The 72089-nt window shown below is 42.1% G+C and overlaps 1 protein-coding gene across 3 annotated transcripts; it reads left to right on the top strand.

Annotated features, from left to right (window-relative positions):
• Positions 1 to 49322: 49322 nt before the first annotated feature.
• HAO2 (hydroxyacid oxidase 2) lies at positions 49323 to 71623 on the top strand. Of its 3 annotated transcripts, XM_042454435.1 has the most exons (9): positions 49352 to 49462; positions 51798 to 51972; positions 53688 to 53836; positions 54919 to 55070; positions 58155 to 58438; positions 63154 to 63369; positions 64950 to 65108; positions 68302 to 68371; positions 70998 to 71623. In XM_042454435.1, exons 3-9 carry the CDS (start codon positions 53706 to 53708, stop codon positions 71051 to 71053), a joined length of 1068 nt encoding a protein of 355 aa, XP_042310369.1. In that variant the 5' UTR covers positions 49352 to 49462; positions 51798 to 51972; positions 53688 to 53705; the 3' UTR covers positions 71054 to 71623. The 3 variants fall into 3 exon arrangements, with proteins under 3 accessions (XP_042310371.1, XP_042310369.1, XP_042310370.1); XM_042454437.1 differs by lacking the exon at positions 51798 to 51972 and having other exon boundaries at positions 49323 to 49462; XM_042454436.1 differs by lacking the exons at positions 49352 to 49462; positions 51798 to 51972 and having other exon boundaries at positions 53710 to 53840.
• Positions 71624 to 72089: the final 466 nt, after the last annotated feature.

Below are 72089 nucleotides of genomic sequence, written 5' to 3'. Positions count from 1 at the left end.
CACGTTTATGACCAGCCTCCATGCGCAGTTCAAGGTATTGTAGCAGAATTGAGTGCGCAGAGTATCTCCGGAAGCCTGCGTTAGGATGAAACAACCGGCAGCTTTGGAGCTTGCCTGGGATCCAGCTGTAGATGAATGCAAACTGGAGTCTAGTTTATCTCCGAAGAGGCACAATATTTCTTAGAGTTGCTGAATAGAAAGGAACACACGAACAATAGCTATATCACATCCACCACCGACACAAAACCACACTGGACTTTATATACACTTTTGCCATGCGGCCACTTTGCCCAGCCTCTTGCTGTCATCATTTCCTGTGCCACCTGAATTATTGTCCCCCTTCCAGAATGGCACTGGATATTTACATTAGCACTACATGCTCTCTGGCCCACAATGAACCTTATACTTCCAACTGCTGACATGAGCTCCAGCTGCAACCAATTTCCTGGTTAACAAGCAGTACTGACCATTTGCCACATTGTCATATCTGGACATTTTCCTTTAGGCTTTATTTCCCAACACAAGGACAAGTTCTGGCAAGAAAAGGCTTGCACAGAGATTCAGCAGCTACACCAAAGAGTCAGGTCTGTGGTGGAGGATGCAGTGGAGTGTAGATGACTGGTAAGTCGTTTCCCAATTAGTCAGAGACCACCAAGGTGCAACAATTCTGGGATGGTCTGAACCCTGATATTCTAGAATGGTCCTTCCCTCAGGGAAGTCCAGAGACCATGCTTGGGTGAATGCAACTAGCTAGTGAAATCGAGGCCCAGAGGCTCAGCATATAGTTATGCAAGCAACAGCAGTCATGGGGCCCTAAATCGGAGGGAGGCAGCATCACTCAGAAGAAAACCAGTCAACCAGCAGGCAAGCTGGGAGAGGCAGGGAGGGAGATGTGCATGTGGCTTAGCTTGTGCTTGCAGTGTGGCGAGGTCACTAATTGTCCAGTGGGCTCATCGTCCCCCTCCCTTCTGAGAGCAGGCAATGGCCCACCCCAAGGGAAAGCACAGCAGGGCTCCTTCAGCAGATGAGGATGTGGGACTGCAGTGGCAGTGTTTGGTCGAGTGACGGAGGAGATAGTGCAAAAGGCTAATTGGGAGGGACTGAGTGTGTGAGAGAGTTGTCAGGAAATGAACAGAGCCTGTCCTGACTGGCACCGAATGGCAGGCTTGCGCTGATAGGTGTTCAGAACCCATGGTGAGTGGCTGTGCTGCTCTCTTCTTCATGCGGATGAAGTTGTGGGCTTCGAAGGGAGGATGCTGCCTGGACATTGTTAGTATCATGGACTCGGGTTGCATTCAGTGTCTTATCAACCCGGCAGCAGTAACTGGGTTGGGAAATAGTTGGAAGAGTTGCCCTGTCCCATTAACTTTACCCAGATGGACAGGCAACCCATAAAGGGGAAACAAGTGTGCTTCCACACCGAACCAGTCCAGCTTGAAGTGGGGAGGCACGTGGAGGATTTACAGTTTGTAGTGGCGCCCACAGCAATGCACGTCATTGTCTTGTGTTGAACTGGCTCAGATTTAACAAACCACTTATTGACTGGGCTACAGAAGAAATAAAATTTGTCAATAAACTTTGATGCCACTACATAGAGAATTCCATGTGGAGCTGGTGCAGAAGCTGTTTAAAAAGCTGCTATACAATCAGTTATATGCAACACTATCCAAGTGTGAGTTCCACAAGGATAAATTGGACTATCTGGTGTGCAGGATATTTGGGGGGGGGAATGAAATGGACCCAGCTAAGATAACGGATGTGTTGGGTTGGGAAGCCCCCAAGACCAGGAGACAATTACAGAGCTTCCTGGGCTTTGCTAATTTTTACTCCCAGTTTATGTCCAGATAGCCCTCCCCTTGACTGACTTGTTAAAGACCAAGACACAGTAGAAAAAAAAGGAGATAGTCAGCAGAAGAAAAAAATACAGTTATAAGATTCACTGGAGTTCTGTGCCAGAAGGTTTTTGAATAATTAAAAGAGCTGTTCACTTCTGAACCAATCTTGAAATAACCCAACCCCGCTGAGCCCTTCATAGTGCAGGCAGATGCTTCCGATATGGCAGTGCCAGCAGTGCTTTTGCAGAGAGACCAAGAGAACTTCTTAACAGTCTCCTCTCCAGGCTAGATATATTCAGTTTCCTAAACCACTCCTCATAATGCTTGGTGGTTTCCAGACCTTTCAGGCAACCTCCTTTGGAAATGCTCCAGCTTGACCACATCCTTCTTGAATTGTGATGCCCAGAACTGGACACAATATACTAGGTGAGATCTGACCAAAGCATAGAGTGGTACTTGCACAACATATCTCTGTCCAATAGGTGGAGGTGTCCCAGCTGTTCACAAGAATGCATGTTCTGTCTTGTACGTTTGATAATAGCTTCAGTGAAGTCTGAAAAGGGGCAACTAAAAGGCTGACTGGAGATTCTCATAATTGTGACTGAGTTGGAACTAGATCAGAGACCTCTGAAGATTACAGCAGAATAAGTAGCTCCTGTGACAAGGAGGCATGTGTATTTCTGGCCCCCAGTCAATGCGTCAATTAGTAGTTTCTTGGCAGAAAATACAAAAGTTGCTTCCCCAGTAGGGGCCACCCTGAGGGAAATGAGGATATGGGAATCTCTGCAAAATTATCAATCTGTATTATAGTCATCTTCCTCCAAACTGACAAGGGCCGCCTCAGAAGGAGGGTTTGGGAATTGCCAGAAATTGGGTTTATTTTGGTTTCCTTCATTTCTGTTTCTGTTTGGCACTTGGTGGTGACCCTCTGCCTTCTAACATTATCTCTTTTGTTTGGTCTTATTGGGCATTCCCTCTTCCAATGTCTAGGTTGCTGTTCTTGATTGTTTGGCTGAAGAGCAGGGTATAAATAAATTATTATTATTATTATTATTATTATTATTATTATTATTATTATTATTATTATTTAATGTTGAGGCTGTTGGTACTAGAATAAGGCAACTAAAATCCTGATTTAGTGAGATTCCTTGTTCTCTTTTCCATCCTTCCTTCCTTCCTTCCTTCCTTCCTTCCTTCCTTCTCTTTACTACATAGGTTTCTTTTGCCACCCAGGAGCATGTCTGTGAAAATATTCCTTTACATTCTTAACCACTTGGTCTATAAAGAAGGAGGCTATCATGAACTTCATGGCAGGGGGTTGGACTGGATGGCCCTTGTGGTCTCTTCCAACTCTACGATTCTATGATTATTTATAGCTTCTGGGTCCATGCCCCTATGCAATTTGAGTGCTTTCATCAGCCAGGCATAATAGTCATTAGGATGCTCCTCAGGACCCTGGAGGACCATTTTAACTTTTCTCCACCTTGCTGTGTAGGTCCCAGTTGTTTTTATTCCCTCAAACATAGCAGTTTTCATCTCAGCATCCTCATTTTACTGCCAATGAGAGTCATTAGGGAGGATTTCAGTTATACCCCTCCCTCTCTAGTCTGTGGGCCTTTGCTCCAGTCACTCCTTTGCATTTTGGCTACCTTATCCTTTTCCTCAGCAGTTAAAGTCCATGAAATCGTTGATGAATATCCTCCCAGGATGGGTAATGTGGCTGAAAAATTGTCCAGAACCTGGAAAGAACCAGTTCTGAGTCATTCTTCAGCTGGGGGGTGATTTTATTTTTATTTATTTATTTATTTATTTGCCAGTTGGTCAGATGGACTGTTGAAAAGGGTCATGGCACAGTCTTTCTTGAGCCACCTCCTATTTTTCCTCCTCTTTGGAACAGTTTGAAATTGTTCCTTCAGTATTTTCTTTTTGTGAAATTCTCATCCATCCTGAACTCCCTTCTCTTTTACTATTCCTGACCACGGGATCACCCCCAATATTTCCCTAAGTTTACTGAAATCAGTTTTCCTAAAGTCTAGAATGCATGTCTGACTATGCCTGGCTTCTCCTTTCCACTGTATAACAAACTCCTGGAGAACATGATCACTCCCACCTAAGGATCCCATCACTTGCATTAACTAAGTCATTCCTGTTGGTTAGGATCAGATCTAAAATAGCTGATCGATCCTCTTGTTGCCTCTTCCACCTTTGAACAATGACATTGTCTTCCAAGCAAGTGAGGAATTTGCTAGACCTTAAAGTTTTGGCTGAGTATCAGCCAAATATCAGGATAGTTGAAGTCACTCATCACTACTACATCTCTCTTTTCTGAGTATGTGGTCATCTGTTCTAGAAAGGCATCATCCAATTCCTCAGTTTGACTTGAGAGTCTATAGTAGACTCCCACAATAACATCCCTGTTCTTTCCCTCCCCTTTCATTTTTATCCAGCTGCTCTCCACCTGGCTTCCAAAATATAAGGTTATACCCCTCTATTATAACATTCCAATCACGAGACTTCTCCCACCAGGTTTCAGCGATGCCTATTATATCATATTTGCTTTGTTGTGCTAGGAGTTCAAGTTCATCCTGTTTATCTCCCATGCTCTGTGCATTAGGGTAGAGAGATCTAAGAACGTGGCTCCTCCCCACTTGCTGCCTATGTAAGGTTTTTTGCCTCTCACTGTTGGATCCTTGCACTATTTGCATTGTTCCCTGTATAACAGTTTGACTATTAACTCTAGCTCTTGATGAACTCCTGCCTTTGAAAATACTGTCTCCCTCCCCCATATAACCCAGTTTAAAGCCCTCCTGATCAAGTTTTTGAGACTATGGCAAAAACGTTTCTGCCAGCTGGCATGAGATGCAACGCATCCCTTGCCAGAATTCCCCCTTCGTGGAACCACAGCTCATGATCCAAGAATCCAAATCATTCTTGGTGACACCATCTGTGGAGCCAGTTGTTCACACATCTGCTATTTTCCTCTCTCTTTCTGGACCATGCCCTACAACTGGGAGAAGAGATGAGATGACAACCTGTGCATCCATCTCTTTCAGCCTCACAATCCCTTCTGCCATTCTGAAGGCTGTGCCTTGCTGTATCATTGGTTCCCACATGAACCAAAAGAAAGGGGTAACGGTCAGTAGGCTTGACAAGTCTTGTCAGCCTATCTGTCACATCACAGATCTTTGCACCCCAGGGAGACAACACACCTCCCAAGACATCTTGTCAGGCCCAGAAACCACTGATTCTTTACCCCTCAGCAAGGAGTCCCCCACAACCACTACCCACTTCCTCTGAGGCTTAGCAGCAGCCATTCCCTGTGCCGATTCTACAGGGATCTCCTGCACTTTCACTGAGGACTGTCCCTGCTTCTATGATTCTATGATTCTATGCAATGATCCTGATGATCTTGCTGTGGAAGGCCCATATCTCAGTGTCAGAACACAGACTTCGTAGGTAGAAAGGCCCAGGCTGAAAGAATTGGAGAGCAGAGGAAGTGAAAGTCCCTTGCCTGGAACTTGGGGTATTGTTGCTAGTAGTAGTAGCCCATGCTGAACTAGATGGACAATTAGTTTGGCCTAGTATAATACAGCTTGTGATGTTTCTATAGTAATTAAGCAATAGTATTTTTTTTTCTTACTGCTTCTGTTTCCATTCTGTTAATTGCCACTTACTCAGACAGGTAACTCTAAGGGGAAGATCCAGGCTATCCAATTACGGTCCACTGAAAGATAAATGTTTTGTTAACTAACCATGGAATTTCATCCAATTCACCAATTATGTTTCCATTTGCCATCTGCTATACTCATAATAGCAAATACAAGATTTGAGCCAGGTGAGATAGAAAGCTCTCTGCATGCCATATTTATGCAGCTGGAGCCTGCTGCTTTGAGGAGGGCTGAGCAAACTGGGGCTCCGAGGGCCATTTTTGGAGTCTTCCAGGCCCCTAAGTCCAATTAAAGCCCCCCCCCCCCCCGCAAAAAAAAAAAACCTGGGTAATATTTCCCATATTGGTCAAAAGCATTCCTGGCATTTAGAAATAACAGAAACCTTGAAGCCCCAACCACCCCCGAAATCCAGTTCAAAATAGAAAGTTTTTTCGAGTTTTGCTTTTAGCTTTCAGCTGGTTTTTAAGTGTCGTGAGAGTGGATTGTTGGGTGGGAGGAGGCACAAAATGCCTCCCAACGCCTCCATAGTTGTCTACCAGTGGCTTAACAGATGTGGGAGCACTGAGCACATGTTTTGCACATGGAAAGTTAGCATCTCCAGTTAAAATGATCTCAGGTAGCAGGGATGGGGAAAAATGATCATATGAGATTCTGGGGAAACATTTGCTTGTTGAAGGATACTGAGCCAGGTTGCCATCCTGTTGGAATGAATGACCTCTGTATAAAACAGAGCTACCTCTGTATACCTATAGCAAGGGTACATCTGCATAAAATAGATTCATCTGTTAAAAACTGAAAATATGAACAGTGAAGGTTTGTGGCGGAAAGGTGATTATAATTCCACATTAATTATAGAGCAGCTCCCTCTGGTGGTGTCTGAATAAAAGAGCTGTGAAAGGTGACTGCAGTATATATTTGGATTATAGCTAGAGCAGTGATGGTGAACCCTTTAGAGGCCGAGTGCCCAAATTGCAACCCAAAACCCACTTATTTACTGCAAAGTTCCGTGTCCCTCTGGCTTTCTAGTAACAGACTCTGGCAAACTCTGTGCTCGGGCGACAGCACATGTGCCCACAGAGAGGGCTCTGAGTGCCACCTCTGGCACGCGTGCCATAGGTTTGCCATCACTGAGCTAGAGTCTTGACTACCGTGGCATTAAATACTAGCCCACCTAGTGATCTGTAAAGAGAAAAATCTGAGTGTGACAGAAGTAGAAATAGCATTCAACACCTGGACTCAAAACCCAGATTCACACAGAACTCTCTCAAAGTGAGATTTTATTGAACAAAGAGCAATCAGGATATACACAACAGTTGCACTGGGGAATAGCAAATATTATGTTGGAGCTTAACAAATTGCAAAAGTACACAAAATTGCAAGGCTGTGGGTGTTTATCATTAAAAGCAGATTGAAACTGTCAGGGTCACCAAGGAGAGGGTGACATGAGAGGAAATGGTTTAAAAGTTATGTACTTTCCCTACCACCACCACCACCCCCCAACACACACACACCAAAGAATGAGGGAAAGATGTTGGGGAGTTGCAAAGTGCAGGTAAAATACATTTTGCCAAAGTTGCAAAGTTCCTTATAGACATGCATATAGCACATTACAAAATAAAAGATAAAACTACTAATATAAATATAAATCCAAGCTTCTTAGTCATGCTCAAAATGGAAGACATTTTGAAATTCCTCCTAGGCAGAGGCTGAAATGTTGGATGTGTGTTGGAAAAGGAGGACATCTGGTCACTCTGCATTGGCCACCTTCCATTTTACATGGAAATGGAGTGCATGAGTTCATTCATATGTTCTGAATAACACCTGTGCCAGTCCAATACTCTACCATCTTCCAAAACATGGTTAACCATATGACAAGGGAAAGTCTACATCAGTTAATAAAAATTAACCTAGATGAAACCTAGATTTTAAGCATTTTATTCCTGGTGGATTTACTAATGCCAGACTACAAAAAATTGCCCCCAATAAAGAGGCATAGAAATCCCGGGATGCTTTATTGTGCCCAGTGGATTTCAGATGCTCCCTTGAAATGGAGAGGGACTGTGCAAGCTCTAGGGGCTACAAAAATGGGTAGTGGGCTACATATAGGCAACAGACTACAGTTAGCCCACCTCTGAACTAAAGGCTGCCATTGGTGCTACTACTGTCTTGGTTCATAAATGAATTCATTTGCAGTAAAATCTAGTAGATCCAGCCAGACTGTGGGGACTTTTCCTGCTGCCACACCAAGGACCATGGATCCTCGCTTTCCATGACTTCTACTCTTGGTAACTGACCCTTGCAGGGAAAAAATCTAACACTGAGAACTATTACACACCAACATGGCCTTTAGAAATACCAACACTATCAATAAGAACAATTAGAATAACCCCTCCAGGTACTTGACCACTGAAAGAGCTTGGGAACAACAGGTGCCTCAATTCTGCTGGATGTTATTAATCACTTAGGGGTCATTCACATTTACATTTTTAATTGGAATATACTCGGGATTGCATGACTGATGCAATACCGAATAGAAGTTCACACTATGTTTGCCACGATTGAAGCTGTCTGTGGAAATTTAACCCCGTTGACGTTCACATTACCATTTGTATCAATTTAAAATGAAGCCCATATTTTTATCGTTCTCAGATTTTTTTTAAAATTGCCAATCAAATGATGTACACCTTTGTCATACCGATGATGCAAGTATTTAAACTACTGTTTACTGTGGCCATGCAATAGCAAGGATGTGCATAAGCTGCCAAATTTTATTTTTTAAAAAGTATGCCGTCTAATGATGTTCCCAGAAGAACCCCTTCTCTGGCTTTGGTGAGCTCTGGGAGTCAGCCATCGGCGCAGATAAGGAGACAATGACAGAAGAGAAAAAAGCTGGACTGCGCTTTAAAGAGACCAATTTCCAAAGCACAGGAAGTTTGACTCCACTTCATTTCTGGAGCTATTTTGAGTGCCAAAATGGAAAAACAATGGTGCTTGGCTGGCAGGGAGAGAGCAAAGGGGTGGGCATGATCTGCCCCCTGCACATTAACCGTTCCCTTCCTATGCTCCGAACTGAATTGACACCAAGTCCCCATTTGTGTCTGGTTAAAAAAAAGCCCAGTTCTTTTGAAAAGACTCGCTAAAATCCCTGGTTCCAATAGAACCAGGTTAAATGGGGGTTGCCAGCCCCCCCCCCCTGCAAACTCCACTGAGTCTACTCAGTGCCAGTGTGAATGACCCCGAAATAACCGGTTTCCACACTGGGTTATTTCATAGTGTGAATGCCCGTTAGTTCCAGTTTATAACAACATAGGGCCAAGTGCCAAGAACAGTAAAGCAGATCAAAATGAAATATTTTGTTCCTGTAAAAAAATTTCACCATCTTCTGATAATTTTCTAAAAGAGATTATCAAGATGGGCTCCTTCTGCAACATGAAGGGACCTCTACCAACTTATTCTATGTCCAGAGATACTTTACCTGCGAAGGTCCACTGTGACTTTCAGAGCTTCAACACTTTCTCAGAAAAATGTTCTAAGCACTGGGGGGGAAAATCTAAAAGGTCATTGCAATAAAAGTGTTTCCTTTGGTGGGGGGCACTCATGCAGGAGAAGCATTATCATAGTGGATATATTTATCTGACAAAATTTGGCATGTATAAGACAGTGAAAGGCTGGCAGTTTTTTCCTGCATGACTGATTTTACAGAGTAGATCATTGCTGCCCTATGCCTTCTTATTCTATTGACTTGGTTTCTGATTCCACAACCCTTTATTTACAACATTTAACATACCCCAAATACTGGCAAGTCTTCTCCTGGGCTCATTTGAATGAGTTCCTTCAACAGAATCCCACTTCAGAAATGGTCTTGTGTGTGTGTGGAGATGGAAACAATGGAACGGTTACCCAGATCTTATTGTTTTGTTCAGGTATAGAAATTCACGAGAAGAGTTCATTGCCACTTTATTGCTATCTCATCCAGGCAATTATGTAAATTTCCTTTTTGAGGATTGTCAGCCTATATTCACATTAAAAACAGCATCATTTTTAGCAATTACTGTAAGAATAAGAAACCATGCAGGGGTAGTTGTGTTGGCCATTTAACAAATACAAACAAAAATCCATCAGTGATACCTGGAATGCACAATACACTTCTTGCAAGCTTTTGAAGCTCCATGGGCTTCTTCATCAGGCAAGATGTTACAAACCAAACAGGAGAAAAAACAATTGGGGATATTAGTCAGATGCCTACATGTTGTTTCAGTCCTTAGTAAAGATGTTATGTTGGGGAGGATATATTCTGCAGGCAGGCTCCTCCTCCTTGTGGCAACAGGAAATTTAACATGGAGACTTCTTGAGGAATCCATTGTTCTCTGCCTACAAAGAGGCCTGTGACCTCACTGGAATATAGACATATTGGATTGCAAAAGAGGGGGTCCCTGACAGGATCTGGTGTTTTTTAGGGTATTTAGGCTGGATTACTTGGCTGTCCAATCTATCTAGTCTAACAGGACAAAGTCTCAAGTAAAAGAGGTGAACCTTTTACTTCTGGGAACCTCAAAGGGCACACAGACTGTTAAAAACAAGCACATCAACATACCCTAGAAAAGGCCAGAAATCTCTTTTTTGTTTCAAATAAAATGCTTATTTTTAAAAGCAATGCAACAATTTAAAAGGTGAACTCTCTTGCAACATACTTAAAAGCTGGGTGATTCCAGATAGGGAATTCAATAGGGGGCAGTGGAAAGGGGGCAGTATCTTTTGCAGTGGTCACAGGTGGTCAGACTTCATCTCCTGTCCCCTTATCTGTTGGAGTTCCCCAGGACTCTGTTCTGGGTTCCCTTCTGTTTTCTCTCTACACACTGTCCTTAGGTAAACTCATTAGCTCTTTTGGTTTTTCCTACCATCTGTACGCCGATGACACCCAGCTGTATCTTTCCACCCCGACTTTCTCCAAGGCTTGAACAGCAAGTTTCATCTTGTCTCACAGCTGTCTCGCAGTGGATGCGCCATCGCCGTTTGAAGCTCAACATGTCCAAGACGGAGCTTCTTGTCTTTCCTCCTAAGCCCACCCTTCAACACTCCTTTTCTGTCTCTGTGGACAACATTTCTATTCAACCAGTCCAGCAAGCCCGCAGTCTTGGTTTTATCTTTGACTCTTCTCTGTCGTGTATCCCTCAGATCCAGACCACAGCCAAAGCTTGTAGATTCTTTTTATACAATATTGCCAAAATCTGACCATATCTCTCCGCCTCTACTGCCAAGATCCTGGTCCATGCCCTAGTAATCTCACGACTTGATTACTGTAATGTCCTCCTGGCTGGGCTTCCTCTTTCTCACCTCCGTCCTTTAATTTCTGCCCAGCATTCAGCTGCACGCATTATCACATCCGCCCACCGCTCTGACCATGTCTCTCCTTTGTTGGCATCCCTTCACTGGTTCCCCCTCCCTTTCCGTATTCAGTATAAGCTCCTGCTACCGATGTTTAAAGCCCTCCATGGGCTGGCCCCTCCTTACTTATCAGACCTTCTTTCTCCTCACCTTCCCACCAGGGCCCTCCGTTCTGGTAGTCAAGGTCTGCTGTCCCAGCCCAGGATTTCCTCTGTCCCATCTCGGATTCGCCCCTTTTCACTCGCTGCCCCTCACTCCTGGAACCTTCTTCCCCCACAAGCAAGGGCCATCACTTCATTAACCAGCTTCAAAACAGAGTTGAAGACCATCCTGTTCAGAGAAGCATTCCCAGGTATTGCGTGATTATCACTTACTATGTGATGTTCTTTTGTTCCCTGTTTTTTGAACCATTTCTTGTATTGCTATGTATTTTAGATGTATTTTCCTATTATCTCTTAGATTGTACGCCTTAGGCAGGCTTTCTCTTATATATTTATTGTTTTATGTACAGCGCAGTGCAAATCTACAGTGCTATATAAATAATAATAATAATAACAACAACAACAACAGTATGATGATGGAAGGGTGAAGAGCCACAAAAAGGGTCTTGGAGCACCAGAGCCATTCCCGGTGTAGCTGCTTGCATTTTCCAGCATGCAATGGATCTTGTCTCTTTTACTCTAATATACAGAGAGCCATTGTAGTGAACAAAGATCAAAGTGGAGACCTTTTCCTTGGGTTGCCTTGAGAACCAGGCAGAGCTGTATTATACAAATCCATTTTAGTCATGCATGTGCAAAGGCAGGTTTTAAGGAACAGCAAAACATCCAAGAATTCATTTATTGAAATATAATGTCTAATACCTTTTCTATTATATATTTAGACAATCAATGTACATTTTGCAATTTTTGGGGAGACTGATTTGAACCAACTGGACTCCAGCCACCTTCCAGAAAGCCAGCCAGTTCTGTTTGGGAGGAATGAGTGAGTCTTGGCCCTCCTCTATACTGTATTTCCTCTTCGTTCTCAGCAGAGATCAACAGCTTCCCAGGGCGATTGCATGGGGCTGTCATTGCAAATAACAATATGATTCTTGTGTCTCTGTTATGGGCTGATGTGGTTTAGAAAGCTAGCATTCAGTCATGGAAACAGCTGTCAGTAAGAAGAGTCCTTGAGAAATCTGAAAACTCATCATGAATGTTTTTAATAATAAACTTTAGAAAAATCTGGAGCTAGTCTATATTCAGTACAATGTATAGGCATTGAACACAGCTACAAGACTCTTTTGCTTCATGTACTGTTTCATTATATTACATAAATTACATCTGTCCATCCTCCTGCACTGAAATTATATATGATAAGCTGTCGTATGTTTCTGGCAACATTCTTTGGCTTCATGGATAGTAGTCAAGAGGCTGAGAGCCAACATGGTATAGTGGTTTGAATGCTGGACTAGGACTCTGGAGACCAGGGTTCAATTCTCAGCTCTGCCCTGAAACCCACTAGGTGACCTTGGGCAAGTCACACTCTCTCAGCCTCAGCTGAAGGCAATGGTAAACCTCCTCTGAACAAATCTTGACAGGAAAACCCCATGATCGGTTTGCCTTAGGGTCACCATAAATCAGAAACGACTGGAAGGCACACAACAGCTACAAGTCAACAGGCAGCAACATCAAGCTGAGTACCAGAGATGGGGACTGCAGGAATGGCAGCTTCACTCTCAACTCTGGCCAGGTCCATTTCCCCACATATGAATAGTCATTCAGTCCTTTTCCACCTTTTCATGTGGACTCCAGCAAATGTGGACAAGGTGTTAAGTAGCCCTCACTTTTCCAAGTTCTCTACTTGAGTTTTACACCTCCCATGGCTACTTCTGGGTTTTGTTTTGTTTTAATCAAGCAATATCAGAGAAACATACTTGCAGGCAGCTGCATGTCATGTATCATTTCTGCCATTTTACCCTGTAGCGTAATAAGAAATGCCAGATACATAAATGGTGACAGAATATCTGAAGAGTTAAAGAAAATAAGGCTTTATCTGCAGCCCACTTGTCATCTTTTAGAAAAACATTGTAGGCAAGACATTTCACTTTGGGAGATAACTATGGAAATTTAAATCGGGAAGCATGAACAACAGTCAGCTTTGGATATTGTGAGGAGGAGGTGAGCATTCCTGCATACACCCATGTATGCATACGTGCGCATGGAATACTGTGTCGGGAATTGTGCATTAGAACTTCATTTGAACTGCTCTGCCTATGACTGTGGGCTCACCACAACCATGTTAAGGCTGCCTTTATCCTCTCTGTAAAACATTTTCTGGTCCACAGGAAGAGTTTGTTGCATTAAGTAATTTATAGAGTGCTAAGAAGTTCCTTAAGCCATTATTAAAAACATACAAAATCTTCTCTGGTTAGACTTCTAGTAACTTGGGCTTCTAACTAAGCAGAACTGATAGAGCCGCCTTTTGATGTTTAATGAGTTCTGAGGCAGATGTGAGATGTGATAGACAGGAGAGCAGCGGTGATTTAGTGCTCATGAAAAGAAATGGTCCGAACCCCCCTCGTCGGGAAAAAAAGTGGCTAAAAGGACCCCCGCCCCTTCTTCTTTTTCTTCTTTTGCAGCCATGTGGTTTTGATTTCCTCATCTAGTGCCTCTCAGTGCTGGCTCGTTTCCATTCAAACACACACAGAACACTGAAAACTAATTAGCCTTGGATGCCGCCACAGGAAGTGAGGCTGCCAAGATCCTTTCCCCCCACAATTCCTCAACCTTTTCAGCTTCCCTCAGGCCAAGGGGCTTGCGCTGGGCCTCTCTGTGAAGGTTGCCAGGTCTAATTTTACAATTTCCCTTCACCTTATCAAGTGTGCCTCGGGCCCAGCCGAGGAGAAGGGATCAGAACCAGGTTGCTGCAAGCTTTTCATCCCCGCAGCCGGTCCCTTCCTCCTTGCTTTTCTTTTCTGTCTCCGTTTCAGGAATCTTGCCCATCTCCAGTTTCGGCGTTGACTTGTTAATCTGACCTTTGCTAATACTTTTTTTTTAGAAGAACCAAAGGGGAACTTCACCATCTTGTAAAACTTGAAAGTATTTTTTCCTTCTTAGACTTCTCTTGAAAGTTAAAAGATTTTCCCAAGAGTCAAAGCACCAGGAGTGTCAACCACTCTTAGGCATCCTATTTCAAAGTCGTACCCATTGCTAACTGGCAGGAACTTGGCCTTCATTACCAAGAGAAAAAAGCAGAGCAGAAGATACTATGAAGGGGGTGCCAGCAACACAGTTGAACAGCGCAGCAGTTAAGAATACCATCTTCTCAATGGGCAACCAGGGGAATGCTTGCCTGCCTTAGCTGATCCACCAGCAATACTGAACACATTAATAATCAGATTAAGAAGAAGGGCCCTCCCTCCAGTCCATCTGCCATGGTCCAGGCCTCCGAGGGAGAGAAGAACTGCTGGACTTTCCCCCTTCCCCATTGCCATTCCCTTATCCTTTTGTGTCTTGTCTCTTTAGATTGTAAGCCTGAGGGTAGAGAACTGTCTAATGAACTATTTGAAAGACGCTCTGATAGCCTTTTGGCTTAAGAGCGGGGTATTTTTTATTATTATTATTATTATTATTATTATTATTATTATTATTATTACTGACCTCAAGAGCCATCCAGGCCAAGAGGGGCTGCTGTGCTCCCTGTAAATTGACTGGGAATAAATGGGTTTATGGAGAGTCTACCACTGTAATAAAGTTGTCATCAGCTAGAAGGAAGATATGGATACAGCCTGTGCATTGAAACTCTGAGACTCTATTGTCTAAGGATCAGCATGCTTCTTCCCAGAATATACAGTGGAACCTCGCCATACGTAAACAATGGGGCTCATGCACGGCGGCGCGGAGGTGGGCGGGGCGCAATGGGTGCACACGCGGCGCAACGGGCGCACACGCCCATTCAACTGAATGGGCCGCGCTGCCCCTTCCGCCCCGTGCGCGCCCAGCGGCTTGAGCGCGTACACTCAAAGCCGCTTATAAAAAGTCTGCGTATGCGGAGGCCCCACTGTACTCTTAATAGATAAACTGCCATCACTTTTTGCTTTTCCAGAATATGGGTAAAATAACCATATAAATAAATCCATTTTAATGTGAAATCGAAGGCTTTCATGGCCGGCATCCATAGGTGTGTGTGTTTTTTGTGGGTTTTTTGGGCTATGTGACCATGTTCTAGAAGAATTTATTCCTGACATTTCGCCAGCATCTGTGACTGGCATCTTCCAAGATGTCAGGAATAAACTCTTCTAGAACATGGCCACATAGCCCGAAAACCCCCCCAAAATACATTTTACTATCTTACTTGGTATCTTACTTGAGCCAGCATGGCATAGTGGTTTGAGTGTTGGGCTATGACTCTAGAGATCAAGGTTCAAATCCTGGCTCAGCCATGTAAACCCACTGGGTGACTGTGGGCAAGTCACCCTCTCTCAGCCTTAGAGGATGGCAATGGCAACCCCCCTCTGAAGAAACTTGCCAAGAAAACTCCATAATAGGTTTGCCTTAGGGTCACCATAAGCCGGGAATGACTTGAAGCAGCAGCAACAACAAAAAACATCATCTTACTTAAATATCATAATTACATCTTAAGTGCATCTTATTTAAATGCATCCTATTATTTTTCAGCAGACAGGTGAAGACCTTTCTGTTTTGACAGGCCTTTGAGGACTTAACTGTACAAGACCCGTCCACCTTAAACAATGTGGTGGATTTTCTCTTTCTCTTCTTGTTGCTCTGAAGTTTTTAATGGTTAATGTTTCTAAATTATTTTAATTTTTTGATAGTTTAATCACTTTTTAAGTTTTTATTTTGCTAATTTTAAATATTTTTAACTGCTGCAAGAAAGCTGAACAATGACAAAAATGATAGGAAGAAAATCAACTCATTTGAAATGTGGTGCTGGAGGAGATTCTATGGATATTCTGGACTGCTAAATAGGCAAATACATGGGTCCTAGAGCAAATAGGACCTGAGCAATCCCTGGAAGCCAAAATGATAAAACTGAGACTTTGTATTTTGAACATATCATGAGAAGACAGGACTCACTAGAAAAGACAATGATGCTATGGAAGATAGAGGCTAATTTTAAATATTTTAAAAGAGGAAGACCACGTTTCAGGGGGATTGACTCAGTCAAGGATGCCATGGCCTTGAGCTCATAAGACCTGAACAGAGCAGTTAATGATAAGACTTAGAGTTCTCTCATTCATAGGATGACCATGAGTCAAAGTTGACTTGAGGACAGTTAACACCATCAACATAGCCACCTTGAGTTCTGAACTGCAGAAAAGGATGCGAAGTGTCGTCATCATCATCATCATCATCATCACCACCACCATCACCACCACCATCAGCATCATTGAGTTGGAAGACAACAAAAATCATCCAGTCTACCCCCTCCCAAGCAATCAAGACACACCTGACAGATGAGCATGCAATTTAAAAATCTCCAAAGAAGGAAACTCCACCACACTCCAAGGGGGTGTCTTCCACCATCAAAGAGCTCTTACTGTCAGGAAGTTCTTCCTAATGTTGAGGTGGAATCTCTTTTCCTGTAGTTTGCATTCACTGCTCATATCCTAGTCTCTGGAGCAGCAGAAAACAAGCTTGCTCCACCTTCAATATGGGATCCCTTCAAATATTTGAAAAGGGCTATCACATCACCCCTTGACCTTCTCTTCTCCAGGCTAAACATCCCCAGCTCCCTAAGTCTCTCCTCATAGGTCCTCATGGTTTCCAGGTCTTTCATCATTTTGCTCGCCTTCCTCTGGACATGCTCCAGCATGTCAATCTCCTTTTTGAATTGCACTATTCAAAATTGGACATAGTATTCCAGAATAGAGTGGTGCTATTACTTCCCTCAGTCTAGAGACTACACTCCTATTGATGCAGCCAAGGATCATACTTTTTTTTTAACTGCTGTATCACACTGTTAACTCATGTTCAGCTTGTGATCTGCTAAGACTCCCAGATCCCTTTTGCATTTCTTGCTGTCAAGACAGGTGTCCCCCATCCTAGATCTGAGCCTTTCAAAACAAAAATCTGGCTAAATGTAGTACGTTAAATTTCTTCTTGTTGAAATTCATATTGCTAGTTTGGGCCCAACTCTCTAATCCAGGGGTTCCCAACCTTTTACTCGCCCTAAGGGCTCCACGGAGCACAGGTTGGGAACTGCTGCTCTAATCCATTAAGGTCATTTTGAATTCTGATCCTGTTCTCTGAGCTATTAAGTACCCTTCCTAATTTGGTGTCATCTACAAATTTCATAAGTGCTTCTTCTATTCCATCATCCTAGTCCTTGATAAAGATGTTGAAACGCCCTGGATCCAGGATAGAACCCTGTGGCACCCCACTGGTCACTTCCCTTCAGGATGAAGAGGAGCCATTGCTGAGCATACTTTGGGTTTAGTCTGTCAACCAACTACAGATCCACCTAATAGTTGCATTGGTCTAGCCCACATTTTACTAACTTGTTTGCAAGAATATTGTGGGTAGTAGTAGTAGTAGTAGTAGTAGTTAATAATAATAATAATAATAATAATAATAATTTATTTATATCTCCCGCTTCTCTCTATGGACTGAGGCAGGATTACAACAGATAAATGTGTATGAAGTACTCCTGGAAACTTACTGCTTCTTTTAATTAAAATGGAATTGTAAGCAGTTTAGGTAGGGGTTAAATCTTGGCTAAAATCTCTTCATATATAATTGGATATAGATACAATTAAAGCAATAAAATAAAAATTCAAAAGATTATATCAAGACTAAACAAGAGCAGCGACAACAAAAAAGACAGAGTCCATCCAATCTTAAAATGACTTGGTAAACAAAATGTGATTGACCTCATGGCAAAATGATTGTTAATAGAGATGCCATTTGTCTTCCATAGCTGGGTGTCACAACTGCGAAGGCTTTATTCATTGCTGGTGCATACTGTAGCAGAGATGCTTAGGAGAGAGATACCTGAAAAGACATGATTAAAACATGGGCAGGCTGACATGAAAGAGATGTTTCTACTGATACGTGAATCTCAAATTGGTTAGGGCTTTAAAAAAGTAAGCACCAGTACCTGAAATGGGACTTAATAGTTAGAGCCAGTGTGGCATAGTGGTTTGAATATTAGACTATGACTCTGGAGACCAGGGTTTGATTCTTAGCTCAGCCTTGAAACCCACTGGGTGACTTTGGGCAAGTCACACTCTCTCAGCCTCAGGAAAAGGCAATGTCAAATATTATCATTGTGAAATGGCAAGAGCCAAAAACAGGGACATCCAAGGCAGCATCCACGCCCTTCTGGAATAATAAACACCTGTCCAGTTATGACATTCCCCCTTTGCATACCCACTCCCCCCACCTTTGCCCCATGCCTCCCTGTTGTTCCAGCCATTTTAAAAATGCTTTTATTAAATCCATTCTTATTATTATTTGTTGGTAACCTGATGTGTTTGTCTCATTTAACTTCACATTGTGTTTGATGGGTTGATCATGCTGCTGACCACTTGTGCACTTGTGCAATCAATTTGTGGGCAAGTGAGGAAAAAATTATGGACAGTAATAGTGCTAGTGGCTCCCCTGGACTCCAAGACACCTGTGCCTGACCACTTTTTCTGGCCATCAGGTCTCTCCCCTCTTAATCAACATGCAGTCTGGCTTGGGTCTGTTTCCCTGCTCTTTCAGACACATGTACCATCTTCACAGGTGAGTTCCGAAATAGGGTGGGACTGTTTCTTTCAGCCTGTCTGGATATAGAACGGAGTGCCATCAATACATTTATGGTACTCTATCCAATGGCCTAAACCCAACCACTAGTCCCAGCTAGAGAAGACCCACCAAATCAATTGAACATTAACATTTGACATAAATTCCACTGATTTATTAGGTATATGTTTTAGTTGGGGCAAGCAATTGCTTTTAGGGCATATCCCATAGGTACTCATCCAGTGGCTTTCTAAATATTGCTGCAGCCTCCTAGATACAATATTGTTAGATTGCAAATCAGCCCTAGTTAACACAGCCATGTGTGAAAAATACTAGCAGCAATGGCAGTTGAACAACATTTGGAAGACTACACAGTTCCCACCAATCTAGATGTTGAAAAGCATTGGAGATAAAATGGATCCTTGCAGGCTAGCTTTGCTTAGTTCACCAGATGCAACCTTAAAATGCTATGGAATTGAGCTAAAATCCCCCCAGCACACATTCTGAAATAGAACCCCTGTATCATTTTGACTCTTACATCAACCCCACATAGTTCACCTGGTGAGATACCATGGTGACTATCAAAAACCACTGCAAGACAGAGGAGAATTAACATGCTTTTCTCTTTCTCTCCCAACAAAGGTCATCTGTCAGCCAGGCTAGAACCAAAAGCAGGTCAGAAACCATATTAAAATGGGTCTAGATAAGCTGCTTCCTTCAAAACCATCTGGAGTTGAGCCACCATCTCAAGATCTTGACCCCTAAAAGGGATATTAAAAACTAGGTAACATCAAAATATTCCTGGTCCAGAGAGGAATGCTTAAGTTATGGACACACCATTGGCTCTTTTATGGTCACTACCTTCTCTTGTAACATGGCGTTAGCTACCTCTTGCATGCATCCAGTCAGTCCCACTTCTGCTTTTAGTGCCCAAGAGAAGTATGGATCATGGATACAACAGGTTGGCTGCATAACTTCTTGAGCACGCAAAGCCATTTTGTGACTGCCACTACAACAAAGTAGACATTACATTATGCTCTTAATTGTATTCAGACATAGTGATAATGAGAGCTGTGTCACCTGCATTATAGTAATTATTCTAGCTGTTTCATAGCCTATAAATTCCCAGTTCACTTCAGGGAGTTTATTATTATACAAAGCATGGCTCATCCTTGAAATCTATTAATAGGGTGGTACATTAAATTGTATCTCTTATGGAACAATTCAGATGTCCATCGGACACTTGGCTAATTTTTCTTTGTTTCATTCCAGTGGAAGTTCTTTGCTTTGCTACTAGAATGTTATGTTTCTGTGTGGTGTTCTTGCTGTGCTGTGGATGTTTAAGAGAACATCCACAGTTGGGATTCACAATCAAGAGAATAAATCTTATTCTGATATGTAGGGAGATCTTGTAGCCCCTTTGAGACTAATTGAAAGAAAGAAGTTGGCAGCATGAGCTTTCATAGACTTCAGTCTACTTCCTCCGATGCATTTAGAGGAAGTAGACTGAAATCTAGGAAAACTCTTGCTGCCAACTTCTTTCTTTCAGTTAGTCTCAAAGGGGCTACAAGATCTCTCTACATACTGATAGAAGTATAGTGTCTAGATCAAGAGAAGTAATAGTGCCACTGTATTCTGCTCTGGTCAGGCCCCACCTAGAATATTGTGTCCAGTTCTGGGCACCACAATTCAAAAAGGACATTGAGAAACTGGAGCGTGTCCAAAGGAGGGCGACAAAAATGGTGAAGGGTCTGGAAACCATGCCCTATGAGGAACAACTTAGGGAGCTGGGGATGTTTAGCCTGGAGAAAAGAAGGTTAAGAGGCGATATGATAGCCCTGTTTAAATATTTGAAAGGATGTCATGTTGAAGAGGGAGCAAGCTTGTTTTCTGCTGCTCCAGAAAACAGGACCCGGAGCAATGGATGCAAGATCCAGGAAAAGAGATTCCACCTGAACATTAGGAGGAACTTCCTGACAGTAAGGGCTGTTCAACAGTGGAATGCACTCCCTCGGAGGGTGATAGAGTCTCCTTCTTTGGAGGTCTTTAAACAGAGGCTGGATGGCCATCTGTCAGGGATACTTTGATCTGGATTTTCTGCATGGCAGGGGGTTGGACTGGATGGCCCTAGTGGTCTCTTCCAACTCTACGATTCTATGATTCTATGATTCTATGATTCCACAGACTAATATGGCTATATCTTTGAATTTTTATTGTTATAGCTATTCTAGTGGCAAAGCCGTTGATTATAGCTAGGTTTTCTGGTGGCAAGGCCATTGATTTGCCATAGTTCTGGGCTCTGGTGTCCCTTGTAAATTTGTCCCTGGTAAATCTGAAGCTGATATAAATTCCCCTCGCCTTCTTACCCACCACCAGATGGACTGAGGTTATGCTGAAGCTATGAAATCATACCAACAGTATCTGAAAGACACACACACACACTCCCATATATATATATTGCTTTCTACAATATACATATTTTAATGCATTTTCCTGATTAACTTAAGTGTTTCTGTGCGCATTTTTCAAACACACACATTTGTAATCATGCACATTTTCCACCTATATGCATGGTTTGCATACTTTTTTCTTCACAAAAACACATTGCAAACCTCAGAAAAAATTAGATGTTTGAGGCAATTTGTCCTTCGTCCTGTTTCCAGTGTTGGGGGTATGAGACAGACATTTTTTGTACTGAAATCTTATACTCCCTCCTAGTATCTGATACCCCTTTTCCATTTCTGTATATCACTGGGGCCTCCAAGAAATCTTGTGAACTGTCAGTTACAGTGATATTTCCAAAGTGCAATCTTTAAAAGCACTGAAGGCCAAATCAGACAAAGATGGAGGGAAGCTACTATTAGGTTCTGAGAAATATTCTGGACAGATATAACTGGGACAGGTTGACACAGAAATGGATGCTTGGATTATAAAGGGGAGGCAGACACAGATGCACTTTTCAAGGAAGATCTTTGATGAGAAATACTTGAAGACTACAACATAGGAGGAATGATGTCCACTGCAATTGGCTCTCATGTACATTTAGCTTATCATTTCCAGTTGACTTGGGGGGGGGGATATTTTTTGTTCTATTTATCTTTTTCATTTCCATTCCAGATTCAGATCTTATATTATAGCTGGATCTTCCTTATTAGCTGACTGTTATCCATGGCCAGAGCCTGGTAGTTTATTTTCATGGACTATCCTGCAACATGAAACAAAATACATCTATGGCAGTGATGGTGAACCTTTTAGAGGCTGAGTGCCCTAAGTGCAACCCAAAACCCACTTATTTATTGCAAAGTGTCATGTCCCTCTGGCTATCTAGTAACAAACTCTGGCAAACTCTGTCCTGGAGCGACAGCACATGTGCCCACAGAAAGGGCTCTGAGTGCCACCCCTGGCACGCGTGCCATAGGTTCGCCATCACTGATCTATGATATCGTGGTGGGAATAGGCTTGCAAAAGGCCTTAAATAAGCAGAACTGGGTTGGCCTGGTTTCCAGAAAAACTCCCAAAATTAGCATGAGGTATTTGGCTGGCAACACCTGTCAGTAAAGTAATTTATTAAACATGAAATTTTCTGGGGACTGGTGCAGCAACAACCCTCCATGGGCACCTACAGGCTTGGCGTCTTAATGGGACAAATTTCTGATGTAATTATGGGGGACAGTTGCTTAACCTGTTCCACGTAAGATGAACCATGGAAGTCCTGGGAAAACCTTTTTTGTTGTTAAGGTTTTCAGGAATATTGAGAATACTCCTTGAAGTGGCAAACGTACTATTTGTTTGCAAACAGATCAGTGTCTTCATAAGTGACCTAAATATGGGCAAACTGTCACAGAGTATTTTTCACGTCTATCCAGTCAGGGCCGAAACAAACGGACAAAAAGGGGTGGCTTGGAGCTGCCCCTTTTAGGCTGGATTGGGGCTGCAGCAAACAGACATGTAGCCTCAATCCAGTCAGTTTCTGTCCCAAATAGGCGGTGGAATAAATCAGCTCTATTTGGGGCGGAAAAAAGCCTCCCCTTTGCCTTTATAGCCAGCTTTTTGATGACTCCAGGTGAGTAGTGTCTGAACACCATGCCCCCAACCTCAAAAGAAGCCAGCCGGTGTGTGATCACTGGTGCAGCTTTTGTCCAGCTTGGGGGTGTGGTGCGTCTAAATGCCATGCTCCCAAGCCAGTGCGAAGCCAGCTTAACAGGCCATCTCTTTCAGCCCTTAGTCTCAAATGTACTATAAAATCCCTTTGCCTTTTGTGTTCCAGAATAATGTGGCTATGTCTCAATTCATGTCTATCAAAAGGAAAATCAGTATCTCTTTTGCTAACTAACCTGAAATAAAAGGAAGGCTCTAATCAGGAACACCACCCAGGACAGTGTGGACTACACCAGCGGTCTGTCTGATGCGCTGGGCCAGATTTCAAGAGAAACTGTTGGAATGAACACACATGCCAAACACATGCCATTTCCTGTGTGCTTTTTTCTAGACTTCATCTATTGTTATCCCAGCTCTGGCAGGGACTTCAGTAAACTGATACATTGATCAACCATTCTTTTAATTAATATGTTTATCAGATTATCATATGTTATATGATTAGACAATGTATAAAATAAAAATGCACAAAGGAAAAAGGAAAGTAATATTTACAATACAGAAATATATAGATATGGTTGCATCTGATCTTGAAATTTGTTATTCTAAAAAGTTTTTTTCCCCTTCAATTTTGATTCTTTAGATAATTCCTGGGGAAATATGTGAGTTTAGTCATTGAAGCAATATTCCAATTTCTTTAAAACCAATTTGTTACCCTAAAAGGTGGGGGGAATTTAGAGTCCCCACCAACAGTGTCAGCATCTCCATGGTGTTTGGGGGAATTTATTAAGCTCAAAATGAGGCCTGCAAGAGATGGGTAGCTTAAAGAAATCCTTCCACCTATGTATACCAGTAAGGTTCAATTCCCAGCTTGGCCATGAAATCCACCGGGTGACTTTGGGCAAGTCACATGCTCTCTGACTCAGGGAAATGCAATGCCAAAACTTATAGAAGCATAGATTTAGAAGAAACCTTTAGGGCCATCCATGAGCACTGGGGCAGAAAGTAGAGCTCGGTAGGGCAGAGTGTTCACATGCTCCTGAGTCCTACCGTGTACTGCAAGCACCATCTTGGTGCAGCGTCCGTTTGGGGCCCCAACCTAGCTACGGTCCTGGCCATCCAGTGCAATCCCCCTGCCATGCAGAACTTACAATCCAAGCACCCTGACAGATGGCCATCCAGCCTATGTTTAAAAACCTCCAAAGAAGGAGACTCCACCACACTCCAAAGAAGTGTGTTCGAACAACTCCTCTGAATAAATCTGGCCAAGAAAACCCCATGATAGGTTCGGCTTAGAGTCATCATAAATCAGAAACTACTTGATGGCACACAACAACAAACAAAATGCCAGTATTCACTGTAGAAAGACTTGTTTCAATTAATAAAAGAGTTTATTTGAGAAATGCACAAAAGTGCATGCATCCACACAAAACTAATGCAACCTTAACAACCATACAAGGATAACAGAAAGGAAAGATGTGAATGATTGGATAGTAAGAAATTGGAATTAGAGGGGGTGATAATTATTAGTCCTGAAGAAAGGATGCTATAGAATTCAGAGAGTGGAGATTACCGCACTAGGGTAAAAGCGTTCCCCAATGCGTTCTCACGGGCGCGAGCCTGGAACGTGATGAGGGCCAGAACGCTAGTTTACCGCACAGTGGAACGCCGCCGTCGCCGCCGGGCATTCCAAATGTGTTCCCAATGTGTTCCCAATGTGTTCCCAATGTGTTCCAGGGAGGCCATTTCTGGGAACAGTGTTCCCAGAAATGGCCTCCCTGGAACACATTGGGAACACATTTGGAACGCCCAGTGGCGGCAACGGCGGCGTTCCGCTGTGCGGTAAACTAGCGTTCTGGCCCTCATCACGTTCCAGGCTCGCGCCCGTGAGAACGCATTGGGGAACGCTTTTACCCTAGTGCGGTAATCTCCCCTGACTCAGACAGAGTCTGTTGAGGGGCTTTGGTTCATAGAATCATGGAATCATGGAGTCACAGAATCATAGAATCGTTGAGTTGGAAGAGACCACAAGGACCATCCTGTCCAACCCCTTGCCATGCAGGAAATCACAGTCAAAGCATCCCCAGCAGATGGCCATCCAGCCTCTGTTTATTCCTACATGGCAGGGATGCTGGCTTTTCAGCTTGGTAACAAGAGATTAGCACCACCCCCTACAGTTGGTCACGACTTGACAACCTTGTCAAAGGGGAAAAGTTTACCTTTTACCTTTACTGCTCTGATATACCAAATTAAAGGGAACAGAATAAAAATGAGATTGTTCTGAATTGTTTTCATTCGTTTTAGATCCAACTAACTAGCAAAGAAAATCAAGTTGGCAACTTTCCTCTCTGCACTGTACTTAAGAAACTGGCATGGTAAACCTAGACATGATACAAAGCAAACTGACTTGTTTGCGGTAAAAGTATGTTGTGCTGTTACCAGGATGAAGCTCAGACAGTGTTAGGGGAAATTGGTGAGACCTACAGTCCAATTTAGAGCCGAAGAGGTTTGAGTAGTTGGACTACAGCTCTGGAGATCAGAGTTCAATTCCCTGCTTGGTCACTTGGGGAAGTCACACTCTCAACCCTTGAAAACCCCATGGCCTTAGATTTACTATAAATAGGAATTAACTTGAAGGCACACAATGACAACAGCCTAACTGATTCCCTGAAAGCATAACTTGAATACCCTGGACCTATGCTGCATGTATATGATAGTAAGTTGTTCAAAGACTACATCAGCCAGCTCCTTCAGTGCTGTGGCATCTGGCTCTTCAGATCTGGACTAACTTAGGTTAAATATAGGTGCATCTACACTGTAGAATTAATGCAGCTTGGCGCTGTTTTAGCTGCCATGGCTTCATTGCTATGGAATCCTACAGTCTGTAGTTTGTTGTGGCACCAGAGCTCTCTGACAAAGAAAGCTAAACATCTCGCAAAACTACAAATCCCAGAATTCCATCACAATGAACTATGGCAGTTAAAGTGGCGGCAAGCTGCACCCCAAAGTGGGAAAAATATTAGAATGGATTATAAAGGTGTCTGTTTGGAAGCATCTAGAGGGCAATAAATAATAATAATAATAATAATAATAATAATAATAATAATAACAACAACAATAACAATAATAATAAAATTTATATCCTGCCTCTCTACAAAGAGCAATTGGGGTGGCTTACGAAGTTAAAATATACAGTCCCAACCCTCAACCCATCCCCCTAAAATACAATTAAACAGTGTGGAATTAAAACATACTTAAAAACAATACAATAACTGTGGTGAAGTTGGAGGTCAGCAGTTAGATTTTCCTTCCAATGTCCGGAGAACTATTCAGGAAAGGCCTGCCGGAAGAGATCCATCTTTATAGCTTTTTAAAAGCTGTTTAGAGTGGTAATATTACGGATCTTGTCCGGCAGGCCATTCCACAATCTGGGAGCAACAGCTGAGAAGGTCCTCTGGGAGGTCGTAGACAGCTTTGTTTTACAAGGCTGTAACAATTTTTTCCCTGAGGATCTAAGTGTGTGGGGAGGATTATATGGAAGGAGGTGGTCCCGAAGATAGGTTGGACCCAAGCCATTTAGGGCTTTAAAGGAGATAACCAACACCTTGTACTGGGCCCAGAAACTGATGGGCAGCCAGTGAAGTAAGATCGGTGTTATATGGTCTCTTCTGGATGTACCAGAGACCAATCTGGCTGCCATGTTCTGAACTAATTGAAGTTTCCAGACCAAGCACGAGGGTAGCCCCATGTAGAGTGTATTGCAGAAATCAAGATGTGAGGTTACCAGTGCATGTACTACGGTCTCAAAGTCCCTGACTTCCAACAGGTTGCATAGTCATATCATAAGAACTGAACAGGAGGCTGTTCAGGCAAAATCAATAGGCGTTTTGTGTGAGTGTTTTGCAGGGGTGTTTTGAGAGAGAGACCCTGAGTTCTGTTTCAGTGCCTACTTGAGATTACTGAATATGGATTACTGAATAGGGAGCTGTTGCAGTCACCTTCAGCAACTGTGGTAAATTTGTCTTTTTGCCAAAAGGATGTGGGTAGTTACATTGCAGCAAGTGCCAGCTGGTTGCCCTCTTGGAAGAGAAGGTCCAGTAAACTGCAGCATATTATGAAGCGTGGGGTAGGTATTCTTGGCCAGAGTAGAGCAGACTGTCCCGGATGAGGAACAAACAGATAGACAATGTGGGACCTCTGGAAGCAGAAAAAGGGATAGAGTGACACAGGAAGGAGAGACAACGTGGGACATTGAGAAGCTGAGAAGGAGACAGAATGATGGTGGAAAGGACAGATGGCATTCAGCATGAGGAAGCAGAGAAGGTGTTAGAGAAAAGGAGAAACAACAGAAAAGGAGAGACATTGGGAAGCAGAGAAGGAGATGGCAGAGACGATGGAAAGGACAGACAATGAGAGACTTTGGGAAGCAGTGGAAGTGACTGAGATGGTGGACTGGAGGCTAGGACAAATTGGGGAAGATCTAGAAAGGGAGCAGAGGAAACAAAAGATATTCTGATGATGTTGAAGAATAGGACTAAGGAGACAAAAGGCGATAGAATTAATATAAAGTGTCCAGGACAATGGAAGATTTAACAATTATATGTAAGAGATGGGGTAAGAGGGGAAGAAAGGAAGGTACTGCTAGCAGGATAAACAAGGGCCAACTTAGCAAATAATATAATTTTATTGAAACTGTGACTCTTTCAGAGGATTGAGAATTCTTGTGTCCTATGGGAAATCAATAATAATTACATATATACAATTCATGGTAGCTGCAAACAGTGCATGTACTAAGGGGGATTAACTGATTTGAAGTGTATTGGGATAAAACTCATACAATATATTACGAATTGAAAAAAGAAGGTGAGAAATGTATGCATAGAATTTATCATACAGCTAATTGCATTATGCTTCGTTGATTGCTTAAAGAGAAGAAAAAGAGACTAACTTGGGTTATAAATTAAGATTTGTAATACATTAAGAATGTCTAAGACAAAGGCACCATTTCAATAAGTTTGCTCAAGATCAGTTATTTACAGCTGCAGCAACAAGGCTTTACATACTTAGCAACTGAATGTAAACATATAAGTGTTATATGTTACAAAGGAAAAGAATACAGCACCATCTATTGAGGATAAAGGAATTTTTGTATTGCTAATAGTTGATTGTGTTGTATGCAGATGTTTATATAGTAGAATACATTTATAAGGTTAAGTGATAAGAGTGGGTAATAAATTAGGTTGGAATATATTAGAGTTGACAAGACAAAGGCTCAATAATGTTACGTAGGTTCAAGATCATCTGGTCTGACTCATAGTCATACATAGTCATACAATTGTCAAAAGTTACCTAGTGAAAGTTAACACAGAAGGACTAATAGAATACAAAGAAGGAAAAAGTACAAGGTGCCACTTGCTGGTGTTTGAACAATAAACATCTCTTAATAAAAAATGAAACTATAAAACAGCTTCTAACCCAGAAAGAAGGATGGCAATGAGCACAAGAAAAGTTGCTTAGGCCCAAACACAATTGCAGGAAAGAAGACAATCATTAGAGCAGAATACAAAAACTACTGACCCAAATATGAAGATCCTTGAGAAGATACAAAGAATGAGATCTGAATTAAGGCAGGAGATTAAAGAAATGAGACCAGAACTAAGACAAGATTTTAAGAGAGATGAAGAACATAAATCAAACATTACAGAAAATTACAGAAGAAATGGCGGTAAGGAATAATAAAGTGATAGGCCTACAGGAGAACAACCAAGAACTAGAAAAAGTGACTAAAGATCTAACAACTGAACAAGAACATCAGCTTGAACTTAACAGATGGTACTGAGACAAAAAAAGAAAACAGGAGGCTTAAGTGAGCAGCAGAATGAAGATCTATATAAACGTTTATTTCCTATATTATCAGAATATGTAGGACAAAGTAAGGAAAACTTTGATATGAAGGTAGACAAGATGTGAAAGACCTGGGAAGATTACATGAAGAAGACAACAGGAACACAATGGAAAAGAACTGGAAGGATTGCAGGAAGAGGAATTGAAAGGCTCAGAATCAGAAGAAATAGCCACAGAGTGAGACCTGTCAGAAGAAGAGGGAAAATTGGATGACTGAGTATTTAATAGTAAGCAAAATGCAGTTGATATATAAAACTACTCATGTATGAAGTTATTGTCTTTGAATGTCAGAGGCTTGAACTCATCACACAAAAGAAAACAAACATTTCATCTCTTAGAAAAATCTAAGGCTGACATTATTTGTATCCAAGAAACCCACATAAGGCAAAAATATTGTTGGTTTTTGAAGAACCCCAAATGAGATGAAAATTATTCAATGCCATTAAAAAAAAACAAAGGAGTGAGTATATATGCCAAAGAGATTGCCATCAAAAGAAGTGCTTATATCAATGATGCAGTTTCCGCTATGTACAACTCTGATTTTCATATGCCCAAGTTCATGGACAGACCAGTTAATGTGCTCCTGTACGGAGATGATATGATTTTGCTTTCTACAATTCTGGTAGGCCTGCGCAGATAGTTGAGAAAATTCAGTGTTTACTGCCAGCAAAATGACTTGGTAATTAATAACAGTAAATCTGAAATTGTAATTTTTGGCAAAAAGAGGACCTGTCATAAATGGTTTATTGATTCTAAAGAAATAGAACAGGTAAGAGTCTATAATTATTTAGGTATTGTTTTTTCAGCCTCAGGTTCCTGGTCTCCCCAGTTAAAGAGGAATGCATTAAAAGTCTCAGCCAGTGTCCATACATTGTATAAACTAGGCCCTATAGAGACAGACCAAACTAAAGCTGCTTCGGGTCACTTTGGAGGTACGCTGTTTCAATGATGCATGCATCCTAAGAGTCCGGAAGCTGCACCAAAGCTGCACTCCAGTGCTTAGGAATGGATCGTGGCTTTGTTGTGGCTTCCAGACTCTTAGGACGCATGCATCACTTAAACAGCATACCTCCAAAGTGACTTGAAGCAGCTTTATTTTGGCCTGTCTGTATGGGGCCCTAGTTAATTCTAGAGCCTGTACAGACAGGCCAAAATAAAACTGCTTCGGGTCACTTTGGAGGTATGCTGTTTAAATGATGCATGTGTCCTAAGAGGCCAGAAGCTGCACCAAAGCTACGCTTCAGTCCTTAGAACTTCTCCAGCCCAGGCAGTCAGAGCAGAATTGGGTATGGCAGCCATTTCAGGCCCATGTCTCCTTAGGTTATTTAATTTCTGGATTAAACTATCCAGATTGATGGATGGCAGATTGCCCAAGATCTGTTTAAACAAACAAACAAGCGCCTACACCTACAAATAAACCCTGGCTCTCCAATTTTTCAAAAATACTTTCAAAGCAGGGCTTGAGCATTGAGGCTGTTAGTTTGTGCAAGTCCAATACTAGAATCATGTTTAAACAAAGAGTGATGGACATTAGAGTGCAATTAGATCTAGCTGCGCTGTCTTCTGTAAGATCTCTGAAATGGTTAGCAAGGGCCAAATCTTTTTTTCAAGAAGAAAGATATTTGTCCTTTGCAATGAAAAGGGTCTTGCACACAGCCTTTGTACAGCTCTGGTTTGAGCAAATGGAAACTAGGATGTTGCAAGGGCGTTATCAGGGTATTACTGTTCAAGATAGAATCTGCATATGTGAGACCTCTGCCATTCCAGGTCCTACCCAATACTTACTTCACTGTCAGCTATATGCGAATATGAGAGACCACTACTTCAACCCATTTCTTGTTAGTTGGAGGAAGTGGGATGACAAATCCAAGCTGACTTTCCTTTTGGAAGGGGTTAATCCTTTTGTGATTGAAAGAGTGGCCCTCTTTGTGTATTATACAGCTAAATTGAGGAAGCAAGTACAGTGGTGCCTCGGGTTACGAAAGTAATTCGTTCCGCGGCCGCTTTCGTAACCCGAAAAGCCGAATTGCCATAGGCTCTAATGGGGAAAAGCCGCGTTTCGTGCGAAAAAGCCGAAAAAAGCACCAAAAATTTTCTTCGTATCCCGAAAATTTCGTAACCTGGGTATTTCGTATCCCGAGGTACCACTGTAGTAGATAAAAGAGTCCGCCATGCCAGTTTATGGGTATTCTCTTTTTGTTCTAGAGATTCAGAGGGGTTGGTCTTTTAATTTTTCTATTTTGAAAATTGTTATTTTATCGTATATAATGCTCTGTATTTTATTTTATATTTTACATCTGTATTACCTGTTGACGTGTTTCCTTGCTGATGATGCCATTTTGTTCTCTTTTCCATGCTTCAGGTTTTGTTCCCCTTTTAAATTGTTTGACATAGTCTGTAGACAGATTAAATAAAGATTTGTACCTGGCCGTTGTAAAAACAAAAAAAAAAGTGTGGCTACAGGAAGACCAGTGAAGAATGTTAATAAAAAGGTTGTTGAAACAAAATACAAGAATTTTGCTAGATATTTTAGGATATAATAGGAAATATTCTGGGCAAAATTTGCAATGGTGTTATTAGATTCAGTTAAAACCTTGAGGGAAATGGATTTAGAGAAAATTACATTGGATACAAACATGTTGGAAATGTGGTTATAGAAACGAAATGAAAAAATTGGAAACAAATACATGACACAATATTGAAAATCCTCAAAATTAACATGGAAATGACAACAGAGAGGTACCTTTTAAATATGTTAGAGAACCAAGTAGAGGGGAAATATGCTAAAATTACACTAAATACGATAGCTGCGGCAAAGACTGGTTTTGCCCAGAAATGGAAAGAGCCATTCAGTCCTTCAACAGAGGACTGCATGTTAAAAATCTTTAATAAAATGGAAATGGACAAATGGACAAATTAACAATTCTAATAAAGGAAAAATCATTACAAAAATGTGAAGAATATTGGGAAATTGCCAGAGAATATTTGAAAGAAAATTAGGGACAATCAGCAGTTAAAGTTTGATGGACTAAGGTTCAAAATACATCCCAGGATTCTAGGATTTGTAACTATTCTACATCAATTTGTGCCAATTCAGTGTTCATATATTGTTATACAATGGTCCCTTCCATTATGTGGGGGATCCGTTCCAGACCCCCTGCCCCTGCGTAAGGGAAATCCTGCATATGGTGGAGCCCCATTAAAATTAATGGGGCTCGTGGGTGCAGCACAGTGCGTGCACCACTGGTCCACAACCCATTACTTCTTCCGGGGTGCGCCATGGCTTCTTCCGGGGTGGCTTTGAGCATATGCTGAAAGCCGCATACACACTGGAAAGGTTATTTTTCTTCTGTATAATTTTTATTTTCATATAATGTTTATTTTCCTTCTGTATAACTTCAATCAGAAGAAGACTATGACTTGGAAAAGCAGTTATGAAGAAACTAGACAAGATCCTGAAGTTTAAAGATATAGCATTAAATACTAAAGTTAGGGTAGTCCACGCCATTGTATTTCCACTTCTATGTGTGACTGTGAAACCTGCAGAGTGAAGAAAGATAACAGGAAAAAAATCAACCCATTTAATCTATGATGATCTAGAAGAGTTTTGTGACTACCATGGGCTGCTAAAAAAGCAAAAAATGGATCCTAGAGAAAACCAGGCCTGAACACTCCTTGGACACCAAGGCCCTGTACAGACCAGCACTTTGTGTCATCCTGTGGCTGGAGTCAAGGTGGAGCGTCCTGATGCACACCTTACCTCCACCCCCAGGGCGTCATGATGCCGTGCGCCACTCCATGGTGCAGCGCCGAAGGGGCACCATACAGCCGTGCTGCTGCGGCTATGGTACCCTTTAGAGGATGCAAAAGAGCTGCTTTTTGCTGCTCCTTTCTGTGCCCTCCAGAGGTTGGATCAGGGCTGTGGTGTGAGGTTGCCACAGCCCAAAACTGGCTAAAGAAGTGGTGGCTGCATGCCACTGTTTGTACATCTCCCCCAAGATGAGTAAACTGAGACTGTCGTACTTCAGCCATATCATGAGAAGACATGACTCACTAGAAAAGACAATAATGCTAGGTAAGGTAGAAGGCAATAGGAAAAGAAGAAGACTGTATGCCAGATGGATAGACTCAGTCAAGGAAGCTATGGCCTTGAGTCTGCCAGAGTCTGTAAGGTGGTTGATGATAGGGTGATTTTGAGGTCTCTCGTTCATGGGGTCACCATAAGTTGAAGTCAACAACAGCAATTAACAACAACAAATAACTTCTTCCCACTTGGTGCAAAAAAGTCTGACTTTTTGTAGAAAAAATACCCTTTTTAAAAAAAATACCCTTTTTATTTTAATTGTTTAAGCTTTATCTTTCTGCAGCAACAAAATAAAAATATAATAAATTTATTTAAAAGTAAAACAAAAAAACCCCATTTTTTTTCTACAAGAAGATAGACTTTGTTTCCTAATGAAAAGGAGTAAAGAAAAATGCAATAGCTAAATTGCTTACACAGGGGTTACCTTGTTGAGAAAAGACAGTGTGCCAAATCAGTTAGTCTACTTCTGACGCATTCATAAATCTGGTCAGCTTCTTGCCCTATTTTGTGGATTTCTAAAATCCACATACATTCACATTTATGTTTCCTTTTTTATTGCCCTTCTAAATTTTCATTCTTCGGGGAAAATCAGCCAGTCTTCAGCAGAGTATATATCAATATTTTTATGAAGAAAATTTCCAAGAAAATGCACAACCCAAATCCCAGTAACACTTGTGAAAACATTTTGGGCTCGTCCATCCAAAATTATTATTTATGAACTGGCACCATCTGGGCATTTGTTGTCACAGCCTTGTACAAGAAAAAGTGAAATATTTTACAGAACCATTTGTCATATTCATAACTGCATAGCTAGCACCAGAATTTAGTCTACTCTAGCTGATCCTCCTCCAGTTTCCCATCCTGGCCTGTGCTTTAAGCTAAGCCACACAAAAGGTACTAGCCCAGCTTTACCATTACACAAAATAAAGCAGCAACCTCAGGCAGCAGATTTTGGGAGTTAGGAAAGGGAAGCAGAGAGTGACAGATTTACTTTGTAAATGTAGGTTTAGTGCCCAAAACAAGGAGAGATAATTGTAAGATGTTCTGCCTCATGTGCCAAAAGTAACTTGGCTAGCTTTGAATGCTATGAACCTTGACTTCGGTGAATAGGAGAAGAGGGATTTGTTGCTCTACCTTGGGTCAGAGACGTAGCCAAGGGGGGGGGATCTTGGGGTCCGGACCCCCCCTTCCATTAGAAAAATGAATGGTGTGTGCTGCTGCGTCGCCACACCCAAGCCCCATTATAATGGTGGCACTTAGTCTGGACCCCCCCTTCCTAAAATCCTGGCTACGTCCCTGCTTGGGTGCAAAATGTTTTGGACTAGTCCTGGGTCTATCTGCCATCTAAATTTCCCATTAATGGTACAGCCTAATACTATCAGGAGAAGCGCTATAATATATTTCTTTAAATGGTGGCCAAATTGAGCTGCCACCACTGCCCAGGGGGACTTGGATGTTTCACATAACCTGGGAAGACCACCATGTTCTCTTGGTGGATGAATGAACCCAGCAGTAGTGAATAGGGCCCACCTGGTCTAACTAGTTCTTCATCAAATTGGAGTCAGCTCCATATACCCATTCTGTGTCCCTGCTTCTCTGTGCCTTCTCTTTGCATTCCACATTCCACTCCATGCTGTTGTGACCTTGTCTTCCCTGTGTTAATAGTCTTTTTAAAAACACAAAACTCTGTTCTGGGGGGTTCTTCAACCTAAAATCCAGAGTTTGGAAATACTGTATCACTTTTTTTGTCTTACACTTCCCAGAATCTACCTGACAGTATAGCTACTGCAATAGCTAGCAGTCTAAGAGCTGTAGTCTAAAAGAAGTGATTTCCAAGCTCTGCTAAAAAAAATGTGTAGTACAGGATGACACATCATCAATTCTGACATCCACATGGGAAAAAGGTTAAACACATCTTATATGGTGCTTAAGTACATGGGTTGGGATCCTGTGTCAGGAGATGTAACTATGATGACAGAGGTTCACTTCTTTACTGTCCAGCTCTTGCATCCAGACATGGTGATGCAATTTTAAGTTTAGTGTTCAGTTGTAGATCTTTACCCCTTAGGATCTTGTCTAGCTCTTTAATAGCTGCCCTTCCCTTTCCTAGATTTCTTCTGATTTCTTGACTGCAGTCTCTGTTCTGATTAATGTTTGATCCAAGGAAGGGAACTTTTTTTTTTTTACTATTTCAATTTCCTCATTGTCTAGGTTTAATACCTAAAATCCACCTTTAAATTCAGGCAGCCCCTCCAATAGGAGGACTTCTGAGGTACTGGGGAGCAGGGCCTTGAGCAATAATGCATCCAGCCCTCTCCCAACAGCAACGTTCAATGTAACAAGCAGCTAGAACAGAACCTTCTGGGGGGCATCCTGCTGCTTGTCACATTGTACCTAGCTGATGGGAGAGTGCTAGGCATGTCCACTGTCCAGAGTATTGGAAATCATTCTGCTGGAGGGGCTGCCTGGATTCAGAGATGGGTGTTTGCGAAGCACTTTCAGTCATCCCAATAAAGCAATGACAATAAATGTCAATTTCAATATTTATGATGTCCAATTTACCACTTTAAAAATACAATTTGAGAGGTAAAAATTAAGAGGCAGATAAACAATAAGGATGTGTTGGTGAGGGGTCTACTACAGACCTCCAAGCCAAACTGAAGACTAGGATGATGCCTTCCTGGAACAGATGGACACACACTCAAAAGGGAGAGATGTAGTAGTAATGAGGGATTTCAACTATCCTTATATAATTGAAATCCTTATATAGATTATGGCCTCATAGCCCGAAAAACCCACAAAAAACTATAGATGCCAGCTGTGAAAGCCTTTGACTTCACATTATCCTTATATTTGTTGGAAGTCAAACACTGCCAAAAATTTATGGTCCAGAGAATTCCTCAATTGTCTTGCAGACACTTTCATTGTTCAGAAGGTGGAAGAGGCAACTTAAGGTATAAGCTATTTAAATCTGATCTTAACCAACAACGATGATCTGTTTGATGGGGTGGAAGTGGTGGGATCTTTAGGTAGGATCCTTAGGTAGGAATTTATTATACAGCTGAAAGGGGAAGCCAAGCATAGTCAGACATGCATTCTACAAGCTGATTTCAGTAAACTTAGAGAAATACTGGTGGCAACAGTCAGATATAGTAATAGAAAAGGAAATAGACTGTAGTCTACAAAAGTTCATGCTGCCACCTTCTTTCTTTTAGTTAGTCTCAAATGTCCTACAAGATCTCTCTACATACTAATAGAAAAGTGGGTTCAGGACGAATGGGAGTTTCACAAAAGTGAGCTATTGAAGGCAGAATTTCAAACAGTTCCAGTGCGGAGGAAGAATGGTAGGTGTCTAAAGAAACAGGATGGATGTCTAAAGAACTTTCAACAGGGCTAAGTTTTAAGAGTGAGACGTACAAGAAACAGAAAAGAGGGACTAACTTTGCCTTAGTCTTTTCACAAAAGAAAATGGGTGCTGAACCTGAGAAAAAACAGAGCAGATGATGCAGTACGAGAAATACATATTCATTACCTTTTTTTATATAGCGAGTCAGAAGACTGGTAGATTAAGGAAGTGCTGTGGATGCAGCATATCTTGATTTCAGTAAGGCTTTAACAAAGTCCCCCATGATATCCTTGCAAAAACAGCTAGTAAAATGTGGGTTAGACAAAGCTACTATTAGGGTGGATTTGTAAATGGTTGACCAACTGAACCCAAAGGGTATTCAACAATGGCTCCTCCTCATCCTAGAGAAAAGTGACCATTGGGTGCCACAGGGTTATGTCTTGGAAGAGGCAACAAAGGGATCAGCCATTTTAGATCTGATCTTAACCAACATGGGTGACCTAATTAATGGGGTGCAAGTGGTGAGATCCTTAGGTCATAGTGACCATGTTCTCCTGGAGTTTGTTATACCGTGGTACGGAGAAGCCAAGCATAGTCAGGCACACATTCTAGACTTTAGGAAAGCTGTTTTCAGTAAACTCAGGGAAATACTGGAGGAATTCAAACAAATGACAAGTGCATGTAGGGGTAAAGTCAGAAAAACTAAAGCGCAGAATGAACTCAGGCTTGCTAGAGAGGTTAAGAACAACAAAAAGGGCTTTTTTGGCTATGGCTGCAGCAAAAGGAAGAAGGAAATGGTAGGGCCACTGCTTGGAGAAGATGGCAAAATGCTAACAGGGGACAGAGAAAAGGCAGAATTATTCAACACTTTCTTTGCCTCAGTCTTCTCAGAAAAGGAAACGGGTGCTCAAGCTGAGGAAAATGGAGCAGAGGACAAAATAAGGGAATGAGCCCTAAAGAGCTGGAAGCACTAAGAGAGTTCATTCACAAAAACATGAAGCAGGGTTTCATAAGATCCACAACACCCCCAATGGCAGTGACTGTGATGTTCCAGAGTAAAAAGGATGGTTCGCTGACTATAGGGATTTAAATGCTATTTGCACATCAAACCACTACCCCCTGCCTGGATGAAAGACATGTTTTCACATCTGGCTAAAGGAAAGGTGTTTTCCAAGCTGGACTTGAAGGGTGCATATTTTCGGATGTGCATCAGGGAGGGGAATGAGTGGGAAACTGCTTTTAACTGCCTGCTGGGGTCGTTTGAATACTTGGTTTATGTGGAGCCCCAGGTTTTTGTATGCATCTTATAAACAAGGTTCTCCATGAGCTTTTAAACCAAGAGGTGCTGGTTTACCTAGATGATGTGCTGATTCATACTGCAGACTTGGAATCCCACTGCTTCAGCATAGGAGTTATAGAACAGGTACTGTATTCACTCCTAAACAATTAGGGCTGGCAGTATTCGCTTGCAACCAAGCAAAGACTCAGCCACCAGATGTCAGCATTGAGAGTGAGTTTCACAAAGCCCTGATTAAAGAGATAGGGGAAGATGAGTGACTGAAAACCCAAAGCATTGAAATAGTGATGAAGGAAGGGATCCCTTAGCAGGGAAAGTGGATTTATGTGCCTCATAGATCATAGAATCATAGAGTTGAAAGAGACCACAAGGGCCATCCAGTCCAACCCCCTGCCATGCAGAAACTCTCAATCAAAGCATCCCCAACAGATGACCATCCAGCCTCTGTTTAAAGGCCTCCAAAGAAGGAGACTCCATTACACTCTGAGGGAGTGTATTCCACTGTTAAACAGCCTTTACTGTCAGGAAGTTCCTCCTAATGTTGAGGTGGAATCTATTTCCAGTAGCTTGCATCCATTGTCCCGGGTCCTACTCACTGGAGTAGCAGAAAACAAGCTTGCTCCCTCTTCAACATGACATCCCTTCAAATATTTAAACAAGGCTATCATATCACCTCTTAACTATCTCTTCTCAAGGGTAAACATCCTCAGCTCCCTAAATCTCTCCTCTTAAGACATGGTTTCAAGATCCTTCAAAAGTTTCTTCACATCCTTTTTTAATTGTCATGCCCAGAACTGGACATAGTATTCCAGGTGGGGCCTGACCAAATCAGAATAGAGTGGCACTATTACTTCCCTTGATCTAGACACTATACTTCTATTGATGAAGCCTAGAATTGCATTGGCTTTCATTATTGCATTTCCATACTTCTATTCCAGTTAGACATGTGTGATATTTCTGCTTGAATTGTTAGTATTTGTTTGGTTGCACTCTTGCATAAGTCCAGATAAAAACCTTTTTTACTTGTTAAACCTGGAGTCCTCCCACAGTTAGTCCTGATATACATAGGTGAAAATGTTCCCTTACGTTAGTTACCCAACCTCTCAGACTGAAATCCATCTATTCCAGCCATTCCAACCCTTTTCAAAGCAGGATGCGTTGATTCTGTCTATCCTAGTGGGCTAGTAGTTCAGAAGCATCAGAAGAAGATAAGTAACCAGCAACGCTGTACTGTACTGGGGACATATCATCATGTTGCTAAATCATAAGCCTACCACAGCATATTATCATGCTAGGAAACACTTCAGCATTGTATTTATATGCCTGAAATCCAAGATAAGGAAATGCATGTGTATTATTAAAATCAGTAACTAATCTTTCTTATCTGTTCATCTAGGACATATACTACAATTGATAAGCAGTACAATGGGGTTTTCTCCTTCTCAAATGGAGCTCCCAAGCAACAGTTTCCTCTGGCAAGAATTTATCTGTGCCTCCTTTCATATTCCCTGCCTCCCCCTTCCCATCACCAGTTTCTTTCATGGGGATCAAGGGTTGGAAGATGACAACCCCATTGATTAATAGACACGAAATGTCTCCTGTAATTTATTTGCTTTCTGCACCTGACTAGAAACACTAGGTCTATTTGCAAAAGAAAATATATTGTTCTTCCTGACTCCAAATGGCAGTAGAGAGAGCTGAGCATGTGATATCAAGCTGTGTATGGAAAGCAAACAAAACGCTGTTTCTGTATATTGTAAGCATCTCAGGTCATAAAAGTGTCAGCACACTATATTTCTTGCCAGGATCCTCTCCATTTTATTATTTGAGCTCTTTCCCATTGTGTTCAGTGTTCAAGGAGAGCTTCTAAAGTGCTCAACATCTGTTTCCCAATCATGTTTTAGATTATCAGTGCCAGATTGTTCATGATTCTCTTACTCAGATAATCCAAACACATTTTGGCAGGGCTGCAAAAGCCAAGACTTATTCTCTCTCTCCCTCACCTACCCAAACCATTTTCACTTGCTTACCTGTACTATTTCCAACAAATTCTAACAATCACTAGTTTCTTACAATTGAGCAAAAGTATTATTATTATTATTATTATTATTATTATTATACCACCCTTTCCTCAAAACTGGGACACAGAGTGTCTTGCAAGATTAAAGCAGTACGGTTAAAAACATAGAAAGGGGTTATATTAAAATAGAATTAAATTATTACAATATTAAAATAGATTACTTGTTAAAAGAATCAAATAAAGTTTAAAAAGATAAAAGTGTTTAAAACACTTTAAAATAAAACAACACCCCAGCCTGTTATTTAAAAACTTTCTGTTTTAAAAGGCTGTCTTAACAGGTAGGTCTTAGCCTGATGGCGGAAGGCCAAAGGAAGAGGGCCATTCTGGTCTCCCTAGGAAGGGAGTTCCAGAATCTTTGGGGGCAGCCATGGAAAAGGTCCTCTTCTCTTGTGTCCCCACCAGTTGTGTTTGTGATGGGGGTGGGACAGAGAAAAGGGCCTCTCCTGAGGATCACAGAGCCCAGGCCGGCTCATACAGGGAGATATCGTCTGCCAAATAGCCTGGACCTGAGCCATATAGGGCTTTATAGGTCATAACCAGCACTTTGAATTGTGCCTGGAAACAAATTGGCAGCCAGTGGAACTGTTTCAAGAGGGGCATTGTGTCTTCTCTGTAACCTGGCTGCAACTCTTTGGATCAGATGAAGTTTCCACGAACACCGTTTCTCTTTCAAACTAAATGAAGTTTCCAAACACTCTTCAAAGGCAGCCCCAAGTATAGCGTGTTACAGTAGTCCAAATGGGATGCAACAAAGGCATGTACACCGAGGGCATATCTGTAACCGGCCATTTCCCCGCTGTATCGGGGCCTCAGCTGCCACAACGGCAGCCTCTGAGGCCCCGATCCGCCACTTTCCAGGCCGCAGGGAAGCGGCAAAAGGCCTGGAAAGGGGTGTCCTTGGGGCAGGAGAGGAGGAGGAGAAAGGGGCCGTCTAAAGGCTGCGCCAGTGATGCAAACCGCAGAAGGAGCTCCGTTTCGGAGCTCCTTCTTGCATCGCAGAAAGAGCGCTCTAGGCACCCTTGCATGGAGTGACGACGTCACCACCACACTGCCTCGTTTGGAGGTGGCGCAGTGCTGACGTAGTCATGGTGGCGCCCATTTGTATAGGGCATCGCCATTTTGTACAGACTGGGTCCGTACTAGGGTTAGGGGCATCAAGAAGTTTCTAACCCTAGTACGCGCTCGTTGCATACTAGGGTGCCTGTTTGTAACGGGGTTCAGTGAAAAAAAAGAAATTGGCAGCATCAGCTTTTGTAGACTTCAGTCTACTTCCTCAGATGCATCTGAAGCTTATGCTGCTAACGTCTTTCTTTCAGTTAGTTTAAAAAGTGCTTCAGGATCTTTCTACATAGATGTTCTCCACTTGTTGTTATCAGCAATATAACCCTGCAAAAGGATAATCAAATCAAAGTGAAACAAGTGGTATTAGAAAGCAGAGGGGCATTCAGAAATATTTTGTCTGTTAAAAGCTAAATGGCTACATCATACATCAACTCTGGCCAACAGAGTCAGACCAAAGAAAAAAGGAAAGCTATTATAGGAAGCCACTTAGAAGAAAAAGATACGTACACACACCACAGAAAAATGCTTTGATATTTAAAATATTTATGACTTTAAAAGGCATGAAAAATGATACTGGCTATTAACTAATAGACATTCTCTCTTTGTGATGCAGCTTACAGCTTTAAGTAGAAACACATCTTTTCTTGACGTTGTCTCAAGCCAGATGTAAACATGATTAATCTGAAGGTGCAACAGCCGAGAGTTCCTACCTCCCATCCCTGACTGTATGTCATTAATACATAAGAGGCCACATGCAAACCCAACTGGATGCTATTTGCCCATTCTCTGTTGAGCCTTATACCGAGAAGATAGGTGATCATTTCCTGAAATGCATAAGCAAAAATTAAAGAATGCCCTGTAAGAGACAAAGGTTTCTGTACTTCTCAGAAAGAACAGCCATGTGAAGCCCAAAGGGCAACATGGGCCCAATCCCACTTTACAGATAAAACGGCTTATAATGGCGCAATTCTGACTCGGATTATTTTCCGAGTCTAATTTGAATTTTTTCCATCGTTTCCATTAGGAAAGGGGGCAAATTACCTCGATTTATTTAGACCCTATTTTCGTTCCCGTTTATTTTAAATCGCTGTATTTTAAAGCAGAGTAATTTGCTCCCCGTTCCCATTTGTGTCCGCAAGCTGTCAATCAAGCACGGCTTCAGACGTCACAAATGTCGTCACCTGATTTGAAACACTTTGACACGGTTTATTTGGCTCCCCGTTCCCATTTCTGTTTGTTGTTGTTTTTTGGGGGGCAGCCAATGAATAGCAGCTGCATCCGAGGCTCATCTGTGTCTCCCCAGATTCCCTTTGGGCAAGAGAGAAAAGAAGACTCTATCCCCTCTCAGATCCCTGGGCGTCCAGGCTCTCGTGTGTCTCCCCAGATTTGGGAAAGAGAGAAGAGGAGCCTTGAATCACCCCAAATCCCTCTGCCTGCCCCATTGCTCCCTGGGCTGTCTGGGTTGCGATCAAGCAGGCATGTACTGCAAAGCCCATCTGCTGCTTAGGCGCTCAGGCAGAGGCAAAAAAAATTAAAAAGAAATAATAATAATAATAATAATAATAATAATAATAATAATAATAATAATAGTTAAAATGGTGTTCAATGGCTCTCCTCACACATCGGTCTATGAATGTGGAGCAGAGGGGACGTTGCAGGGGCAGTAATGTGTTTACCGCGTTTGGAGCTCAATGTAGCGCCATCGCCTTACCCTGCTTCCCAATCCACTGGGGGAAAGGCTATGCAAACGGAAGAAAATGGCACCAGCGATGCGGAAAGAGAACGAAGAGGGTGACACCCCCAGGCCAGCCCCTTGAGCGCTGCTCCTCCCATCTCCAGGTTCCCAAATCAGACACCCTTTCGTTCCCATTCATTTGCCCCGAATCAGACTCTGGAGGCACAGGAAAACTCGCTTAAAAGGCCACTATTTTTTAAATCAATTTATTGACCTAAAATTCGGATTTTTCATGATACTGTAATTCGATTCAGATTCGAATCCCAATGGGAACGATATCGGAGCAATGGGGGTCGAATGCGCACTCTAATGGAAACACCCATGATTCACATCCTGATCCACGTTATAGGCCAGTGGGAATGGGGCCATGGTTTCATGCACTCTTCCTCTACTGAATGGCAACAGCAGGCAAGTACAAAGAAGGAGAAGCCCTAAGAAAACCTGGACCTCCCATTTCATAACAGCCTTGTCTCTTAAGGGGTCATTCCCACTACGCAATGTTCCGAATCCTGATTCAGGCTATATGCCCGTAGTTCCCACTGGAAATTGATCCTGATCTTCATTTGATCAATTCCAGGGGAAATAAAGTGGAGCAAAATAATAATAATAATAATAATAATAATATATAATAAATTGTTTATTTATAATCCGCTTTTCCCAGGATCAAAGCAGTGTACAGTATAAAGGTAAATACAATGTAAAACAAATGACATATTAAAAATACACATCAATACCCATTAATTCCACAAATATTGGCTAAAAACATTCCACATTATTAAAATCGCAAAAATATCTACATCATTAAACAGTAAGGGGAGGGAAACTTTATTACAAGGAATTTGGGAAGAATCAGTTCTGAAGCGATTCCTAACAGTGAGAACACCAGATCAGAATCGATTCTTTCTGAGGGGAGGGACAAATGGCAGAGGGGTGACATTTTGACAAATCCACCATTTCCTCCCCTTGCAGCGCTGCCTGTGTACTTGTGTTTTTTTAATTAAATTGATAGAATGTGTGATTGATAGAATACAGGGGTACCCCGGGTTACGAAATTAATTCGTTCCGCCGCCGCTTTCGTAACCCGGAATACTTCGTAAGCCGAAAAAGCCATAGGCGCTAATGGGGAAAAGCCGCGATTTCGTGTGAAATAGCGCCGAAAAGCACCAAAAAAAATTTTCGTAACCCGAAATAACCTTCGTAACCCGGAACAATTTTTTTGAATGGATTTTTTTCGTAACCCGGAAATTTCGTAAGGCGGCGCATTCGTATCCCGGGGTACCAGTGTATATGATTGTTTGATTTTATAACTACTTGCAAGGCAAGGAGGGACAAATGGCAGAGGGGCAACATTTTGACAGAGCCACCATTTCCCCCCTTGCAGTGCTGCCTGTGTACTTGTGTTCTGTTTTTTTTTTTTTAAATTGATAGAATATGTAATTGATAGAATATGTGATTGTTTGATTTTTGTAACTACTTGCAAGGCAAGTAGTTGCAAAATCAATTGAAAAGTCTATATTTTATTTTATTTTACAAACCATTGTCCTCGCCTTCATCCTCCTCCTCTGTTCCCCTGGTGCCTTTGTTCCTTTCCCGCTTGGCTTCCTCGCTTGTCCTCGTGCAACCCTAGCATGAATCCAGGCTGGTGCAAAAGCGCCGGTCTGAATAGCGCCTAAGTCACTCATTTCTGGAACTTTCATTTGATGTCATTTTAGAAACATAGGCGCCTTACAGACGGGCCTAAGCGGCGCCGTCGTTGCGCCAGGAATACGCGTGAGGGGCGGCGCTTCTGGACGCGCCTTGCCCCTCGCGCGTATTCCGTACGGCAAGATGGCGGTGCCCTATACAGATAGGCGTGGCCATCTTGACGTAACGGACGCGCAGCGTCCGGACATCTAAACCCGGAAGAGCCGTCATGAGTGCGCGCTTTGGCACTTGCAGCAGCTCTTCCGGGTTGCCGGAAGGAGTGCAATTTCTGCACTCCTTTTTTGCAGCACGGAGGAGTCGCGCGGTTTGGCTGCTGCAGCTCCTCCGCGCTGCAACCGGCAGCGGCCCAAGACCGCCCCTTTTGGGCGGTCTGTAATGGGCCTTAGAAACACAGAATCATAGAGTTGGAAGAGACCACAAGGGCCCTCCAGTCCAACCCCATTCTGCCATGCAGGAACTCTCAATCAAAGCATCCCCAACAGATGGCCATCCAGCATCTGCTTAAGATTTGGAGGTGTCCAGTATCTGCCACTATCTGTCTTGCCACTTCCCAGGAGTGCACCCTAATTTTTAAAAATAGGTTAGGGGTAGTGTCACATGCGGTCGTGCCGGTAGATCCTGCAGATTAAAATTTATTAAAACGCCTCGTGAAGACAGCTTTATAGGAAAATATTATAAAGCTTTTAAAAATCCACTGTCTGCCCATTACTAAACCTATTAAATGAAACTAATCAGAACTGTATCTTCCCACAGACATAGACAAAGATTAAAATAATTGTAACTGTGAAGCAAATAAAAGTCTTTTGCGAATTTAAGACTTCCAAAGCAACCACTCTTTTAAACAAGTCTTTAAAATATGTGTTATACTTCAGTGAAACATTTGAATAATATAATAAGCAAGTAGATCTCAGATAAACAGACTGGGTTAATTCAAGATCACAGCTTGGTGAAATTAAGTTTTTGGACTATATCCCAATGGTCGTGCTGACTGGAGTTGAATTCTGGAGTTGTAAACCTAAAATATATTTCCCAAGGTCTTTTAAACATAAAGAGGGTGAAGATGTAAATAAAATTCAAGGAAAAGCAAAGGGTTGCCTTTGCTATGCTTCTGCCACAACAGCTACAGAGACCACAGACTTTGAGGTGGGAAAACTGGCATCTCTGGGATTGGCGTCACATGGTGTGGGAACTCATGGTGTCACACACACACATTATTGACTTCTTCCCATATCACATCACACAGAATCCTTAGGAATGGTTATTGTACTAAGGTACAGAGTCATTTCGTACTAAATCATAATTCCCTTATTATATCTTTCAATCAAATGGCTATAGTTTGACATGACTAGCAAAATTAAAATTATACCTTTAAATTACAATAACATGCGCACAGCCTAAATGTATTTATAGGTATATAGTTTCATGTGGTTAAAGAGAAAATTTTGCAGTTTGACCACTCTCTGAGTGGTGCCAGTGAGCACAGGGGTTGATAATCCCATTATACGGCTGATTTATGAACAACTGTTTGTAGGTCTGATAAGGTCTTTGAAACCATTTCCCACCATGCAAATAAAGGAGGGGAGAGTTCCTGAAGATGAAAAAAAATGTCTCTGTCATCACAGCAGTGGTATCACATCTCATAGAATCATAGAATCAAACAGTTGGAAGAGATCCCAAGCGCCATCCAGTCCAACCCCCGGCCATGCAAGAATATACAGTCAAAGCCCTCCTGTGACAGGTGGACATCCAGCCTCCAAAGATGAAGACTCCACCACCCTCCATTGAAGCAGCATATCCCACTGTTGAACAGCTCTTACTGTCAGGAAGTCTTTCCTAATGTCGAGCTGGAATCTATTGTCCTGTAGTTTGTCCTATTCTCTGGAGCTGCAGAAAAGAAGCTTGCTCCATTCTCAATGTGACATCCATTCAAATATTTCAACAAGGCTATCATATTACCTCTTAACCTTCTCCAGGGGAAACGTGCCTGGTTCCTTAAGACAGCCCTCATAGGGCATGGTTTCCAGACCTTGTCTAGATCTTGTAATCATCGCCAGAATTTCACAGTTGAAAGCTGTATTTCAAAAAACCATTCTCTCGCCAAACAATGCTCATCTTCCCCAAGTATGGCCTCAATACGTTTATGAGGTTAAGAAAAACAGGCTTTGATGCAAAGGTTCATCTGTCCATTTCCCCAGGTGCCAGCCCATACCAAGAAGGACCACAGTCACTCATGCTGTACAGAAGGATTTGTGGGACCATGCTGACACCTAGTGGGTAAATAATGTAAAAATGGGTTTCCACTACTATTTATTTTCCTTTGGCCGTTATCACACGAGGGAAATGTACCCCCATTCAGAAGGAAAGGGAAGGTAGACCCAATTCGAAAATAAGCCAATTCACGTGATTAATTATCACATGTGAAGAGCGAAATTGTGGTCATTCCAAAGGCAAATCAGTACATGCTATGCGGGTTCAACAATTTGAATTGGCACGCTTGAACATGCTCAGTGGGGTTCTGAACGCATCGTGAACCTTTACATTTCTGGGGTGAAGAAGGGGGGGCACTTCCTGGTTTCTGTTTCACATGAATGCTAGCTTCACATGGATGATTGCTTCACATTTCTTCTTCTCCATGCATATATGTACGGGCACATGGAAGCACACGCACACACACATACATATGCATACACACATAACCCCCCCAATGGGTGAGCCATGGACATGGATGGGCATATACATATATGGAAATATAAACATCTATCTATCTATCTATCTATCTATCTATCTATCTATCTATCTATCTATCTATAAATATGTATGTATGTATGTATGTATCTGTGTATAAGTATACACACACACACGTGTGTGTGTGTGCTCCATTTTTGCATCCAAACAAGCTGCCTTTCTATGGGCTTTATGCTCTGTTTTTTCATCCAAACAAGCTGCCTTTCTATGGGCTTTATTCAAGTCTCATTCTCATTCAAGTCTATGAATCTATGAAAACAGAGAGATTAGGTAAGAATAGATATGCCTGTCTAACCAGCTACTCCCATAGATGAAAAGTGAAGGCTGGTGGCAGAAAAAGTCATCCTCTAGATGCATGTTGGAAGAAGCTATCTTTTGCCTTTTCCACAAAATTGAGAATCGAGGAGTTTATAGAGGGGGTGGTAGGGATGGACAGAAACCATGCCCACACCAGAAGTTAAAGGCACTGCAAGTGTCACAGTGGCTGGTTTTCCATCCATCAACTTTGGTCCAGTCATTGCATTCCCCCCCCCCATGTCTTTTTTCCCTTCCCCCCTGCTTTATAAAGTAATGTACCCTGATGCAAACCTGTCCCAGGATTTTCTTGGCAAATTTTTTCAGAGGGAGTTTGTCATTGCCATCCTCTGAGGCTGAGAGAATGCAACTGGTCCAAGGTCACCCAGTGGGTTTACATGGCTGAGCCAAGCTTTGAACCCTAGTCTCCAGAATCATAGTCCAACACTCAAACCACTACCCCACAATAGCTCTCAAGTATATAAATACATATATTTTATTTAATTTTTAATTTTAACCCCATAAGTTAAAAACAGAGATAATAGATGTGGAGCAGTAGCATAAAATGACATTTTCATAGACAGGAGCAGCAACATGTGGTTTAGAAAAACTGTCTCACAGTGTATTCTTCAGAAATCCTAACAGTTCCTAATGAATATTGTTGTTATGTGCTTTCAAGTCATTTCCAATTTATGGTGACCCTAAGGCAAACCTATCATGAGGTTTTCTTGGCAAGATTTGTTCAGAGGGGGATTGCCTTTGCTGAGAGAGGCTGAGAGAGTGTGACTTGCCCAAAGCCACCCAGCCAGTTTCCATGGCTGGTTGGGAATTTGAACCCTGCTATCCAAAGTCACAGTCCAGCACTCAAACCACTAAACCACACCATTACTAATGGGATCACTAGGATTGACGTCACCTAATGTGGGAACTCATAGTATCATGAGTTCCCTGCATTGACCTCCTTCTCCCATACCACACCATATACATTTTTTAGTAATGTTGTTATACTAATGTTACTTATAAATAGTAATTAACTGAATTTAACGGCAATTGTTGTTGTCATGTGCCTTCAAGTCATTTCTGTCTTATGATGACCCTAAATCTGGCTTTTTCTTGGCAAGACTAGTTCAGAAGAGGTTTACTATTACCTTCCCCTGAGGCTGGGAGAGTGTCACTTGCCCAAGATCATCCAGTGGGTTTCTATGTCTGAGTTATGGCAACCCTAAGGTAAACCTATCATGGGCTTTTCTTGGCAAGATTGGTTCAGAGGAGGTTTACCATTGCACTTCCCCTGCGTCTGAGAGTATCTGATTTGCCTAAATGGGTAATGGCTATAGTTGTGATATAAAAAAAAAGCAAAATTAAAATTATAATTTTAAATTACAATCTCTTAGAATCATAGAATCATAGAGTTGGAAGAGACCACAAGGGCCATCCTGTCCAACCCCCTGCCATGCAGGAAATCCAAATCAAAGCATCCCCGACAGATGGCCATCGAGCCTTTGCTTGAAGACCTCCAAGGAAGGAGACTCCACTATACTCCGAGGAAGTGTGTTCCACTGTCAAACAGCCCTTACTCTTATACACAGCCTGAATGTATTTGTACATAGTTTCATGTGGATAAAATGAAAATCTGATAAGATGTAATGTTTTTAAAATAAAATTTTATAAGAATATTTTTTTAAAAAAGAAATCATTTTTATTTATTTATTTTTAAATTAAAAATTAAAATTAATTTTAAAAACCCTGGTTCCTCTTTTTTCTCCTCCCACTGAGCCTCATCCCACTCACCCCATATGTTCAGAATTTTAAAGGAACGCATGTGAATACCACAGTCAGGGACGTAGCCGAGGGGGGGGTCTTGGGGTCCGGACCCCCCCCCCTTCCATTAGAAAAATGAATGGTGTGTGCTGCTGTGCCGCCGCACTCAAGCCCCATTATAATGGTGACACTTAGTCTGGATCTGGACTCCCCCCCCTTTCCCAAAATCCTAGCTACGTCCCTGCCACAGTCCATTTCTGCCCAAAAACAGATGTTTGTGGACAAGGGGTGTCACCCCTCATTCTGGTGTGGTTCGCACCCCCCATACCCCTAGTGACACCCCTGCTATTACTAGAACTTTAAAAATCCTTGTTAAGCCTTGTTGAAGTCTCTTACAAGTCCCTTCAGATGGTTTTCTGGTATGAGGAGGGTGCCATGTTTGCTTCCTGGGTGACAGAAGGTCTCAGTCACTGTCCTGACTGACTGGTTAATGGGATGTTTCATTATCACAACATATTCAGAAGAACATTGCAAAACAGTACAAAGTTTACGGGAAAGTTAAGGTTTAATCTTTTGCAGTGATTGATTAAATTTCTAACAGTCTCTGTTTCCCCTCTATCATAGCACAAACCAAAGAGCAACTGTTTTCACCAAGGGCTTACACTGTATTTGTCGTAAAATCCACAGTGAAGGAAAGTATAGTAACTGGTGCTACTTGTTCTTCATCCCTCCAAGTAAGTTCATTTTTATTGAGGGGAGAGGGGGACATAGATAAAGTGTGTAAATAAAAAAATATATTATTGTTTAACTACCATCTGTGGTTTGGGTCATACAGTGAAACATACGACCTCTTAGCACTTGGCTGGCAGCTAAATGATTGAACGCAGGGATGTAGCCAGGATTTTAGGAAGGGGGGGTCCAGACTAAGTGCCACCATTATAATGGGGCTTGGGCGCGGCGGCGCAGCAGCACGCACCATTCATTTTTCTAATGGAAGGGGGGGCCCGGCCCCAAGAAACCCCCCCCCTTGGCTATGTCCCTGTTGAACGGTCTCCATTGCATTCAGATTATGTAAAATGTGGTGAAATTCTGACTGTAATTATTCTTTTACAGGGACATCAAAACTGATTTTAAGGTGAAGGGGCTCAGGAATGACGGACAGATCAATGCTAATTTTGCCTACATGCTTTTTTATTGTTATAGTTTATTTACAAAACAGTATAGTCCTAAGGAGAAAACACTGTATTTGGGGTTTTATTCTGTGCAAAATTTGCACATGATTTTTTGTGCTGAAAACAGCATTTCCTCTACAAAAATGGCTGTTCGCTGAACAGAAAGCACTGTTTTCTGTTTAACATAACTTACACGCCAATTTTTATGCAGAATACATCTGAACTCCTAAGCTTCTTGACAGACTTTCTTCTCATTGGGATTTCTTGATATGCAAGAAACACATTTTTCAGTTTTTTAAAATATTCTTTCCAACTCTAGAAGGCAATGACAAATTGCTAAATGAAATATTACAAAACTGATTAAAACATATAATTAACATATTAAGGAAAAAGGAAAAAACATTTAAGACTCTTGCTCTCCAATTGCTCTCCCTTTAATGAAACCATATTGATCTTCCTTTGTTAATGCTGATAAAAAAATTCTCAATCTCTTTCCCAAAATCTTTACAAAAATTTTATAATCTTGATAACCAACATTATAGGGTGATAGCTTCTGGATTTGCCTCATCCTTATTGGATTTTAATACTGAGATTATTTCTGCTGCTTCCTTCTGATTTCTTGGCTGCAGTCTCCATTCTGATCAATGTTTGTTCAGAGATATGGCAGCTCTTTAACTATGTTGATTTCTTCAATGTTTTTTGTTTCTCCTTTTTTATGGATGGAGATGTATATTGATTTTTTCCAGTCTGTTGGTCACTGTTCCATTTTCCATACTTGTTGACATATATTAACACTGGAGCTGATTCTTTCTGTGTGGACTGTTTGGCCTATTTCTCTGAAATTAGTTATACCCCTCTATTACTACCTTCCTCCCATGAGACTCATCCCACCAGGTTTCAGTGATGCCTATCATATTGTATTTGCCTTGTTGTGCTAAGAGTTCAAGTTCATCCTGTTTATTTTCCATGCTCTGTGACATCTATAGAATCATCTAAGACCATGGGCCATTCCCCCTATCTGCCTTTTAAAGGTTCTTTTCCCTCCACAGTTGGGTTCTTGTGCTATTTGCCTTGTTCTTGTTATATTATTTGGGTTATTATCTCCAGCTTGGATGCATTGGGACTGTGAACTACTTCATGCAGTTTTCAGACTCTAGTGCAAGACAAAAGTGTATCATGTAAATTCATGGATGCCATTCTATGATAGACCCAGATACCTTCTCACATTTTCAGTTCTGGAAGCTGAAGGGGAAGAGTGGCCTGACAGTCCTTTTTATGACCAAACAACGAACCCATACAGACAGGCCAAAATAAAGCTGCTTCGGGTCACTTTGGAGGCATGCTGCTTCAATGATGCATGATACTAAGAGTTTGGAAGCCATGCCAAAGCCACGATCCAGTCCTAAGGACTGGAGAGCAGCTTTGGCACAGCTTCCAGACTGTTGGGATGCATGCATCATTTAAATAGCATACCTCCAAAGTGACCCGAAGCAGCTTTATTTTGGCAATCTGTATGGGGCCAAAGAGTGGTAGCCTGTTAAACCCTTTTCAAGACTTAGCCCTAAGCAGCACAACCAGTTATCTCAACTGAGAGCCAAGTTTACTGCCCAGTTTTTCTCTGTCCCAGATCTTACAACAGATCCTCAACATGTTGTAGCTGCAGATGATAGCAGACTATCTGCAGAGCAATCATGATGTTTGTCTTTCCCACAGGGAGAAAGTTGATAGTGAAGGAGTTGCAGATGTTGGAAATTGGGATTATTCAACCCTCATACAGTTTGTGGGTATCACAAGTCATCATTGTGCCCAAGGAGGGGGGGAATGAGAGAATTGTTTTTGTGTATACTACCAAAAATTAAACTCAGTGACATGATCTGAACATTATCCTATGTCCCAGGTGGGTGAAGTCTTTCAGAAACTGGGGCAAGCCAGTTATCTATGCAGACTGGACTACAGGCAGGCCACCTTGGCAGAAAAGTCTACACATCGAATGGTGTTCATCCCCCATATGGGCCTGTTTGAATTCACTGTGCTTCCTTTTGGTCTACACAAGTACCAGTATCTTTTCAGAGGTTGGTGGACTCTCTGCTGAGAGGCTACAGAGACTTTGCTGTAGCCAGTTAAGATGGCATTGCAGTCTTCTAAAACTCCTGGGAAGCCACCTGAAACAACACCTTCCAATGCATCAGGGATGCTGGACTGATAGTCAAGGCCAAGAAGTGTTAATTTGATCAAATGACTTACCTTGGCCATGATGTTGGCCAAAAAACTATCACTTCTTTGCAAACAAAAGTGGAAGCTGGCCTACTCCCTGGTCCAGGAAACAGGTTTAGTCTTTCTTTGGCTTTGCTAAGTACCTCAGAAGGTTTGTGCACAACTATAACAAAATAGCAGCACCTCTAACAAATCTGGCAAGTTTCAAGAAGACTGGGGGACTGTACAGGCCACCCCTTTTATAGCTAGATCGGGGCTGTGGCAACCGCACGCCAAATAATAATTTGTTTTTTTATATATATATACCGCTATTCCAAAGATCATAGCGGTGAACAGCAAGTAAGCTAATTAGCAAGTAAGCTAATTTGCCCCCAACAGTCAGGCCCTGATCTCACCTATCCGTGATGCAAAAAGGAGCCGCAAAAAGTGGTTCCTTTCTGTGCCATGGAAAGGGCACTGTAGCTGCTGCTGCAGCGGCTTTTCGGTGCTCCTTTGGCACTGCATCATGTAGACGCAGCGCCAATAGAGCACCATGATGCTGGGCACTGTGTAGTGCATCACGCTGGCCTGGGGGCAGAGTTGGGGCATGCATTGTGTATTCCTACATGGCAAGGACTGGGTGGCCCTTGTGATCTCTTCCAAATCTATGATTCTATACTCTGACGGAGCCTTTCCATCTAAGACTATGACATTGAGATTCAACATGTGACTGTAAGTTCCAATACTGTAACTGAGACCCTCTCCTGCAGAGGACAGGTGGAAGGTAAATGGGGAATATTTCCTCCATGTCTGCTAATTAACAGTAACTAACCTGTAGTATTGTGTGTTTGCATGTATGTTTTAACTCCTATGCTATTCTGTAAAGAAGCTAAGCAGTCACACTGAGGAACAATGTCATTGCTGGTTGCTATCTGCTAACCAGGATTCCTAAAGCCCATCAAAATTGATTGAGAGGAAGGGGCAGAATAGTCAGGGCTGGAAAGGTTATTGAAAAAGCTTCTGAAATGCCACCTGGAATGGCTTTCTTGGGCAATTATAAAAAAGTCAGCAAATGAATATGAAATGGTTACTTTTAAAAAGCAAGGAATAAGGATTCACTTTTAAGTAAGTAAGGGTTTACTTTTAAGTAAATTCAAATTGTAACAGCAATTACCTACTTTGGAGTGGGTTAGCTCTGTAACTATAATAAATTACTTTCAAAAGTAACTTTTCACTGCACTCTTGGAGAGGCCAGATAAACATAAGCCTAAAGGGAAGGAGACAGTGAATTGCAGTTTGAAAATCATGGAAGAACATATTAGAGTTAGGGTTTTGGTGGAGATGTGATTTATTTTTATTTTTTAAGAGTTTTGGTCCCGGCAACTTTGATATTTTCAGAATTAAGTTTCATTTACATTTCTGAAACAACCCAAATGAATGTCTTTAGCATGAAGGATTGTGTTTCCATTGGACACCTATGAAAATCCACCATTGGTTGTGAAAGTAGTTTTGTATCCTTGGGCTTCAAGACTTTTGTTAGCTGTCTGTATTTGTTATATTCACCCCCAATCTCTCTCCTTCTACTTCTTCTCAGGATCCTGTTTGCTTGGAAATGACTCTGGTGTGTTTGTCAGACTTTGAATCTTATGCTAAAAAGCATCTTCCCAAGGCAGTCTGGGATTTTATTGCTGGTGGTGCTGATGAATGTTGGACCCGGGATAACAACCTCACGGCATATAAGAAGTAGGTTAGATTAGTTTTTTCTTTTCTTTTTTATTTATATTTATAGAAAATTACACACTTACAATTACATGAAATCTAACCTCTACCCCCTTCCCTTCCTTCTTCTTCCTCTTCTCTGTTCCTTCAAATGAACATTTCTATCTTACCTACTCTTACTGCTTCTCATACCATTCCCTATTTCCTTTTCCTTACATCTTTCTCCTACCTTTCATTCTTCATCCCCCTCCTCTCTTCCTTCCTATTATTTACTACTCTGTCCATCTCCCTCACAACATCTTCACCCACTATCCAATCTTCTCTTCTCCTTACTCTAACCATCTCTTTACTCCATTCTACCTTCCCTACCTACCTAACCCTCCTAAATTACCAATCTCTCTATCCTGATGTTTCAACTATATTAAACTATCTCATGACTTCCTTCTTCCCCAGATTTAAGTATTTCAACAAATATCCCTTTTGGGCATCCTTTTTTACTTTTTGTTGTCTATAAGGAAAATCCCAAAAGTCAAAAGCATTGCCATTTTGCCCACTCTCTGCATGGATTAATGTCACGTTCATTCTCAATTAGCCCAATGTGTCTGAAAACAATCCCACTTTTGCAAGATATTCCTGGGATTTAAACTCTATTTATCCATAGGGTTTGGGCACTTTGGCTCCCGTGTGATCAACTTGAGAGAGAGAGAGATTTTCCCATAAACTGAGATTCATAAGTAATCTGCTCGCCGGAATAGACTGATAAGTTTCCTCAGTGCTTCTTTGGGCTTGCAACAGAAATAACTCCCAGTAGCCCTGCTGTTTTAATAGCAGACAACTTATATCTGAGAGACAGCATGCCATAGTCATTTTAGTGTTGGACTATGACTCTGGAGACCCAGGTTCAGTTTCTTGGTCAGCTGTGAAACTCACTGAGTGATCTTGTGCAAGTTACATGCTCTCAAACTCAGGGGTAGTCTATGGCAAACCTCCTTTGAACAAATCTTGCCAAGAAAACCCTATGCCTTAGGGTCACCATAAGTTGGAAACGACTTGAAGGCACACACCACCAACAACAAAAACCACAAATCTTATATCTCTTCAAACAGAATCTGTTTCCGGCCACGCTTGCTGCGAGATGTTTCTGCCCTGGACACAAAGACCACCATTCTTGGCAGTGAGATCAGCTTCCCAGTAGGAATTGCTCCCACTGGCTTCCATAAGATGACTTGCCCTGATGGAGAGCAGAGCACAGCAAGAGGTATGCCAGAAGCTCTTTGCCAGGAAAAAAGCATTTCAATTTTTAATACAATCTTCAGGCAGGTTTGATCTAGGTTTCATGTCATATTCATGAGGATATGGGGTGGGGTAATAAAATGAATACTGAACTGGTGAAGGATTGGTAAGTCAGATGCCACCAGATATCACATCTGGCTGTATGCAGAGATTCCTTCCAGTCTTTTCTACTGAAAGAACACATCCGGGGCTTGAACTTGCAAACTCTTGCTGCATGAACAACCCCAAGGCCACCTACTTAGTCCTGGAGTGTTCTCAGAGGGTGACTTTATCAGTACTCTGCCTCTTTCCCATGTCATTTCCCAGAGGTCCAAACATAATCTTGTTTTAGATCATGAATGAAGAGTCCTTCTCTGGGCTGCTACTGTAGCTCCTTTGTGGAATATGGGGTCCTCATTTTGCCTTCTCCCTCTACTCCATTTGTCTGTCCTAAGATTTAGAAACAATAGAAACAATAACAAAAAGGAGCTGACAGTTTAAAAGCTTGTAACTTTTATTCATGAACCCAAAAGCATAAAATGCACATCTTCATTTATGCTTTGTTATTAATTTCCACTTAAAGTCAGTGCTGTGTAATGTTGCACATACTATGCTCATTTACAAATTAAGCTCCATACACACATAGGACTCATTCCCACTATGAAGAATTGGCAAGCGAATTATGTGATTCTTGTCCCCATTTGAAACAGGTTCTGATCCTGGTGTGATCAACTGCAATCGCAACAATGCGAGGCAAATAGAAAAAACCCACATTATTCAAAGAGCAGTTCCCTGCCGGTCTTTTTTTGAAAAGAAAAAAATAAGATTCTGCAGCAGGTTCAACAAGTGGGAACAACATATCAAAATCGCATCATTTGGAGTGGGAGGGATGAATGGCAGAGGGGTGGGAGATATCACACATCCCCAGTGTTGCCTTTTTGCTTTTTAAAAAATCAAATCAAATAAAAACTGATAAATTGATAGAGCGAGGTCACAACTGCTAAATTGCTAAATTGCGAAATCGATCCATCAATTTCATGACCGAAGGGGAAAAAAAACCCCAAAAGTTTGCCTTGCCTTCCTCTTCTCCTCCTCCTCCTCTTCCTTTTCAAACATGCAGAATGCAGCTCCAGCACCTCTATCGAGTGGCCCAATGTCCTGGGCGAGGGGCTCAGTAGCAGCCCAGAGTCAGAGAGCTCTGCCCATTCTGGCTTGTTGTGCTTCAGCCAGAGTCATCGGGGACCACCAGAGGCCAAACACCGCTGCCACTATGTGAGGGAGGAATCTGTGTTTGATAGAGACAGCTGTGAAGGGGGAAAGATGTGTGTGTGTGTGTGTGTGTGTGTGTGATATGCCCCCCCCCCCGCATGGGTTTATGTCATTTGATTGACGTATATTTCGAAGAGGGGCACCAAGTGGGAACGACAAACGTTCCACAAAATGAACCAATTCCATTGGGGTAAGAAAAACAATTGCTTGGATAGTGGGAACAAGGGACCTTTTGGATTCGACTTCTAAACCGCAGCAAGGAATCAATTTAGCATGATTTAAACTGCAAGCGGGAATGAGCCCATAGTTTGCCTTGATCTCTCAGGCTGAAAATTTAGGTGAGGGGGGAATGCATCCAAACAGAAATTCTGCAGATGCAGCCTCCCCAGTCACTTTCTTCTGCTGCATATGGGCTGGATAAATAAATTGTAATGCCTTCCTCCACATCAATAAGTGCAATCAGTTTCAGGCATGTTTTTTAGGAGGAAATGCTGTGGAACAAAGCCATTTGAATCTATCCCAGTTAGAGCTCACCCAAAGGAATGGGTCATGAACATTTTTAATTCACCTGCAAAGCAGCTTCAGTGACAGTCTTTGCTGCTGGAAGTGGATGAGAGCAGTGTTTGCTATATGCATTGGATTTTCTTTCACATAGGAAATGAAAGACCACAGGGTGAAGAAGGTTTTAGCCTTCCGTCTCCTGCCAAATCCGAACAGAATTCAACCCTACTTGTTCAGAGTATGCGTAGGACACAGCTCTTATTGGCACAGTGAGAGCTTTCCATGCAAACTCAGCTGCAGAATAAAGGACGAAGGGATAGACTGGAGTGTTGAAGTGGGATGCTTAAGTCTCTCTTCCTTTTGTGTTGCACAAGAAGAAGGGTCCTATATTTGTAATCAATTGAAAACCAACCAACATCACAAATGCAGGTGCAACTGGGCAGAGAAAGACCAAGGTGAAGAACATGGAGTCTCATTTACAGGGGGGCATAATGTGCAAGGAGCCAGCATGGCATGGTGGTTTGAGTGCTGGACTACTCTGGAGACCAGGGTTTGATTCCCAGCACAGCTATGAAACCCACTGGGATGGCCTTGGGCAAAAGTCACACTACCTTAGCCTTAGGGGAAGGCAATGGCAAACCCCCTCTGAACAAACCTTGGATGATATTACACGATGGTTTTTGCAACTCCAATCCGAAGCCATTCCAGGCCCAACCATGCAAATTGACGCTATAATGTGATAGATTATCACACATGATTGCTTTCTATGGGAGTCATTCCGAAGCCAATCCTAAATCAATCCAAAGTAACTCCTGATGTAGGTGAATTCAGTGAACTAGCAAATTCAAAAATCTTTTTCCAAGATCAATTCGAATCCAATTAGAATTGGTCTTGGTGTGGAATGCAACTTTGCTTCGGTTCTGGTACAACCTCCAAGGTGCCACATTTCCTATGATGCCGCGCTGCAATTTTGCTCCATTTGCACATACTCCCTCCGCTTCCATTGCTGCCGAGAAGGAAATGCAGTTGTTTCTGATGCTGTTGGGGAAAGGGCAGACAGCTACTGGGGAATGAATGTATTCACGTTTTAACGTGGACAGAGCAGAGGGTGGGCAGTGGGTGGAGCAAGCAGATCAGCAAGTGCTTTGGCTCCTCTGCTCCAGTTCCCCTTTCTCTTTGCTCCAGTTGAGGCATGGAAGGTCTCTTCTGCAAAGAAACAAGAGGGATTAGCTATAAGGCAGGAATGTGTCTGCAAACAAAGCTCATACCTTTTCCTCCCATTCACTTATTGTCTCTAAAGCGGCTGAAGCAATGAATACCTGCTACATTGCCAGCACTTATTCCACCTGCTCCGTAGAAGAGATTGCTGCCGCCGCTCCCACTGGTGTCCAGTGGTTCCAGCTCTACATTCACAAGAGAAGGGACCTCTCTGAGCAGCTTGTGAGGCGGATAGAGTCATCGGGTTTCCAGGCCCTGGTGCTCACTGCTGATCTGCCATACGCTGGCAAGAGACGGGATGACCTCCGAAACACTTTGCAATTCCTTTCTTCTTTTACACTGAAGAACTTCGAAGGTGCCTTTGAGGTTAGTAAGCTTCTATCAATGTCCTGTTCAAATATTTATGATAACAGAGGCCAAGGAACGCAAGGTTCAAAACATGAATTGAGTTGGCAAACTGTACGAGAGGCAACCTGATTTAAGAGATGCATGCTTGTTTTTCAGTTTTATCCTCGTGTTCCCATCATTCAGCTTAACCAATTCACTTCAATTTCCATGGTGCAAGCAGACTCCAGAAGCTGAGTAATGACCATAACTGGTCTTGACCATTCAGATGTCACACCAAAACATGATTTGCAAAATCACTTGATACCAGTGGGTTGACAATTTATTTATTTAGCGCAGCGATCCCCAAAGTAGGTGGTAGTGCCCTCTGGGGGTGTTGGAAAGCTCCGGGGGGGGGGGAGTGCTGAGGGGATAAAGATCAGCAAGGGGATACTGAAGGGGGAAAAGGGGGTGGCAGGGTGTTGTGAGGATGGGGGTGGCAAGTAGGGTTGCCATTGCTACTGAAAAACCATGAAAGTCCAGGACTGATTTTTTCTAAAATAATTAATAATAATAATAATAATAATAATAATAATAATAATAATAATAATTTATTTATAGCCCACCCAATCACGAAGAATCCGGGCGGGTTACAACAATAAAATTGTCTCAGATTCCTGAAGGCAGGAGTGAAACCTCAGGGGAAAAACTCATCCAGTTCCCACCCTTGAGGCTCTGGGTGGTACTGTGCATGCATGCCAGACCCAGACCCTGAGGCAGGAAGGAAAAGGAGGCAAGGGCAGCGAGGAGGCTTTCTTGTGTCCTGATAAGTGTGTGGTGATGATGCATGCATGGTGTAACTTTTTGCTTGCTTGGGACTGGAGCTGCACTTCCCTTCAGCTCCCCCCCCCCCAGAGAGAAGTGTTTGTGCGTGTGTGTTTGAAAAAGTGGAGGAACCTGTCTTAAGGTCCAGAGTATCTCTTTCCTCTTAGTTGCACGGTAATGAACTGGAGCTTCCTTTTCATCCATTACCCTCCTCAACAGAAATGTGTGTGTGTGTTTGGAAAAAAAAGGCGGGGGGACATGTATGCTCTGTAAAACAAATAGTGAAGTCCAGGAAATAAAGGCCCAGTACAAATGGGTGGGAAGAGGCACGCTGGCACCAATTCTAGAGTTCAGAAGTGCGCACCAACCGCACACTAGTCCATACGAACGCCACCATGATGATGATGACAATACACAGCATCCAGATGTCACTGGCAGGAAGTAGTGTCATGGCAGCGCCCCTTCCTGTTTGTGATGCCTCAAAAAAGAAGCCGCTGTAGGCAGCTTCTTTTTGGCTACGCATTGGTGCTGTAGCGTGTGGCTGCTACAGCACCGACTCGGGACAAAGACGGATGGCGTGGAGCCGCCCAACTGTTGAGCCCCAAAATAAACAAATAAGTCCCCATTAGCAAAATGATGTCACTGCATCTGAAAAATCCTTTAAATGCTGCTTAAAACACATCAAATACAGTCCCATTAAAAACAGCAACAACAACAAACATTTGACTTTTGTTAGAGATAAAGACCTCAAAACGTTAAGTCTCAGCCTTTTGTTCCCTCTTGTTTAGGATTCTCCTGTTGTGTCTAAAATGCAGTATCCTGAAATCTAGAAAGCATATTTAAGAGTAGCTGTGTTGGCCACACTGCAAACAATAACATCCAAAATCCACAAAACAGTGATACCTTTCTTCTGTTTGATTTTTAACATCTTTGCCCAATGAAGAAGCCAGTTGAGCTTCAAAAGCTTGTTTCATCTATTTTTATTAAATACATTTTATTAATTTAAAAAAACCCACAACATGCAGTTACTTACATATCAAACCCAGACATACAACAATAACAAATATGACAATAACACCCCTAAAACATTAACCCTCATACGCACATTTAAAACACCGAAACACAATACTCTGACAAAATTACACCAACTCCATACCTTAAAAGCTTCTTAATTAATTCAATAATGCCACACTTCTTATAACTTCATGTAATTTTTCCTTCAAGAACAACCAAATTTTTCCTTTGGAACCTGGTCTCGCTAGCACCAATTTTTGTTGTGTGCTTTCAAGTTGTTTGGACTCATGGTGATCCTTAGGAGAAGGTATCATGGAGTTCCTTCTTCTTCAGAGGGGGTTTGCCATTGCCTTCCCTGTCTGGGAGAGTGTGACTTGCCCAGGGCCACTCAGTGGGGTTGCATGGCAAGCAGGATTGCATTTACTTCATTTGTAAAATTACCCCAAAGCAGCCACTTCCCCTTGCATAGGTTACTTTCTCTCTTCTCCCCCCCCCCCCCACATAGAACTAAGCTCCCAACTCCCCTTAATAATGTCCTTTGCAGGGCCCTTATAGTTACAAAGTGTTAGCCCACCCTTGGATGACACAGCATGAAAAATATCCAAAAACATGAGCATTTGCATTGTGCTAGAAACTCAGTGAGGGCTATGCAGTCCAAAACAGTAAGATGCTTTAATTACAAAATGTTACTGCATTGTTATAAGTGTCCACTAGAGAGCAGACAGAGACAAGAAAAACAAATGAATCTTCAGCCAAATATGTCAATTGGTTTGTTCACATTTCAACAGGGATGTAGCTAGGATTTTGGGAAGGGGGGGTCCAGACTAAGTGCCACCATTATAATGGGGCTTGAGTGCGGCAGCACAGCAGCACACACCATTTATTTTTCTAATGGAAGGGGGGGGGGTCTGGACCCCAAGAACTGCCCCCCCTTGGCTACGTCCCTGATTTCGAGGTAAACTTGCCAAATTCAGTTTCCAGACCTAAACGTTAACCAAAATATTGCTTGCCACTGAAATCCATACATATCTGAGCTTTGTGACCCAGTTCTACAGAAGAATAATCACCAATGAAGATGGATTTTTGGGGGAAGGGGGGGATGCACTAAAAAGGGTTTATTAAATGGAAATACGTATATTTGATAAATGCTCACAAAAACAATACATTAAAAATGTGTGTTGAAATGTATTTTAAAATGCACACAAACACACATGCAAATTTTCATTTGTGCATTGTCACAGCTTCCGTGATGAGATGATCTTCCTTCTTCACTGTCCACCTTTCACAACCATAGAAAGGAACTGGAAATATTGAGGCATTGAAGATTCTGAAATATTTAACATAGTCTTCTGGTTTCCTGACTACAGTTTTCATTTAGGTTAAAGACTAGGAAGACGTATAGAAAATATTTAACTGTTACTATGGCTTAATCGCCCATTTTAAAGTTACGTATCTGTGGGAATTATTTTTATTTTCTTAATGTTCAGCAGTTAACCCTGCATTCTAACTTAATTCCTTAACATTCTTCAAAAATCATTTTAAGTGATGTCTTTACTGTTTTCTGCAAGTAATATTGGTGCTTTCCAGACTGCCCAAAAGGGCGGTCTGTAAAGTGCCCTCATTTGCTGCGCGGAGGAGCCTCAGCGGCCAAACCGCGTGACTCCTCCGTCCAGCAAAAAGAAGCTGCAAAAAGCAGCTTCTTTTTGCGGTGCAGTAATGATGCCACAAGGCACCAATGGCACACTTGCGGCGTCATTACTGCACCACGACGTGCGGACACTAAGCATCCGCTACGTCACGATGGTGGCGCCCATGTAGAATGGGCGCTGCCATTTTGTACATGCTCGGCACGTACTAGGGTTGGGGGCGTCCGGAAAGGACGCCCTTTTCTAACCCTAGTACGTGCCATGCACATAGTTTTGGCCCGTGCGGAACGGGCCATTGTTTCTTCAGAGTGGGTTTGCCATTGCCATCCTCTGAAGCTGAAAGACTGTGAGTTACCCAAGGTCACCCAGTGGGTTTTCATGACTGAGTGGGAATTTGAACCCTGCTCTCCAGAGTCATAGTCTAAGACTCAAATCACTATACCATGCTACCAGTGCTAATTTGGTATCCTCTATAAATCTAAATAAGAACATCTAGAAATCTCATTTAGAACATAAGTAAGTAGTGTGATGTGGCAGCTAGAAAATTCAATGCAATTCCAGGCTGCATCAATACAGGTGTAGTGTCTAGATTGAAGGTTAGTCAGTTCTATTTTAGTCATACCAGTTCTATTTTAGTCGTGTTCCTGGCACCACAATTCAGGTTGGATAGTGACAAGCTGGAGCATGTCCAGAGGAGAGTGACTAAAATGGTGAAAGGTCTAGAAACCATGTCCTATGGGGAATGGCTTAGGGAGGTGGATATGTTTAGCCTGGGGAAGAGAAGGTTAAGGGGTGACATAATAGCCCTGTATATGTATTTGAAGGGGTGTCATTCTGAGGATGGAGCAAGCTTATCTTCTGCTACTCCAGAGACTAAGAGATGGATTCAGGCTACAGGAAAAAAGATTCCACCTCAACATTAGGAGGGACTTCCTAATAGTAAGAGCTGTTTGGCAGTGAAAAACACTCCCTCACAAAGGTGGAAAATCTGGTGCCAAACGTTGACGTGTTGCCTCACACGCTGCGCAACATCAAAAGCGTTTTAACAGATGGACTGTCATTTGGAGGTTTATAAATGGAGGCTGGATGAACATCTGTTGGGGGGGTGCTTTGATAGTGTGTTGCTGCATGGCAGGGGTTTGGACCGGATGGCTGTTGGCATCTCTTCCAACTCTATGATTTTATGATTCTACTTATAGTAAGACAGTAAAATGTTGAAAAGTTGTACTAATAACAACCCGAGGAGCAATGATGTGTCCTTCTGTACCCAAGGATAATGATTATTCAGAGTATGGGCTGCCACGTGACTCCATGGACTCATCTATCAGTTGGAAGGACATTGCTTGGTTAAAGAGCCTGACACACCTGCCTCTCATCATCAAGGGAATTCTAACAAAGGAAGATGCAGAACTGGCTGTGAGACATGGAGTCCAAGGGATTATTGTATCCAATCATGGAGGAAGACAGCTGGATGGGGTTCCTGCAACTGTAAGTGGTGGGACATTGTCCTTAACACTAACATCTGAATTAATATTCATGTCTACAGTGGTGTCTTATTTCTGTGTGTGTGTCCACATATGTGTAAAAAATGGAAGAACTGAAAAAACAGAGTTGACTCATAGATTATTATTTGTTGACCACTTAGAAAGAATGCTGTGATTACAAAAAGTGAGCATTGGTTTTTCATAAGCAAGTCATGCGAGTCTAGTTTTCCAATTCTCTCTCTCTCTCTCTCTCTCTCTCTTTGTCAGAGTTACAAGCTTGGTACATGATGGGAATGCTGTAGGTGTAGCGTACTGAGCTGTTTGGAAGTGGACCACACTCCCTTGGAGCGTGGTGGAATCTCCTCCTTTGGAGGTTTTTAAACAGAGACTGGATGATCATCTGTCAGGGGTTCTTTGATTGTGAGTTCCTGCATGGGAGGGGGTTGGACTGGACAGCCCTTGAGGTCTCTTCCAACTCAGTATATCTTGATTTCAATACTTTTGATGAGGTTCCCTATGATATCTTCATACAAGACGGATGTGTAGCTGGCTTACAGATCAAACCCTTAGAATTCTGCACAATCACAAGGGACAGAAATTACTAATTGGGTACCACAGGATTCTGTCCTATGGTTTATTCGTATATAAAGTTGTTTATTCAACAACTTTATATACGAAGAAAAATGTAATAAGGGCACAAACTTAATTATCAGATGACGCCAAACTAGCCATAGTTAATACCTCAGAAGACAGAATTAGGAATCAATGACCTTAACAAAATGAATTTCAACAGAAATGTTAGCTACTATATTTGTGCAGGAAAAATCAGGTGGGCTATCAAAATGGTAAAAGAACTAGAAATCAAATCCTATTTGATCAGGTGAGTGAGCTGTGCGTGTTTAGCCTGGGGAATAAAAGATGGGGAAGAGTTGTTGTTGTTGTTGTTGTTGTTGCTGCTGCATGCCTTCAAGTTGTTTCTGACCTATGGTAACACTAAGGTGAACCGATAATGGGTTTTCTTGGCAAGATTTGTTCAGAGGGGTTTTCACCTTTCAGCCTTCTCTGAGACTGAGAGAGTGCAATTGGGTTTCCATGACCAGCAGGCCATGGAACTTAGGTCTCCAGACTTGTAGTCCAACCACTCAAACCATTGCATCAAGCTGGCTCTCAGGTATTATGATTGTCATTTTTAATTAGCTGAAGAAGATAGAGCCCAGTTTCTTTTCTTCTACTCCGTAGGATAGGACCTGAAAAATTATAAGAAAAGACATTCTACCTAAACATTAGGAAAAACATCTTTACTGTAAGAACTGTTCAACAGTGGAATAGACTACTGGGATTGGGAGTAGACTCTCCTACTTTGGAGGTCTTTAAACAGAGCTTAGATGGACATCTTTCAGGAGAGCATTCCTGCATGACATGGGGATAGACCAGGTGTTGGGGTCCCTTCAACCTCTATGATTCAGTGAAGTGCATTCCCACATTTAGGAGAAGTTGGGACACAACATCACAAAATATCTTTGTTCTCATCCACATTTATGCCACTGTTTCCATTTGTGAGTTATTGCATTCTGTTTTTTGCAGATTGATGCTCTGGTTGAAGTTACAGCAGCTGTGCAAGGAAAAGTTGAAGTTTACCTGGATGGTGGAATAAGAACGGGAAGCGATGTATTGAAAGCATTGGCACTTGGGGCAAAATGTGTCTTCATTGGAAGGCCTGCCCTTTGGGGTCTGGCCTATAAGGTGAATATAGTGTCTGTACTATAAGTTAAAGTCCAAAGTTGCAAATGAACAGCAGTTTCCTTAAATAAATGTTAAAAATTAGCTTTCTCAATTTTGGTTACACTCAAGCTTAGTTGGTGACATGTGCTCAAGTAACCTAGGGTTATGAAAATCTATGTCCTTTTTCAGATGTGGCAGAAAGAAATATTCAATATCTCTTTGTGCAGCACCTCCTTCTCCGATAGAAGGTAGCTTTTGAGTTCAGGTACTCACTCATTTCCTGGCTATAGAGAGATGGGGAAGCACTTAGGCAATGTCTGACTTTGGTTCTGAAGCTGGCCCAAAACAGACGGGCCAAAAGCACCACCTTTGGGCCGATTCGGTGGCATGGCAAACAGATGATGCACACCCCTGGGTTGTGTTGATGTTGCACTGCAGCCATCTAAGGCAGCCACAAAAGGAGTGCAAAAAAGCAATCCTTGCCGGAAGTCTATTGCAGACCATGTGAGCCAGGGAGTGTTGCAGACCGTTGCCAAACAGGGAGTGACTGGGGCTGGAGTGGCCAGAGGCTGCTTCAAGGTGCCAATCTGCGTGATGCCATGAACTGACATCACTCTCCCAAGATGTAGAGGGAAGGATGTTGAACTTCACAGGGAGAGCATCACACTCCACCTACATGGTGCAGGTCTCTCATTTAGTTATGTGTTGCATGTATGTTTAATTAATGCTCAAGTTGTATAGTTCTGACGTTGCTAGCTTGATTAACCCAGTAACCATTACTCCATGAACATGCACAGTCTGTGTAATGGTACTGATAAAGTAGGCTATGATGTCTACAGGGCTGTGCAGTTTTATGCGAACCATACAGCCCTCTTTTGTCAGTCCCAGAGGTTGTTTGTATATTATTCCAGGTCCAAGCAAGGTATCTCTGTCTCAACCCAAAGACTTTTAAAGTGGAATTCTTCCACAATACACATGACCTATTGCTTGGCTGGAAAAGAACCCCCGTCACTGTCAGGAATTACTCAACAGGAGCAATGGCAGCTTAAATGGCATTGCTCAAAGGAGCAGGGTGGCCCCCAGGGTCTCAGCCTTCAATTTTCATACAACATTAGGCAGAGAGGGCATATTTGGGAGAGCTGTTCTGTTTTCATATTTGACATGATACTCCCTCCTCCTGTCGTGAGTAGCTTCATAGTCTCCCATTTGTGTGAGTCACAGGGACCATAAAGAAGAAGAACAGGTAACTTTTGTTCTTGGAGTGGTCTTCTGTGAACTCAGACAACCCTACCTTCTCCCCCTCTGTGGTGTTTACTGTCCTTGGGCAGCTGCTGTGATGGCCTTAAAATTAAGAAACTGAGCATGAATCACGTCAGACATGCACTAAATCACATTAGATGTGCATGGCTCCCACCAAAACACTCTCTTTCACAGCTCTAGAAGGTTCTATAACATGCACTGCCCAGGTGACCCATTTGTGTGAGTTCATAGATGGCCACTCAAAGAGCCTCCATTATTTCAGGTAAGCAATCTGTTGTTTCATTCTGTTTTTATAGAAAGACAAAGGCAAGATGGAGACAGAACATGTATCTATTATGCTGTGTCTTTTCGTTCCAAAATCACACACCGACAGTTTCAATCCCAAACAGCTGTGTGTTTGTAGATAGCAGAATGAAAATTGGAGAGAAAGAGGGAATGCAAAGAGTTGGAAATATGGAAAGAACATGTCAACAAAATGACTAAAGGAGTGTGGAGGAATTAATTTCAACTCACACCAAACAAGAATATCCAAAACCAGAAAATGACTTTTAAAATAACATAAAACTTACAGTAGAACTGAAGAGTCTCACAATCTTTTACTAAAGCTTTGGAGACTTACTAATTTTGTTCATATCTGGAAATGTACATGCCTTTAAAAATTGTCTTAAGCTATTTTAACTAGTTTTAAATTTCCTTGTTTTAGTATTAAGTGGTTTAATATGTGTTTGATCTGTTTAAATTGATTTTCTTGTATTCTGCCCTGAGATCCTTGATTACAGGGTGATATGTAACTTTATGTTTATCATCCAGAAAGACTCCATGCAGGCTAAGGGAGGGATGGAGGACATGAGCTTGGTATGGTTGTCCAAGTGCCTCCTTCTGAGCAAACAAATCACCTTCCTCCTATTGCATCCCCTCCTCCATTCCAATTTGCATCATTGGACCCGCAGTCATGTCAGATCTGAGCTGCAAAAAGCTCCAAAAACCTCCGTGTGATAAACACCCTTGTTTTCCTCTCCATTCTCTTGTTTCTAAAATCCATGAGACAGCAAACTATCTAGAATTACACGCTAGCAAGCACAGAGCCATGTGAGCCATTGCCTCCAATTCAAGCCCTTGTTTTCCTCAGCTCTCACCAACATCTTACTGTATCTGCCAGAGTGAATCTAATAATTTAAAAAGCACCTAATTTGCTTCAGTATAGGAATGGCTACAGAATTAACCAGGCAGTCTATGGAGTTCACCTATGTTGGGAGGGGATGTAACAAATTAATTATTTCAGGAATTCCTTGATATTATTTCCCCCCACAAGTTCTGGGGAAGTATTTTTAACAAAAAATTGAGAAAGGAGCATGATAAGCTTAGTAAAGCAGGAAAGGTGTAAAATATGAGAACTGCAGTACCAAGAAAAATTGGACTTAGACAGATTAGCCTTTGGAAGGTTGCTTTTCTGCAGGACCTCTATGACAGCTATATGCCATAACCTGGAATCCATTATCTTCCCAACATGTGCATTGCTGGCTTGAATAAGCTCAGATGGATGTAGGGTAGTAGAATAACTATTATACATCCTTGAGCCTCCTCTACATTTTTTATTTGGCTGTTAAAGGTGTAATTTGGGCATATGTGGATTCTTCCACTTAGGTTTCACCAGTCACTTCCTCTCTTTTTCCATACCTTTATGTCAACCTATATACCAGGCAACAGACTTTTTCTGCCTCAACATTTTGAATATTACCCAAAAGTGAAAGTTACTCCACAGTCACCCCGTATCAGGTTATTTGGATTTTCATAGTGCTTTGAAAATTGGCAAAGCCTGTTTGATCAGAGGCAACATTGCGATCACAGAATATGTATGTCACAGGAAACAAGCCTTCTGTCAAGTCTCTCAAAAACCACTGTCTCATCTATGATGACTTTCTAATTGGCAAACCCTTGCTCTTTATTTGAACAGGGAGAAAAAGGACTTCAACAAGTTTTGAAGATTTTAAAAGATGAATTTCGTTTGTCAATGGCTCTGGCTGGTAAGCACCCCTCCCCTTTACTTCTGGGTTATAGTTCTTACCATAAGATCTTTAGGTTATGTCTAAAATGGTTGTCCCATACCAGAGCTGTCAAAGAAAAGGAGGATTGCAAAGTGATAGGAACAAGCTGCTAAGACATTTATAAAATTATCATTAATATCAGCCACCAATTTCCACACTACAGACCAGAGCTTGGAAACTAATTCCTTCTGTTATGCATTATAGTTTAATTTTCAGGGCCCAGATTCACTAAGTGTAACCTAGGAGATTATTGCACCTAAAAAAGCTGCTGGATAAGCGCAGCTGGGGTCTGGACTGCATACGGGTTATACTCACCTGGCTGCAGCTGCATGTGATAACACACGGTTTTGGCTTTTCAATCCTGCATCTATCCCAGCAGGATTTCTGGGTGCGATAATCTCCCTTGAGTTATGCATTTGTGGCTGGTTTGAATTAACAATCCTTATATATTGATTAGTTTAAAGGATACGTAGGGAGCATGGAACTCCCCCAATCCTCACTTAATGGGCAACAGCTGCTGAAATGGAGGGGTCTGTTTCCCTATGAAACAAGAAGCACCTGAGTGATCTTCCTATCCCTCTCATCTCAGAAAGAGGAATTGGGAGAAGGGCCCTGTTTCTGTTTGTTGCTCTGGAGGTTGCTCATGGGAGGAGGTAGGAACATCTGTCAGCTCTTTCCCAGTTGACAAAGGAACAGACCCACATCGATAGCAGCAGCTGCTCCCTGATATGTGTGGATTGGGGAGACTGAGCTGGGAGACACTGGAGTTTATCGCACGGCCCCTAAAACGGGAACAGTGCGTTCTAAACGTGAACATGCGCAGGTGCGCACGAAACAGGATGGGGCCAAGAACTCCATTTTATCGCACACTAGAACGCCGCCTTTGCCGCCGGTGTTCCAGTTGTGTCTCCACTCCATTCAGTCCCAGAGGGTGCCATTTCTGGGAACTGTTTCTAAGCGTCCCCAGAAATGGCGCTCTCTGGAATGGAACGGGGACCCAACTGGAATGCCCGGCGGCAAAGGCGACGTTCCAGTGTGCAATAAAATGGGGTTCTTGGCCCCATCCCTTTCCGTGTGCCTGCGTGCATTCACGTTTAGAATGCACTAGGCCCATTTTAGGGGCTGTGCGATAAACTCCCATGTGTGTGTGTGTGCGTGCTGTGTGTCTTTTCAAGTCATCTCCAATTTATGGTGACCCTAAGGTGAATCTGTTAGGGTATTGGTAAATTTCAACAACAGATCATTCATAGCAAAGCTTGAGAAACAGGGGACCAGCCAATCCTTTCCCATACACATGTTATCAGCCTAGTAAAAGATGAGACAGAAGACGTTATCACACATATTATTATTATTATTATTATTATTATTATTATTGAAACGGGAAGGGGACTCTCAGGGCAGCACACAACCGGGGAAAAACGGATTTTATCACACAGCAAATTGTCCTCAAAATGGCCCCATTCCGTTCCACAGCGCCAAGGTGCCCCCATTCAGTGCTGGGGGCGCCATTTTGCTCAGTCGGAAAACTTCCAACCCGAATTTAACGCTCCCTTTTATACAGTTTCTCATGTTGTGGTGACCCGAACCATAAAATTGCGGTGTCTCAGTTCCTAAGACCATCAGAAATATGTTTTTTTCTATGGTCTTAGGCGATCTCTGTGAAAGGGTCATTTGACTCCCAAAGGGGTCACGACCCAGAGGTTGAGAACCGCTGATCTAAAGTAACATAAAATAGTTTTACTCATAGATCTTGTATATAGCTCATCCCCAAGCACAGCTTTATGGTAAAGATAAAATAAAGAAAATCCTACATGTTACTTGTAAAAAGACATTTAGAAGAAAAAAAGGTTTTGTTAGTTGGTCAAAATAAACATTCTAACAATGTGGAGACGAAATGGAATCTTGAAGACAAAATGGAGACTGGATTAACAAAGTGGAATCTGTATAACTAAGCAAGGTGTGCATGCATGAAGTGAGAGGGCATCTTCTAAAAACAAGAAGTTACCACAAACTTGTGAAGTCCTAGTGTCAAAGGTGCTACAAGACCTCTCTACAAACAGGTTCTGTTGAGTATAGCAACTATCGCATGCTGAGACTGTTTAGAACCTAGAGAGTCTCAACATGCGATAGTTGCTATACCCAACAGAGCCTGTGTGTAGAGGTCTTGTAGCACCTTTGAGACTAATTGGGGGGGAAAGTTGGCAGTATGGGCTTTTGTAGACTTAAGTCTACTTCCTCAGATGCATTTGAACTAAGGTAAACATATTATGAGTATGTTTGGGGGGGGGGGGGAGGTTGTACAAGATTGATTCAGAGTAGGTTTGCCATTGTGGAAATATAGCCAAGTAGCCAAGCATAACAGTGGTTATGTGTTTGTAACTGCTTTAGTGAAATCAGACTGAGAGAAATCATGAGTCTATGAGAAGAAATCCATGAATATTCACTGTTTGAGCATCCCATTGGAAAATCATGGAGAAATGTTGGCTTACTCTATTAAAAATTAGTACTGGGTTTTTCCTCAGATCATCCATTCATAATGAAGAACTTAATCCCTATATCCCACCACTGAATGGTTGTTCTTTCTTTTTGACTTCATTTTATTAAGGCTGCAGAAATGTTTCAGAAATTGACCAGCGTCTTGTTCAATACTCGAGGTTGTAAGGAAGACTCCTGCTATGCTCATCCAACAGAAAACAACTGGAACTATCAGGCCCTTCAGTGAATGAAAGGGAGGGGTGTCACCCAGCAGGTCAGAAAACACCCCATCAACCCAACTCCAGACCTTTTATATTGGTGGGAGAAGGAAGCCCATTTGATTGTGTGTGGTCACTCCCATTGATTGTTCAGTATCTCTATTTGCAGCAAGCCTAAGAAATTATGCATAAGATACAGTGTGATTAATTATATCATCAGCCTTTCTGGTCCAAATGTACGATCAAAAACCTGGATTTTGTCATTCCCACAGCCCTAGGAAATTGAAACAACTTGGTTCATGCCAGTGCACAAAAGAAACTCTTAGTGGGTCTTTTGTATGAACCCTAGCAAGACTGACCACTCAGTTACTTCTTGGCCAGCCAGTTGTGGATGGAATGTCAAAATGAAAATGCATATGCAAAGTAGAATAATAATAATAATAATGAATAATGTAAACTCCAAGTTGTTGTGCACTGTTAAAGCATCTTAAGGGTTTTCTTTATGTGTATTCCGAATAAATGAAAATGTTAATCTATTGCCCCTCCCACAATTATTTTGCTGCCATTTTCATCCTGGATCTTATAGTGAGAATTGAAGGAAGAAGGTAAATGTTCCCACTTTATTAACTTAGGATGTATTTGACAAACATTGTCAAACATAGTCAGACACATATTCTAGACTTTAGGAGAGCTGATTTTAGGAAACGTAGAGAAATAATGGGGGTGATCCCCTGGTCAGGAATACTAAAACAGAAGGGAGTTCAAGACGGATGGGAATTTCTCAAAAATGAGATACTGAAGTTCCACTGTGATGCAGCAGCTAAAAAGGCCAATGCAATTTTAGGCTGCATCAATAGAAGTATAGTGTCTAGATCAAGGGAAGTAATAGTACCACTCTATTCTGCTCTGGTCAGGCCCCACCTGGAATACTGTGTCCAGTTCTGGGCACCACAATTCAAAGAGGATGTTGAGAAACTGGAGTGTGTCCAAAGGAGGGCGACTAA

This window comes from Sceloporus undulatus, chromosome 2, assembly GCF_019175285.1.
Source record: "Sceloporus undulatus isolate JIND9_A2432 ecotype Alabama chromosome 2, SceUnd_v1.1, whole genome shotgun sequence".
Classification (NCBI taxonomy): domain Eukaryota; kingdom Metazoa; phylum Chordata; class Lepidosauria; order Squamata; family Phrynosomatidae; genus Sceloporus; species Sceloporus undulatus.
This window is presented reverse-complemented; position numbering and strand designations above follow the sequence as displayed.

Excerpts from the sequence above, each read along its gene's own strand:
- HAO2 (XM_042454437.1), top strand. The coding sequence starts at position 53,706 with ATGACTCTGGTGTGTTTGTCAGACTTTGAATCTTATGCTAAAAAGCAT. Across the intron at positions 53,837-54,918 it reads AACCTCACGGCATATAAGAA|AATCTGTTTCCGGCCACGCT; the intron begins GTAGGTTAGATT and ends CTCTTCAAACAG. Across the intron at positions 65,109-68,301 it reads TTTGGGGTCTGGCCTATAAG|GGAGAAAAAGGACTTCAACA; the intron begins GTGAATATAGTG and ends TTATTTGAACAG.